Source organism: Nicotiana tabacum, chromosome 4 (assembly GCF_000715075.1).
Source record: "Nicotiana tabacum cultivar K326 chromosome 4, ASM71507v2, whole genome shotgun sequence".
NCBI lineage: Eukaryota > Viridiplantae > Streptophyta > Magnoliopsida > Solanales > Solanaceae > Nicotiana > Nicotiana tabacum.
In genome coordinates this window covers 141,910,988-141,979,558 of record NC_134083.1, presented here as the reverse complement: position 1 = coordinate 141,979,558, position 68,571 = coordinate 141,910,988, and the positions used below count along the sequence as shown (strand labels likewise).

At 37.2% G+C, this 68,571-nt stretch overlaps 1 protein-coding gene and 2 long non-coding RNA genes across 3 annotated transcripts; all 3 read left to right on the top strand.

The window, feature by feature from the left end:
* Positions 1–31,994: 31,994 nt before the first annotated feature.
* Positions 31,995–35,136, top strand: LOC107796729 (uncharacterized). Its single transcript, XR_001650470.2, has 3 exons — positions 31,995–32,197; positions 34,241–34,328; positions 34,883–35,136. It is a non-coding gene; the product is annotated as an uncharacterized LOC107796729 (long non-coding RNA).
* A 6,312-nt stretch (positions 35,137–41,448) lies between these two features.
* LOC107796728 (uncharacterized) lies at positions 41,449–45,961 on the top strand. Its single transcript, XR_012708980.1, has 2 exons — positions 41,449–41,803; positions 45,457–45,961. It is a non-coding gene; the product is annotated as an uncharacterized LOC107796728 (long non-coding RNA).
* A 15,080-nt stretch (positions 45,962–61,041) lies between these two features.
* Positions 61,042–61,368, top strand: LOC142180151 (uncharacterized). Its single transcript, XM_075251086.1, has one exon. It carries the CDS (start codon positions 61,042–61,044, stop codon positions 61,366–61,368), a length of 327 nt encoding a protein of 108 aa, XP_075107187.1.
* Positions 61,369–68,571: the final 7,203 nt, after the last annotated feature.

Genomic DNA, 68,571 nt, shown 5'->3' with positions numbered 1-68,571 from the left:
GTGGTTTGGAGGTGAATTCCAAAGGAAAAGTTGTGATTGAGAATTAAGTGGCCTTCGGAGCGAGGTAAGTGTTGTGTCTAACCCTGACTTGGGGGAATTAGGAACCTTAGATTATTTTCTATGTGAAATTCATGTGAGCGGCATATATGTGAGGTGACGAGTACCTATGCGCCGCCAATTTACCTGTTTTTCCATGTTTCTCTATTTTTCTGATATTGTCTCATTCCTATGCAAAATTGCTACGTGTTATACTAGTGTTGTTCAAATTATCGTTCTTATCATGTTTATAGAATTTTCTTGTGATAATTGAGTTTTTATTTCAAAGTTAAGATTGATATTATGGAACCAAATTTTGAAGTAAGGTTTGTACTTGTTATTCTCTCTCCCTGTTGTTATTTATGCATTACATTATGGTAAGGGAGAGTGTTAATGCACGAAGGATGATGCCGTGCCGTCTTGTGAGTATTAATACACGAAGGGTGATGTCGTGCCATATTGTGAGTGTTAATGCACGAAGGGTGATGCCGTGCCATATTGTGAGTGTTAATGCATGAAGGGTGATGCCGTGCCATATTGTGAGTGTTAATGCACGAAGGGTGATGTCGTGCCATATTATGAGTGTTAATGCACGAAGGGTGATGCCGTGCCATGATATGAGAGTAAAAGTACGAAGGGTGATGTCGTACCGTTTCTATTAATTTTATGGTGAGATTGAGATTAAAAGCACGAAGGGTGATGCCGTGCATTCTTCTTTACTGTATTCACTATTCCTGTTGATTCATGGTATATTGACTGGTCCGGTGATCATTCTGTTGTAGTTCTTTATCTTGTATTCCCCTCGGTATGTCTCCCCTCCCCACATTTCCTGTTTAGTTCTTCATTCCTGTTATTTTGTGTATACACTGTTAAATTGTACAGGTTGATTGTAGGTGCCTTGCCTTAGCCTCGTCACTATTTTGTCGAGGTTAGGCTCGACACTTACCAGTACATGGGGTCGGTTGTACTGATGCTACACTCTGCACTTTCTGTGCAGATTTTGATAACGGCTCAAGTTGATCGAGATTTGCTATTGGTCCGCTGTCCGGAGACTCAAGGTAGATCTGTCGGCGTTCACAGACCTTGAAGTCCCCATCTATCTTTTTATGTCCTACTGTTTTCTTTCATTCAGACAGTTGTATTTCTTTCAGACTATTACTTGTAGTACAGATTTATGATATTCCGCACTTGTTATATTTCATCGTCGTTAATTATTGCTAATTACTGAATGGAAATAAGGAATTGGTAAATGATTCTCTAACTTTGGCTTACCTAGTAAGTAAAATGTTAGGTGCCATCACGGTCCCGTCGGTGGGAAATTTCGGGTCGTGACAAACTCCCACCCATTTTCAAGTTAATTATACAGATTTTAGGAAGATTAAACATGGAAAAATTGTTAAAACTTGTGGGATTTGTGAAGAACTTAGGGTTTTGGTAAATTTGGGATTTGATCACGAATTTAGGATAAAAATGGGAGCAAATAATATATTTGAGTTTGGGAGTTCATGGATAACATTTATCTTCAAAAATTTTCTGAATCCGGGCACGTGTGCTTGGGAGGTCAATTTTAGGAATCTTTCAATTTGGGTTTGGTAATTACTCTAATAGCTCAATTATAAACTTTTCAGCATATATTTACTAGTTTATACGACTTTGGATTAGTTTCGGAGTTCTCGGCGTCATTTGGAGAGTTCTAGTGAGGTTGGAGAGCCGGATTGAGGACTTGGAACCAAGGTAAGTCTCTTGCCTAACCTTGTAAGAGGGAACTTATCTCCTTAGGCATATTATTGTTGTGTGCTACTTGTGTGTGGAGCTACGTACGCACGAGGTGACGAGAGTCCGTACATAGCTATATTTCATGATATGTCCGGGTAGACTTAGATGCACATCATACTTTTAATTGTACTATTTATGCACATCATGTGTATTAATTGTCTTGATTAGAGCTGAGACTAGGGATTTAAATTGGAATTATCGAGTTAGCTTCTTATTTCAGAAAAAATAAAAAACTAGGGAATACTTAATAAATTATGAAAATCCATGTCTTCTCGTCTCGCAAGTACTTCCGCGAGTGAAGTAAATTTCTCTACTCTAACGGGATCTGGCCGTTCGCCTCGGTAGTATGATAACACCACTCGTATGGAATCTGGTTGTTCGTCTCGGCAGTATAATAACACCACTCTTATGAGATCGGGTTGTTCGTCTCGGCGGAATAATGGTAACACTATTCTTATGGGATCGGGCCGTTCGCCTCAACAGTACTGAGTACCACTATTCTTATGGCATCGAGTTGTTTGCCTCGGCAACTTCGTGCTTAATTATCGAAATGGGTTCCGATTTGGGTATAATTGAGTTAGCACCTTCATGACCAGTTATGATATGCTGGTAATGTGATACGGACTCCTGATTTTATTTATTGTAGTTGCTCTTATTTGCTTCATTGATACTTGTTGTATACTCACCATGTCTACTTTATGCACTTATATTATTATTATTTGACCTCTAGTTAGTGTCAAGTCGACCCCTCGTCACTACTTCTTCGAGGTTAGACTAGATACTTACTGGGTACGCGTTATTTACCGTACTCACGCTACACTTCTGCATTGATGTGCAGGTACTGAGACAGGTACTACTAGTGGTCACGCGGGAGCATAGACGATCATTCCGGAGACTTAGTGGTGAGCTGCTTGCCTTGCTACGATCTGCAGCACCAGAGTCTCCTTCTACCTTATTTATTATTCTGTCTATTACTTTCGGACAGTAGTTGTAGTAGTTTTGTATATTCCCTAGATTACTCATGCACTTGTGACACTGGGGTTTTGGGGATCTTTAGCATTTATATACTGCAATATTTATCTTTTCTTTCACCACTATGGATGTTCTTATTATGATGGCATTTCGTTTCAAAGAAATGTTACGGTGGCATGAAGTCTAGTTTAAACTGTTCTTTAAAAAAAAGGTCCATTCTAAAAATGTTAAAAGGGGTAAATAAATAGTAATTTCAATTGTGGGCTTGCCTAACGGCGGCGTTAGGTGCAGTAGCGACCTATTACGAATTTGGGTCGTCACAAGAGAAAAAAGAGAAGACCGATAAAAACTAAAAGAATGAAAAAATCAACAGAAACCAAATTACAAAAAAAAGAAATATTAACAAAAATCAACAAAAATAAGAAAAGGAATTTTTATATGATATTTTACTTTTTTATTTATTAAAAGCAACTCAAATCCAACCGTGAAAACGAGCATGAAGAGAGTTTAAACTTCCACAATTCTACTCTTGGTTTATGATTTGTTAAATTTTGTCTTTTTTGTTTTTGGACTAAGCGTTAATTTTCATTCAGAGTATCTTTTTAATACATTTTAAAATTAGAATGAGGTTATTTTGATCAAGCAATATCTTTTATTGGTGTATGCATTATCTCACTAATATTGTGTTTAGTGTAATACTTGCAAAAAATATGTGCTGAAAAATATAAACTTGATAGTAAGTAAGTACTTGTAAAATAGAGTTATAGAATAAGAGAGTTATGTTCTATTAATTTCTTTTCTTTTGCAATAGGAATTAACAAGGACCATAGAGAGGTGGACCCTACCAGGGTCAGATTATTCTTTTCCTGCCTCTTTTTGGAAGCTAAACTATTATATGCAGTAACAGTGTCAGACCCCAAGGTATTTGCCTAGTAATCGAATTTTCAAAGCGATAACTCAAGTTCGAACTTAAGGATGAAATATTGTTTCATTTGACCTAAGACTTGTTAGGCAAGGTATGATCACGCTAGTGGTACATAGCTATCGGATTAATCGAGGTAAGCACAAGTTGATCTTAAATTACAGTTGAAAGTGCTTCCTTTGGTTTTTAAATTGAAGTTCATGCAAAATTTATAGAAATCTCCCTTATGTTAGCAGAGTGTGAGTGTGTTATTCGATTGTGGAGTTGATTGACCAAGTAGGCATCTTTAGATATCAATGTTATCCGTATTCTGAATTACTCATGGTTGATTTCTAGTTTTCATTGTCTAACTTTCTAAATACACTTAGTGATTAGTGCAAATATTTTTAATAAATTATAAAAACAAAATTCGCGAGATTATAAAAGTCCAAAAACAGTTTGACTAAATGCTAGAGAGATATATTGTCTCGAGCAACAAAATATGGTAAATATGCTGACTTGATAAATAGTAGGTAAGTACTTGTGAAACACAGTTATAGAATAAGAGAGTTCAGTTGTATTTATTCCTTTTCTTTTGTAATAGGAATTAACAAGGACCATAGAGAAGTGGACCATACTAGGGTCAGATTATCCTTTTTCAGTCTCCTTTTGGAAGCAAAATTATTATGTAGAGTAACAGTGTCACACCCCAAGGTATTTGCTTAGTAATCGAATACTCAAAGTGATAACTCAAGCTCGAACTTAAGGATGAAATATTGTTTCATTTGCCCTAAGACTTGTTAGGCAAGGTATGATCATGCTAGGGGTACATACATGTCGGATTAGTTGAGGTATGTGCAAGCTGAGTAAAAAAATGCTCCCATTGATTTTCAAATTGAACTTCATGCAAAACGTATAGAAACCACCCTTATATTAGCAGAGTGTGAGTGTGTTACTTGATTGTTGAGTTAATTGACCAAGTAGCATCTTTAGAAATCCATGTTATCCATATTCTCATTTACTCATGATTGATTTCTAGTTTCCATTGTGTAACTTTTTAAATATATTCAGTTATTAATACAAGTATTTTCAATAAATTGTATAAACAAAAATCAGGAGATCATAAAAGCCCAGAAATAATTTGACGAGATGCCAGAGATATTGGAGGAAACTAGATTGCTGCCCACGGCCATAGATCTCACTGGATCTGGGATTGAACTAACAGATACAAAAAATGTTATTACTATTATAGTGTTAATTATTGTTATACATCTATCCCCCCTTCATGATGTGTTTACTTTGCAGCTTGGGTCTGCAGAGCTTTTCATGCAGGAGTCTAAGTTTTTAATTTATGGGAAGCCTACTACTACTGGCTTCATGTTTGAGAAGGAGCAGATGCATGGACTATATTTTAATCAATCTCCTGCAAAAGAATAAAACTAAAGTAATAGAAGCACTTCCAACATTCAGTGTTGGTGAAACACTCCTTCCGTCCTGAAATGTTTAGCCCAGATTCAGACTTTCAAAGATCAACTCGGCATTCGGCTTTAGGATCAAGTATAAAAAAAATTGAAGGATGAAAAATAGAAGCGATAAACTTGTTAGGAATAAACTCCCTACAGAAATAATATTCACAGTAATAAAAGCGGAATAATAACGTAGCACCGAGATACGGTAATTAACAAGAATAAAAGAGTGACAATGACACCAAGATTTTTACGTGAAAAACCCTTTTGAATAAGAAAAAAACCATGGCCCTAAGAGGAGCGACTGATATCACTATAATAAGGAATTTTACACTTTGTAGGTCCGAGTAAAATTCTCCAAAGACCACAACAACACTCAAAAGAAATAACCCTCTTTTGATATTCCCACCTTACTACAATATCGCTCACTCTCTATTTTTCTCACAGACTATTTTCCTATGAAACAAAACTGTGCTATTTATAGCAAAGAAATTACTCATGTGACGTCATCAATGACCTCACTATAGTATAAACACAAGAAAATTTGTCTTCCATTTTTTCTATATTCAAAGAAGACACAGTTCTCAATTCAACCTTCCACACATGGGGCTGGACCCCACAAATCTCCTTCTCCAGTCCCATTCACGTGAAGGAGGTAACACCGGAGATTCTAGTTTGAGTGCATGATGACAAGTTCTTTGCATAGCTCGAACTTGTCTCTTGGTACTACCTTAGTTAGCATATCCGAAGGATTCTCACTAGTATGGATCTTTTTGACCTGCATAGATCCATCCTCTATCCTTTCTCGAATTCAGTGATATCTTACGTCGATATGCTTCGTCTTTGCATGATACATGGTGTTTTTGCTCAGGTCTATTGCACTTTGACTGTCACAATAGACGACATACTCCTTTTGATGCAATCCAAGCTCTCGAAGGAACCGTTTCAGCCAAACCATCTCCTTTCCAGCTTCAGTAGCAGCAATATACTCTGCTTCAGTTGTAGAGAGTGCGACACACTTTTGCAACTTCGACTGCCATGATATAGCTCCCCCTAAAAAATTGAACAAGCATCCTGTAGTAGATTTATGATTATCAAGATCACCTGCCATATCAGCATCCGTGTAGCCTTTCAAGATTGGATCAGATCATCCAAAATACAAGAAATCTCCTATAGTACCTCTTAGGTACCTGAGTATCCACTTGACTACTTCCCAATGTTCCTTTCCAGGATTTTCAAAGAATCTGCTAACAACACCAACTGCATGAGCAATATCAGGTCTGGTGCATACCATTGCATACATCAAGCTTCCGACTGCTGAAGAATAAGGAACCCTAGCCATGTTAACTTTCTCCTCCACTGTTGTAGGAAACATCTTCTTGCTTAACATTAGATGACTAGCAAGAGGTGTGTTGACTCGCTTAGCATTCTTCATGTTGAAGCGTTCCAGTACACGTTCAATATACTTCTCTTGAGACAGCCACAACTTTCTGCTTGTTCGCTCTTGTACTATCTTCATACCCAGAATTTGTTGTGCTGGGCCCAAGCCCTTCATATCAAATGACTTGGACAAATCTCCCTTTAACTTTGCGATCAGCCCCTTGTCTTTTCCTACAATTAACATGTCATCCACATACAACAACAATATAATAAAGTTATTTTCAGAAAATCTTTTGAAGTATACACATGGATCAAAATATGTCTTTGTGTAAGTTTGACTTTTCATGAATCAGTCAAACTTCTTGTACCACTACCTTGGTGCCTGCTTCAACCCATAAAGACTCTTATTCAATTTGCACACCATGTGTTTCCTTTCAGTTACTTCAAGATCTAGGCTAGCTGCTAAGCTCAAGATTGTTTGAATAGAAGTCATTTTGACAACACTTGATAAAATTTTGTCAAAATCAATACCTTTCTTCTGCTCAAAAACTTTTACCACCAATCGAGCTTTGTATCTGACCAGCTTGCCATTTCCATCTTTCTTGAGTTTAAAGACTCACTTATATTTGAGTGGTATTTTACCCTTTAGAAGTTCAACCAACTTGTACATGCCAATTTTCTGTAAAGATTCCATCTCCTCTTGCATGGCTTTCATCCACTAGTTTTTTTCTGGATGTGACATCACCTCCTTAAGACTTTCTAGTTCCCACTCATCACTGATGAGGACATACTCCGTGGAAGGGTACCTTCATGACTCTACCCTTGGCCTTTCCGATCTCCTCAGAGGTTGAGGTTGTTCTTCTCCCTGAGTGGCATGATCCACTTGCTCGACATCATCATCAAGTTACTTCCCCTGCTCAATAACCTCACCAGGTTGCTCCCCCTACTCAGAAACCTCATCGATCGTACTTTCTATACTTGTGGGATTGTTAGAAGTAGAAGGAATAGTAACAAGGTTAGGAATTATACTATTCTTAGCTTTCTCTTGCATATTATTAGCAGTTCTAACATCACTTTCTCGGAAGACTAAATCTCTGCTTCTGATGACCTTCTTCTTTACAGGATCCCATAATCTGTATCTGAATTATTCATATCCATATCTGATAAATATGCAAGGAACAAATTTATTATCCAAATTTATTCTCTGCTCCTTTGGTACATGTGCAAAATCTCTGCAACCGAATACCTTCACATGTGAGTAGGACACCTCCTTGTTGGTCCAAACTCTCTCCGGGATGTCAAACGCCAACGGAACTGATGGACTCCTATTGATCAGGTAACAGGCTGTCTGAACTGCTTCACCCCAGAATGACTTAGACAGTTTAGCCATTCTGAGCATGCTTTTCACCTTCTCCGCAATGGTGCGGTTCATCCTTTCGGCTATGCCATTGTGTTGTGGGGTTCCAAGAACTGTCTTTTCATGTCTGATCCAATGGTTCGAACAGTACTCTTTAAATTCCCTTGAAGTGTACTCACCTCCATTGTCACTTCGGAGACGCTTTAGCTTTTGGCTTGTCTCCTTTTTCACCATAGCATGAAACTTCTGGAAAACTTGAAACACCTGATCTTTGGTTTTCAAAATATAAACCCATAATGTTCGTGAAGCATCATCAATAAAAGTAACAAAATATTTGTTACCGCCCATCGATTCAATTCCCATTGGACCACAAATAACAGAATATTCCAAATCAAGTATATTCAATTTTCTTTCAGACGATGTCTGAAATGAGACTCTATGCTGCTTACCAAATAAACAGTAGTCACAAGGTTTTACCGTTGTATCTTTGGCATAAGAAATGAGTGATTTCTTGGCAATAATCTTCAATCCCTTCTCGCTCATATGACCCATTCTTTTGTGCCACAAATGTGCAGAAATATCATCTTGTGCCGCGTTCAATTTACCTTGGCATATTTTTACATTTGTCCTGTATAACGTGCCATGAGCAACTCCCTTTGCAATCACCAATGATCCCTTGATGAGTCTCCACTTTTGATTTGCAAAATAATTCTCGTATCCATCTCGGTCTAAAGCAATTTTCGAGATCAAGTTCATCCGCAAATCAGGTACATATCGCACATCCTTCAGAACCAATGTGCATCAGACATTTATCTTGATACAAATGTCACCAATCCGCACAATCTTTGAGTAACTTATGTTACCCATTCTCACAAGGCCGAAATCACCTGCTACATTTCTGCAAAAAAGGTCTTTTACCGGTGTGGCATAGTAAGATGCTGTTGTATCAACCACCCATTCTGACTCTGGACTTGATAAGTGCATGCATTCCTCTTCTTCGTTTATACAGAGGACAACATTATCATTGTTTTGCAACATGATCTCGACCGTAGGCAACACAAATACTGGGCAAAAATAACAGAATATCCCTCCATATGACGACAATAATAGCCCACTCGAATACGCAGGGAGAAACATCATGCACCATATCTGCGGTATCATTACAACTCCTCGATGCCCAATTGATAGAAAGCACTCCACATCGTGTAAGAATTAATAGAAAGGAAACGAAGGCATAAGACTCAATGGAATCAAATCGCATGACGAGGAATCAAGAAGGGAAGTGCTCCTAACAGACCTGTAGCCTCTCGAAGATAAGTACATACGTCCCCGCACCAATCCACAAGACTCTACTAGACTTGCTCATGACTCGTGAGACCTAAGTGAACCTAATGCTCTGATACCAAGTTGTCACGACCCAAAATCCACTATAGGTTGTGAAGGCGCCTAACGCCGCCGTCAGGAAAGCCAATGGTGATTTACCAAATTAATTACTCATATAGATATCTTGAAATCTTATATAGATAGAGAGGTCAATTCTTTAAAATAAATCGTAGTTACGTATAATTTAATTAAAATAATAAGTAAAAGGGTATCAATGTAAACAATCCATAACACAATTCTAGAACACCCCCAAAACCCAGTGTCACAAGTGCATGAGCATCTACAGAAGGTACAATAACAATACAGCATCTGTCTGGAATACAAATTAGACAGGAAAATGTAAATAATTCTGATGGAGTCTCCATATGCTGCGGATCGTAACATGGGATGCAACTCACCATGAAGTCCCACAATAGCTGCGCCCTTGCGCCTAAAAGACCACCAGAAATATTTATACCTGCACAATAAGTGCAGAAGTGTAGCATGAGTATGTAAATCAACGCGTACCCAGTACGTATCTAGCCTAACCCCGGAGAAATAGTGACGAGGGGTCGACATCGACACTTACTAGTGGTCCAATAAATCAAGTACCACAGAAAGTAAAGTACGTGGTACGATCCTCCTCTGAGCAGTAAAACACAAGCTCTCACTTATCGGTTACCTCATCAACCGGAGTATATATAAAAATGGTCCCCACCAGATTAGATTGTCACAACTCAAATTAGGAAAACATGCGGATATGCTGGCTTCTTGTTAAATATTACGCACGATTTTATATAGGCGAACGACCCGATCCCATAAGAGTGTTTCATGAAGTTGTCGAGGCAAACGGCCCGATCCCATAAGAGTATTTTGTAGAAATTCTGATGTGAACGGACTGATCTCATAAGAATATGATACTGCCGAGGCGAACGGCCCGACCCTATAAGAGTGTGTTACAAAATCATGTCGAGGCAAATGGCCCGATCCCATTAGAATAAGAAGCTTTAACGGGTCCTTGACCCCACTCACAAATATACGTGTGAGTTGCAAAATTTACGGAAGCTTTTCGAACGCACAATACGGGAGAAATTCGTAAGGGTAGCACAATTATTCTGCGGCTAATCAAGTAGCTCATCAAATCTCTACAATAGTGAGTCTGTCACTCTACACAAGCCTAGTCTCGGGTCGAACGCGAAATAAAGGAGTTAAACAGGCAAGGATAACTTAATTAGTACAATTAAAGCATGGCATGAACCTAAGTCTACTCGGACATAACCAGGAATTCTAGCGTACGCACGGACACTCGTCACTTCATACGTGTGCAGCTCCCGCAACATGTAGCATATAACAAGAATAATACCTACCGGGTAATTTCTCTCACACAAGGTTAGACAGGAGACTTACCTCGCTCTAAAGTTCCATAACCGGCTCCAACGCCTCTCTAGCACCTCAAACCAATGCTCATCAATTCGAAACTAGTCAAACAATCATGAAAACCGATAAAAATATACTCCAACATCATAATTAATTAATTTATAACACTTCCCAACTCCGCTCGAAAAGCCAACAAAGTCAACCCTCGGACCCACGTGCCCGAATCCCGAATATTTTCATAGATAAACGTCATCCATAAAATTAAGAACTCAAATATGTAATTTATTCTTAGTTCCATTTCCAAAATCGCGGTCAAAATCCAAATATACCAATTTCTAGGTTTCCCGTTAAAATCCCAAAATTTCCACTCAAATTGTTGAATTAACAAGCCTAAATTTGTATATTTAATTCACAACATGCAGCAATCACTTACCTAAGATTGACGATGAAAATGGCGCTCCAAAATCGCTCCAAAGTCGGCTCCCATGGAATAAATGAAGTTAAAATGAGCCCAAACCCCCGCTTTAAAAACCACACTGTCCGAAAATCCCGGTTATGCGGTTCCATGGTCGCTTTTGTGGCTTAAATCTCGCACCTGCGAGAACCCAGCCAAGGACGCCGACCGCATTTGCGGTCCCTGTAGCGCTTCTACACTTACGCTTTTGCGTTGCCTCTTCCGCAGGTGCGGTCTCGCTTCTGCAAAAAAACGACCGTATTTGCGGTCCCATCACTGCCCAACCAAAATCCGCTTCGGCGCTTGCCTGGCTACTTTTGTGGCATCGCATCTGCGGACCTTTTTCTACATGTGCGATTGCATCAGTCCTCAGGACCTTCAACAATACAACAAAGTTCCAAAATGATCTACGACTCATCCGAAACACACCTGAGGCCCCCTGGACCATGTCCAAACTTACCAACAAGTTCCAAAACATGATACGGACCTAGTCGAGGCCTCGAATCACATCAAAAAGCATCAAAATTATGAGTCGACGATCGAAACCTTTCTTTAAACTTTTAAAATTTGTCGAACGAGTTCGAGTTACAGTTAAACACCTCAGAATGACACCAAACTTTACGTGCAAGTAACAATTCACGATACGAAGCTATTCCAAGGCTTGGAACCCCAAACGGACATCGATAACTCCAAAATTCACTTCAAATCAAACTTGAGAAATACTTAAACTTCCAAAATGGCAACCTTCCATAATAAGCGCCAAAATGCTCACTGACCACCCGATACTTAACCCGAACATACGCCCAAGTCCGAAATCATCATATGAACTTACTGGAACCCTCAAATTTTGATTCTGAGGTAGTTTACTCAAAATTCAAACCTTGGTCAACTCTTCCAACATAAAGCTTCTGAATTAGGAATTTTCCATCAGAATCAACTCCGAACTTCCCAAAATTCAATTCCGATCACATGTACAAGTCATGATATATCAAGTGAAGCTATTCAAGGCCTCAAACCGTCGAATGAAGCGCTAGAGCTCAAAACAACAGGTCGGGTCGTTACACAAATAAAAGTCTATAGGCTTAGAAGGGTGTCACGGCCCAAAATTCCCACAGTCGGGACTGTGATGGCGCCTAACATTTCACTTGCTAGGCCAGCTAACGTTAGATATAATTATTAATCATTGTTTTACAATCCAAATCAATTTACCACAATAAAACTAAATATTCTGAAATAAGGTGATAACTAATAAACGACGAAATCCAAAAACAATCCCAGAACTGGTGTCACGAATACATGAGCGTCTAGAGTACTACAAATAATAGTCGGAATAAAAACATAACTATCTGGATCAAAATAAATAGTTGAGATGGTATAGAAGGGGACTTTACGGCTGCGAACAAATAGTTGAGATGGTATAGAAGGGGACTTTACGGCTACGAACGTTGTGCATCTATACCTCAAATTTTTGCCAGTAGCTAGATCCGGGCGACCTCACTGAACACTGTCGGGACCAACTCTGGTATCTGCACAAGAAGTGCAGAGTATAGTATGTGTACAACTGACCTCATGTACTCTGTAAATGCCGAACCTAACCTCGACGAAATAGTGACGAGGATAAAGCGGACCACTTACAATAACCTTTACCCAATAATAATAACAGGGAAGAAAACAAGAAATGAAAGTAAAGCAGTTAATAATGAGAATGAACTCAAACCTCACTATCAGAAAACCCAGAATGACAAACCTTGTGATCTCATACAAAAATACTGAAACTAACACAACAACAACAAGTACAACACACAGAATTCGTTGCGGCGCGCAACCTCATCCCACCGTAACATCCTTTATCAATATCAACTACCACGTATACAATCCGTTGCGGCACGCAACCCCATCCCACCATATCATAATCCCCCCTTATTCCACCTTAGCATCATTTATCAATATCAAGTATCAAGTATACAATTCGTTGCGGCGTGCAACCCGATCCATAAACAATTTCAATAAACATGAACAATCCAATAACTCAATTTACAAGAATTTCTACATTAAAAGGGAAAAAGTACAAGGCAATAAGGGACCACATAATAATCAAAGAATCTTTATGAATTCAAAGTTTCGACTTTACAAGTTTATCAGTGTCTAACAAACTCAACAACTCACACAATGAAACTACATCATAGGTACGAACAATTAGCATGTGAGCTAATAAGCATGGAGTAAAGCACGTGACAATCAAGGCGGGCAAGTAAAATAATTAAAGGCAAGTAGCAAATAAGCATGGAGTCGTGGAACGAACAATTTAATACAAGAATAATTAAATGACAAATAAAAATTACGACATAGAAGTCAAATACAATGTGTAACATATAAGGCATGAATTAAGATAAATCATGAAATAACGAGAAACATGAAAAAAAAAATATCTTAACTGTCACGACCCCAGTTTCCCTCTGTAGGATGTCGTGACGGCACCTAGTATCTACGACTAGGTAAGCCTAACATTTACTGAATTAATAGAAGAATTCAACCATCAACTGATAAATAGGAAATAGAAATCTTTATACACAACTTCAATCCCAAAACCAGTAGTACAAGTCATAAGCTCTATTGAATTTGCTAGAAAATCCCTAAATACAATTGTCCGGAATAGAATTAAACAGTACAAGTAGAATATCAGAGGTGACTCCGAGATTTGCGAACGCGACGGCAGGTTTACCTTGAGTCTCCACAGCAATGCTTGACCAGTCAGCTAATAATCCCAAACAACTGAGGCACGTAGATCTGCACACAAATGTGCAGAAGCATAGTATGAGTACACCACAGTGGTACCCAGTAAGTATCAACACTAACCTCAGTGGAGTAGTGACGAGGGATGGTCAAGACACCTACCGGACTAAACAACCTGAACAAGTATGATGGTGAACTAACAGAGAAACGATATTAATATAAAACTAAGTATGATAAGGAATACAAAATAACACTTGCAATGATACACTAGTAACATCAATGTTTAACAGGAAGCAGAAAGATAATAGTGTTGTCGAGTAAGCTGATCACAGTCTAAGTCCGATGAAACAAAATAAAGGAAAACCAGCAACAACTCAATAAGAACAACCGCTTTCACACGAGATCTGTTCAAGCATTTCTACGAGATACTGAACCTCATAATCACAGCTCACGGGTCCCAATTCATGAACCCTAATCACTTGGAATCTTGTGCCCGCATTACAACTCATAACCACACAGACGGCTCACGTGCCAATAGAACATTCCTCACATAGAAGGCAAGTAGATAAGAGTATGTATAATGGTCAATAACATCAGGATTCATCTTCTAAAATCGATATGGGTGACTTAACTACGTGTATGCTTGTGCAAGTATTCTACCACAATCCAAGTCAACAAATAAGAGTAGAGACAATGAATGGCACATAAGAAACGATCAACACGAAATGTACAGTGTAATAAAGGCACCAATGAAGTTTGAAGCAACGACTACACAATAAGATTAGCTAAATAGAACTAAGCAAATAGTGCAACACAGAGGGAGACAATTAATAGTAAGCTAAGGAGACAACAATCAAAGACAAGTACAAAAGACTGAGGAAATGATAACAAGAGATCTACCGAGGTACCGCCTCGTAGACTCAAATCATAAAATGAATCAAAAACTTTCCTTATATCATCGCTGGAGCCTTTATGTTTAGTTTCTGAAAATTATTTTTCCCGAAATAGCATCCCGCGTTTTACCCCACCTTATCACATCACATGGCTTCTAGTAGTTCCCCTACTAGCCACGCGTTTCAATCCCATCATATCTCACTGCATGCATTTCAACACCCAGACCTTATACCACCGCATGCGTATCAATAATAACAACAGCACAATAGAAACCTCGTGCAACACAATAACAACAGCACAGCAGAAACCTCGTGCAAACACAATAACAACTAGGGGCGTACAAATGAAATCGACAAACCTCACCAAGCCGATAATTCGAGTCAAACCGAGAAAAAAAACCCGACTATGGTTGGTTTGATTTGGTTTGGTGTTGGAAAAGAAAAACCCGACCATATTGGTTTGGTTTGGTTTGGTTTAAACTAAAATAAGTCAAACCGAAACCAAACCAACCCGACTTTATATGTATAGAAGTTTTAAATATATTTAATACATAAAAATATTTATGGTAGTATAATTTATAAATATTTCTTAAGCTTTTTCATAGTTTTATCTTTTAACATTTTATTTCAAGCTTGGGCTTATGATTTTTGGATGCTCCAATAAGTTTTATAGTCCATAAATGTTAGTAACTCAAACAAATCCTAAACCAAAATCAAATCAATACTAATGCTCATAAAAGACATTCAATTCAATTGTACTTTGAATGAAAATAGTGTTGGATATCTATTTTTTTAGTTTTTCCATGGTTTAGATAAAATGTATAACTTATTTTTCTTTTAGTGGTTAGTCATGTAAATAATAGTACTTATTAGTCATAATTTTAAATTATGTTTGTTTTCATTATGACTTATTAATAATATTTATTTTATACTATTTTATTATCTTTATTATTGAATATTTTAGTACAATGCCATGACTCATCTCATATTAATGTTATTTTATTGAAAAACACATATATAGTTCTGTCTTACTAGGATTAAAGAAATATTTGGAGCACAAATTTTGGGCTATGAAGATATGAAAAAAAAATCCAAAAACCTGAAAAACCCGAGAAAAATCGAGATTAAAAAATTTAAATTTTATTGATTTGGTTTGGTATTTAGATATAATAACCCGATACAATTGGTTTGGTTTGGTAATTAGATAATCTGAACCAACTCGACCCATGTACACCCCTAATAACAACGGCACGACAGAAACCTCATGCAAATGCAATAACAACAGCACAACATAAACCTCGTGCAAACAACATAACAATTATCTCAACAATAGCACGTATGCCAAAACATAACAACTCAAATAAATGATTGTCATAATATGTGCCCACATGCCACAACATTTCCTCAAAAACAGTTTCAATATCACAACCACGCATAGCCCTTGGCTCAACAACACTGAATACAACAACAACAACAACAACAACGACAATAATACGAGAACACGGCAAGTAATCAACTTATGTACTTCAAAACACAAAGAGATGGAAGAACGAGCTCAAAAAGATAGGCACAACAGAGAATAATGGTCTCAACAAGAATAGCTCAACAAGGAAGAGATAATGCGTAGAAATGATTCAACAAAAGTACAATTCAACAATAAGAGGGATAACATGAAACAATGATTCAAAATAAGGATAAGTCAACAATGATAAGGGATAACAAAACTTCATTTAGGGTGGAGCAATTACGGAATAGATATAACAAATTCAATTAAGGATAAGCAGATTATGAAAAAGATAATAATAACTTCAACTGATGATAGGCAATTACGGAAAAGATAATAATAACTTCAATTAAGGATAAATAATTACGGAAAGGATAACATGACAATAAAAGAGGTAACAACTTCAGTTAAGGCACACAAGAGTTTAATCGGCAATAAGGGTAAAACATGAAGCAATTAATTTCAAATAAGACACGGAAGGGTGAATTTAGTAAATGGGGAATTTAACATGACAAAATAACTTCATATTTAATGGACATAATGTAACGACCTGGCCGGTCATTTCGAGTATTACAACCCCGTCTCCCCATTTACTGCTCAAATTGTGCTTTTCGATTGTTATTTGACTTATCGGGGGTAATTGGTTCAGGTACGGTGTGGTTTGGAATGATTTGGAAAACTTAGTTCCAAGGTTTAGAACTTAAGTTGAAAACGTTGACCGGATTTTGACTTATGTGTAACGACCCCAGAGAATGTTTGCTAAGAAAATTAAGGTTTTGTGGTGCCGAGGTAGATCAATTAGTACAAAGGTTATAGAAATTTCTCGTGCCTCGGACTTTTTGGGTTGAACAATGCACTGAGGATTAAAGAAAAATTTTCGGCCAAAAAGTACATTTCTGCGGCCCACTATGCGGTCGCAGAATCACTCTGCGGACCGCATAATGGCTGTAGAGTGAAGCATATGTGAGGCAAGATTTGAGGAAATCTGCGGTGCATTATGCGACCGCAAAACAGGTATGCGGGCTGCACAATCACCACAGAATCATCCAGGTGACCCTCGTTTTGGAGCTTCAATTATGCGGTCATTTTGCGGACCGCATACGTGTTATGCGATCGCAAATCTGCATCGGGGCATCAATTCTTTCTAATTTTTGACCTGAACCAACTTTGATTTATAGCCCTTGAAGCTCATTTTGGGGCAAAAATTTGATATTTTTAGAGAGAAGGGAGAGTGTTCTAGAGAGAGGAAGAAGCTCAAGTGCTTTGTTCATCAAGATCTTGTTCAAGCTTTAAAATCCAACAAGGAAATATCACAAGATCTTCACCCAAGAGGTAAGGTTCTAACCCCTAGTCTTCAATTTCGAGTTTGGGTAAAGATGGGTGATTAAGAGTATGATTCTTGAGTGTAAGAGTATTATTTATACGTATCAATAAGGTTTATGGAAAGATTGTTGAGTTCAAATAGGTAAAGATTGGGTTGAAAATGGTAGAAATCTTCAAAGAATTTAATTGAAGATTTGAGGGTCGAGTTGATGTCGGAATTTGGTAAAATTTATATGGTTGGACTCGTGGGTGGATGGGCGTTCATATTTTGTAACTTTTGTCGGGTTTCGAGACATGGTCCCCACGGGTGATTTTTGAGTTAATTTTGGATTTTTATTAGAAAATTAGTAGTTCCTTATGGAATTAATTACAATAATTGGCATTGACTGAATCAAATTAATTGTGGCTAGATATGAGGCTTTCGGAGACCAATTCTCGTGGCAAGGCCATAGCGGAATAAATAATTACACAGGTTGAGGTAAGTAACAGTTCTAAATTTGGTCCTGAGGGTATGAAACCCTGAATTATGTGTTATGTGATTGGTTTTGAGGTGATGCATATGCTAGGTGACGGGCGTGTGGGCGTGCACCGTAGGAACTGTGACTTGGTCAAATTCCATTGAACTATATAATTGAATAATCTGTTGATATCCGTACATTCTCTACGTGTTAGAGAAAATTGAGTTGAGACTCATATTAAAAATCATGCTTAGGCATATGCTATTATTGTTGGTACCCACTGGGGTCATTTCTGTGGTTGAATTATATGCTCAAATTATAATTTCACACTCAGTCATGTTCATTCATTTCATATCATATCTCAGTCTCTGTTGTTATTTATTGATGCATCATATCATTGTTGTTGGGCTGCTTATCATAATTTCTGAGAGCCCGAGAGACTGGAGAGGTTGATGCCATGATTGGCTTGATATAGAGCTTGGGCTGAAGGAGACCATTCGGAGTCTGTACACACCCCCAGTGAGCGCAAGTACCTACTGAGTGTGAGTGTGAGTGCCGAGTGCTGAGTGATTGTGAGGAATGAGTGACTGTAAGGAATGAGTGACTGTGAGGAAAGAGTGATTGTGAGGTTGGAGTGAATGGGAGGACTGAGTGACTGTTGCTCTGAGAGGATGCATTGATTTCATTATTGCTGCATTTCAGCTGTCATATATCACTGTTTTGGAAAAGTTTCTAAAAGACACTCTCTTCTGTTTCAGTCGAAGTTGATATGAAATTACTATGGAGTTTTAAATGTTGAACTTGAAAGCATGCCTACCCTTTTATGTTAGAAAGTACTGTAATTTGACTTAGTTGAGAAGCTCGTCACTACTTTCAGTTCTTATTTATTATTGTTACTTACTAAGTTGGTTGTACTCATACTACACCCTGCACTTCTTGTGCAGGTCCAGGTGATTCCGGATACAGTGGATGTTGATTCTTTCGCACAATTGATTTTTCGGAGATTCAGAGGTAACAGCCATGTTTAGCAGACCTTATCTCTCCTTCCATATCCTCTTGTTTATTGTATTTGGTCTTAGATCATTATAAATCGTGTTTTCCAGACTTATAATGTATATATGCTCGTGTACATAGTGACACCAAGCTTTGGGAGTGTTTGTAAAGGAATTTTGCGAGATTTTTAGTATTGTATTTAAACATTATGTTTTCAAACTTAAAGGAAATCGTGGGTTATTGATGTTATCGGCTTGCCTAGTACTGAGATAGGCGCCATCACGATAGGTTAGGATTTTGGGTCGTGACACATAAGAACCTAAGAGCCCTAAATGGTCAAATTTTCACAAATAAGCCCGAGCACGTACTCGTCACCTTGCGTACACGGCCTTCACATGACACAATTAGCACCAAAGACTCGCAATACTAAGGGGTATTTCCCCCACACAAAGTTAGGCAAGATACTTACCTCAAAGAAGCTAGACTGTTACCCTAAAGTCAATCCTTGGGCCCGCACCTCGGAATCTGATAAAATTTACAAAACCCGAATACATATTCCGATATGAGTTCAACCATACCAAAATTATCAACTTTCGATATCAATTCGTTCTTCAAATCATCTTTTTATATTATGAAAGATTTTTACAAAAGTTTCCATTTTCCTCAACTCAAACCACTAATTTAATGATAAAAACAAAGATGGAATCATGAAATATAATAAATTCCGGGTGAAGAACACTTACCCCAATGATTTTTTTGAAAAACTCACGAAAAATCGTTCAAATCCGAGGTCTACAACTCAAGATATGATAAAATGGCCAAACCCTCGATTTTGGAAAATATATTCTACTGCCCAGGTATTTGCACATCGTGATTGCGGAAGAAATAATGCGATTGCGAAGAAGAAATAACTACTACCCGAAAATATTCTATGCGATCGCGAATGAACTCATGCGATCGCTGAAGAGAAAAACAAATACCAGCTGCCAAGGCTATACTTCGTGATCGCGAGAGAATGGGTGCGATCGCGCTGAAGGAACATCATTGCCCCCAGAAAATAGCATTACGCGAATGCGGAAGGGCCAATGCGAATGCGTAGGCAAGAATTCTTCTAAGCTACGCGATTTCGGGCTCCTGTACACAAACGCGAAGAACAATACTGACTACCTCCAAATCACACTACGCGAACGCGAAGGCATTGACGCGAACGCAAAGAAGAAAACCAAATGACAGAATCAGCAACTCTAAAGCATGCCCGTAGCCCATCCGAAACACACCCGAGGCCTCCGGAAACCTGTCGAAACATGCCAAAAAGTTCCATAACATAACATGGACCCGCTCGAGATCTCAAATCACATCAAACAACGTTGAAACTACAAATCGCACCACGAATCGAACTTATGAATTTCCAAATCTTCTAACTTCCAAAACCCGCGTCAAAACATATCAAATTAACCCAGAATGACGTCAAATTTTGTATGCAAGTTCCTAATGACATAACGGAGCTAATCCAACTCTCAGAATCGCATTCTGACCCCGATATCCCCAAAGTCAACTCTCGGTCAAACCTCTCAACCATCCAAAATTTCAACTTTCCAATTTTCGTTGAAATGCATCAAATTACCCTACGGACCTCCAAATCCAAATCTGGATGCACGCCTAAGTCCGAAATCACCATACAAAGCTATTGGAATCATTAAAATGCCATTTCAGAGTCGTCTACACAAAAGTCAAATTCCGGTCAACTCTTACCGCTTAAGCTTTTAAAACAAGAATTCTTCTTCCAAATTGATCCAGAATAATCTGAAAAATGAACTCGGCCATACACGCAAGTCATAACACGTAATACGAAGCTTTCCGAGATCTTGCGTCGCAGAAAGAGAAATTAATTCTCAAAATGACCGATCGGGTCGTTACATTCTCCCCGTCTTAAACAAACGTTCGTCCTCGAACGTGTCAAGAACCATTCCGAAGTCATCAAATCACTGAGTGGACTTACCATACATACACCCGCGGGTGATCCCCCGTCACCCCAATCCATATAGGCCCAACGACACTATCTCAACTAAAAATTATTCCTTCCACCAATACCAATAAGCCTTAAAACCAAATTTCTCACCATCCAATCATTTACAAGAGACCCGATTCCTACGTCAACACTCGGTATCAGTCTCAACCAACTACAACAGCTTATGCCTACACTCACAAGGTACAACCATACGGCGTGACATATCACACATATTTCCTTAACAACAACTATGGCCACAATAGCTACCCATAATCAAATCCAGTGCCGGAAATTATGCTAGAACCCATTTCCAAACCTTCAAAACACTGACAATGATGCGAGAAACATGAAGACCTCATAACTATTCACCCGAATCAACAAGTCACATCTAACGCCACCTGGGCACACACCTCGTAAGCTAAACCCAAATAAGCACAGCATGAATATGACTGAATATATAAGGAAACACATAATAAACTATCAAACAAGCCCGACAGGCATAACCCCTTATCAGTACCATACTACGAATCAATTTCCACAAGGGAGAATCAAGGCATATGAACTAATCACAAGGATCCCATCCTAATATGACTCCACTGCGGCCCGCAACCCGGTTTGAACATATCAAACCGCATGAAAACACGAGGACCCCATCCTCATCTTTGAATCACAAGTAAAATACATATCATTCCAACCAAAACCTTGCACTAATTCAATTTCCTCTAACAAAGTCACAGCACATACTGAACTCCCACACCAGTAGAGCATCTAAACTACAAATCGTAACCAACCATGTAGAAATCACATCAAAACTACCGAAATGAGTAACATAAAGCCACTTCTAGTCTCATAGCTCTTAATAATGAATAAAAACAAAATGATAGACACGAGCCACCGTTATATAATCTCTCAATAGGGGTAAACACATAAGCAGAGTACAAATCACTAAACTCACTTGTATGTGAAGTAACATAGGAGGACTCACCCCGATAAGCAGAACTGAAACAAAATACGAATGACGCTCCTCTAAAAAAAACTGAAACCATACATATACAACATCATCTGGTGCAGCGGCCTCAGCCCTACCATAGAAAGCACATCAATGGGTTGGGACGCATTCTACTCGCCTGACCTGTACTCCAAGCTGGAGGTGCAGGAATATCAGCAACTGGAGCAGAACTCATAGTCTGAATACCGCGCTGTGACACATATGTCCGGAGTCTAGGACAACCTCTTACCATGTGGCTGGTATCTCCACACTCAAAGTAACCTCTTTGCTGATGTGGCTGTGGAAGTTGTCCGGTACGGGTACCTTGAGACCCATGGGTACCTGGAATAGCATGCGAAGCTTGAGTGCAAACTGAACTGGATGACCCACAAAACCTTTACAATGTCGTACCCTGCCTCCAAAATAGGGACTAGTAGATCTCTTCGGTCTACGAGGCCTCTTAGCTCCCTATCCTCTCTCTCCTAACCCCGGATGACCTCTCCATCCTAGTCCCGCATGCCCTCTAATCGGCGAGCGATCTCTACCACCTGCTGAAACAAACATCGAAATCTAATTCCCGAGCCATGTTGAACCCGATATCATGACTGATCCCATCAATGAACCTGTGGACCCGCTCGGCATACTCTGACACTAACATAGTGCCCTGGAGCAACTGCTCAAACTCCACGCGCCATGCATCTCGAAGGGTTTGGGAAACAAACTCTCTCAAGAATATCCCTTAAAACTGAACATATGAAAGAAAAGTTGCATCGGCCGGACTACCCAACTTATACGCCCGCGACCACTGATATACCGCTCCCTTAAGCTGGAATGTAGTAAAAGCAACCCCACTCGTCTCCACAATACCCATAGTGTAGAGAATACGGTAGCACTCCCCTAGGAAGCCATGTGAATCCTCTAAAGCCTAACCACTGAAGGTGGGCGGGTAATACTTCTTGAACCTCGCAAGTCTAAGTTGTTCCTCCTCAGATGAGGTTGCCCTAACCGCTGGCTGAACTAGAACAACAGGCTGGGTCGTCATGACACCAGGGATTTGACCAACGTGGACTCACTGCTCTGGAGTACGAGCGGCGGGAGTGTGAACTCCTCCTCCGATCTGTGAAGTAGCTGGTGCAACCAGAATCAACCCTGCCTAAGCCAATATACCAAAACTACTAAGGAACTATGCTAATGTCTCCTAAAGTCTTGGGGTAAAAATCGGCGCCTCCGATACTTGTCCCCAACTGGAACTACTAGCGGCTCCTCAACTACTGATCTGATAGGTGCTCTAGCTGCGGCATGTGCTCCTCCTCGGCCCCTGCCTCTGCCCCGGCCCTTAGTAACACCGGCTCTGGGGGCAACATTGTCGATAACTACAGCTTCTGTCCTCACCATTTGTGAGAGAATAGAATGATAAATGTTCAAACTTCAAGATCAATAAACTCGCACTATAGGAATAAAAGAAGTGAAAATGTCCTAATAGTACTGTAGCCTCTCGAAGATAAGTACAGACGTCTTCGTACCGATCCGTTAGACTCTACTAAACTCACTTATGACTCGTATAACCTATGAACCTACAACTCTGATACTAACTTATCACGATCCCAGTTCCCCTCCGTACGATGTCGTGACGGCACCTAGTCTCTACGACTAGGTAAACCTAACACTTACTGAATTAATAGAAGAGTTCAACCATCAACTAATAAATAAGAAATAAAAACCTTTATACACAACTTCAATCCCAAAATCGGTAGTACAAAGTCATAAGCTCTACAGAGTTTGCTAGAAAATCCCTAAATACAATAGTTTATAATAGAATTAAACAGTACAAGTAAAATATCAGAGGTGACTCTGAGGCCTGCGAACGCAATGACAGGTTTACCTTGAGTCTCCACAGCAATGCTTGACCAGTCAGCTAATAATACACAATAACCGAGGCACCTGGATCTGCACAAAAATATGCATAAGCATAGTATGAGTACACCACAGTAGTACCTAGTAAGTATCAAGACTAACCTCGGTGGAGTAGTGACGAGGAACAGTCAAGACACCTAGCAGACTAAACAACCTGAACAAGTGTGAAGGTGAACTAACAGAAAAACAATATTAATATAAAGCTAAGCAAGATAAGGAATACAAAACAATACTTGCAATGATACACTAGTAATATAAATGTTTAACAGGAAGCAGTCGGGTAATAATGGTGTAGAGTAAGCTGATCACAGTCTAAGTGCGGTGAAACCAAATAAAGGAAAACTAGCAACAACTCAATAAGAACAACTGCTTTCACGCCAAATCAGTTCAAGCATTTCCACGAGGTACCAAACCTCATAATCACAGCTCACGGCTCCCAATTCATAAACCCTAATCACTTGGCATCTTGTGCCCACATTACAACTCATAAACGCACGGACGACTCACCTGCCAATAGAACATTCCTCAAACATAAGGCAAGTAGACAAAAGTACGTATAATGGTCAATGACGTCAGGATTCATCTTCTAAAATCGATATGGGTTACTTAACTACGTGTATGCTTGTGCAAGTGTTCTACCACAATCTAAGTCAACAAATAATAGTAGAGACAATGAATGGCACATAAGAAACGATCACGACGAAATGTACAGTGTAATAATGGCAGCAATAAAGTTTGAAACAATGACTAGCACAACAAGGTTAGCTACATAGAACTAAGCAAATAGTACAACACGGAGGGAGACAATTAATAGTATGCTAAGGAGACAACAATCAAAGGCAAGAACAAAAGACAGGGGAAATGACAACAAGAGCCCTATCGATGTACCGCCTAATAGTCTCAAATCATAAAATGAATCACAAACTTTCCTTATATCACCGCGGGAGCCTTTATATTTAGTTTTTGAAAATTATTTTTCCCAAAATACCATCCCGCGTTTTACCCCACCTTATCACACCGCATGGCTTCTAGTAGTTCCCCTACTAGTCACGCGTTTCAAGCCTACCTTATCTCACTGCACACGTTTCAACACCCAGACCTTATACCACCGCATGCGTATCAATAATAATAACAGTACGGCAGAAACCTCGTGCAACACAATAACAATAATACGGTAGAAACCTAGTGCAAACACAATAACAACAGCACGGCAGAAACCTCGTGCAAACGCAATAACAACAGCACGAAAGAAACCTCGTGAAAACAACATAACAATTATCTCAACAATAACATGTATGGCAAAACATAATAACTCAAATAAATGACTGTCACAATATGTTCCCACATGCCACAATATTTCCTCAAAAATACTTGCAATATCACAACCACGCATAGCCCTCGGCGCAACAACACTGAATACAACAGCAACAACGACAATAATACAAGAATACGGCAAGTAAATCAACTCAAGAACTTCAAAATACAAAGAGACGGAAGAACAAGCTCATAAAGAAAGACACAACAGAGAATAATGGTCTCAACAAGAATAGCTCAACAAGGAAGAGATAATGCGTAGCAATGATTCCACAAAAGTACAATTCAACGATAAGAGGGATAACATGAATCACTGATTCCAAATAAGGATAAGTCAATAATGATAAGGAATAACAAAACATCATTTAGGGTGGAGCAATTACGGAAGAGATACAACAAATTCAATTAAGGATAAGTAAATTATGGAAAAGATAATAATAACTCATACTAATGATAGGAAATTACGGAAAAGATAATAATAACTTCAATCAAGGATAAACAATTACGGAAAGGATAACATGGCAATAAAAGAGGCAAAAACTTCAGTTAAGGCACATAAGAGTTTAATCGGCAATAAGGGTAAAATATGAAGCAATTAATTCTAAATAAGACACGTAAGGGTGAATTTAGTAAATGGGGAATTTAACATGACAAAATAACTTCATATTTAATGGACATAAGAACCTAAGAGCCCTAAACAGTTAAATTTTCACAAATAAGCCCGAGAACGTACTCGTCACCTTGCGTATACGGCCTTCACATGACACAATTAGCACTAAAGACTCGAATCCTAAGGGGTAGTTCCCCCATACAAAGTTAGGCAAGATACTTACCTCAAGGAAGCTAGACCGTTACTCTAAAATGACCTTCTCGAGTGAAACAATCTCCGGACGGCTCAAATCTATCCAAAATAACTTCAAATCATAAATAAAACTCATAGAAAACAATTCTGGATAATAAAGCTTCAATCTTTAAGAAGTACTAAAAAGTCAACCCCCGGGTCCGCACCACGGAACCCAATAAAATTCACAAAATCCGAACACCCATTCCGATATGAGCAACCTACCAAAATTATCAATTTTCGATATCAATTCGTCCTTCAAATCATCATTTTATATTATGAAAGATTTTTACAAAATTGTACATTTTTCTCAACTCAAATCACTAATTTAACGACAAAAATAAAGATGGAATCATGAAATATAATAAATTTCGGGTGAAGAACACTTACCCCAATGATTTTCTTGAAAACCCCACGAAATATTGCTCAAATCCGAGGTCTACCACTCAAGATATGATACAAATGGCCAAACCCTCGATTTTGGAAAATATATTATGTTGCCTATGTATTTGCACATCGCGATCGCGAAAGAAATAATGTGATCGCGAAGAAGAAATAACTACTGCCCAAAAATATACTATGCGATCGCGAATGAACTCATGCAATCGCGGAAGAGAAAAAAAATACCAGCTGGCAAGGCTACACTTCGCGATCGCGAGAGAATGGGTGCGATCGCGCTGAAGGAACAACACTGCCCACAGAAAAGAGCATTACGCGAGCGCGGAAGAGCCAATGCGAATGTGTAGGCATAAATTTTTCAAAGCTACGCAATCGCGGGTTCCTTTACGCAAACGCAAAGAACAATACTATCTGCCTCCAAATTATACTACGCGAACGCGAAGGCATTGACATGAACGCAAAGAATAAAACCAAATGACAGAATCAGCAACTCTAAAGCATGACCATCCGAAATACACCCGAGGCCCCCGGGACCCCGTCGAAACATGCCAACAAGTTCCATAACAGACGGACTTGCTCGAGGTCTCAAATCACATCAAACAACGTCGAAACTCTGAATCGCACCATGAATCGAACTTATGAATTTCCAAATCTTCTAACTTCCAAAACGCGCGCTGAAACATATCAAATCAACCCAAAATGACGTCAAATTTTGTATGCAAGTTTCAAATGATATAACAGAGCTAATCCAACTCTCAGAATCGCATTACGACCCCTATATGACAAAAGTCAACTCTCAGTCAAACCTCTCAACCTTCCGAAACTTCAACTTTCCAATTTTCACTGAAATGCTTCAAATTACCCTACGGACCTCCAAATCCAAATCCTGACGCATGCCTAAGTCCAAAATCACCATACGAAGCAATTGGAATCATCAAAAGGCCATTTCAAGGTCGTCTGCACAAAAGTAAAATTGTGGTAAACTCGTACCGCTTAAGCTTCTAAAACAAGAATCTTTCTTCCAAATTGATCCCGAATCATCTGAAAACTGAACTCGGCCATACACACAAGTTATAACACATAATACAAAGCTGATCAATACCTTACGTCGCCGAACAGGACGTTAATTCTCAAAATGACCGATCGGGTCATTATATTAACGGCGTATATGCACTCGTCACTTTGCATATACGCTATTTTCTCACATAATCCACATAACACATAATTCAAAAATTCCTAATTTTCTCAAGTCAAGGTTAGATCCAACACTTACCCCCCGCTACTTCGCGTTCGCGACCAAGTCACCGCGTTTGCATAGAAGACATTTCCTCCCCAGCCCCACTTCCCCTTTGCGATTGCGAGAGTAGCTTCGCGATCGCGAAGCACAAAGTACCAGATACCAGATACAACAAACCAGGAGATCCTCTAATTCCAAAGATGACCCGTAGCCTATCCGAAACTCACCCAAGCCCCTCAGGCTCCAAACGAAACATGCATACAAGTGTAACAATATCATACGAACTTGCTCACATGATCGAAACACCAAAATAACACCTAGAACTACAAATTGGACATCAAAATGTATGAAATTTTTAATGAAACTTAAGAACTTTTAAATTTACAACCGAGCGTCCGAATCATATCAAATCAACTCCGTTTTGAACCAAATTTTACAGACAAATCATAAATAGTAAAATGGACCATTTTCACGTGTATTGTTTGTTTGTATATGTATTTCGCAGGGTTGGTGCAAATAGCAGAATGCGTTGACAAACCATTAAATCTGGAATTTAGCTTAGCACCCCCCCCCCAGGAACGCCGCTAGAAAGGGGGGAAACGTCTCTTCCTAGTCTAAATGAACCTTCCAACATACTATATGAACAACGGATTCTAATTCAAGATTCTAATTTTATCAACGTTGAACTTGAGAAGAACGAAATGGCTTCTCTAATCAATCGACTTCCTAAGGAAGAACTTTATGAAACTATACCAAGTCCCGGAACCTGAAATCGAAACCCGGTAGAAACAAAGTCGACCGACGGTCAAACTTTAAAATTCTTTAAACCATCAAATTACTAGTATTCAATAAATCAGGTTAAATCAAGTTAGTGACTTCTGAATTCAATTGTGGTCATACGCCCAAGTCCCAAATTACGATACGGATCCACCGGGACCGTCAAAATACTGATCTGGATTCGTTTACACGAAATGTTGGCAGTAGTCAACTCAAATCATTTAAAGACAAAAAATCACATTTTCTTCAATTTTTCACATAAATATTTTCCGGAAAAATACAAGGATTATGCACGCAAATCGAGAATTATTAAATGGAGTTAATCAAGGTCTCAAAACATGAAAATAAAGCTAAGACTCAAAATCACATTCTCCACCTTTAGAACAAACGTTCGTCCTCAAAGAGACATATAAAGGTGCCTAGGATGGTGAAAAGATGTGGGTATCTACTCCGCATGTCGGACTCGGACTCCCACGTGGCTGCCTCGATCGGCTGACCTCTCCACCGTGCTCTAACTAAAGGATAAATCTTAGACCTCAACTTTTGGACCTGCCGGGCTAGAATGACCACCAACACCTCCTCATAAGTCAAATCCTTGGCCAATTGGACTGAGCTGAAATCTAACACATGGGACGGATCACCGTGATACTTCCGGAGCATGGACACATAGAACACCGAATGGACTGCTGATAAACTAGGTGGCAATGCAAGCTTGTAGGCCACCTCACCAACCCTCTCAAGAATCTCAAAGGGTCCAATATACCTAGGGCTCAACTTGCCCTTCTTTCCGAACCTCATCACACCCTTCATGGGTGAAACCCGAAGCAAAACCCTCTTTTCAACCATGAATGCAACATCACGAACCCTCCGGTCGGCATAACTCTTCTGCCTAGACTGAACGATGCGAAGTCTATCCTGAATCATCTTGACCTCTTCCCAAGCATCCTGAACCAATCGGTACCCAACAACCGAGCCTCTCCCGGCTCAAACAAACCAACTGACGAATGACACTGCCTCCCATATAATGCCTCATAGAGAGCCATCTAAATACTTGATTGGTAGTTGTTGTTGTGGGAAAACTCCGTAAACGAAAAGAACTTATGCCACGAACCTCCAAAATCCATAACGCAGGCGCGAAGCATATCTTCCAATATCTGTATGGTGCGCTCAGATTGACTGTCCGTCTGGGGGTGAAATACTATACTCAACTCAACCTGTGTGCCTAACTCACATTGTACGGGCCTCTAGAAGTGTGATGTGAACTGCGTGCCCCAATCAGAAATAATAGATACCAACACACCATGAAGGCGAACGATCTCGCGGATATAGATCTCAACCAACCGCTCTAAAGAATAGGTAACTGCTACTAGAATGAAATGTGCCGACTTGGTCAACTTATCCACTATGAACCATACTACGTCGAACTTCTTTGAAGTTCGTGGAAGCCCAATAACGAAATGCATGGTAATATGCTCCCACTTCCACTCGGGAATCTCAAGTCTTTGAAGCAAACCGATGGGCCTCTGATGCTCGTACTTTACCTGTTGGCAATTCAAACACCGAGCCACATATTCAACTATATTCGTCTTCATTATTCTCCACCAATAATGCTTCTGAAATAGATTAACTGAACACCTCGACGAGTCCACGACAGCATATAAATGCTCCAAATCTACCCTGACGGCATACACAATGCCCCAAATATATTACGACAATGAACAAATAATTTCTAACTCCCCACGCCATAGCACGAGGCTACGCCACGCCAAAAATCACTTATTAAATAAGTTCAGTTTTTCACAAAATAATATATATTTGCGGCTGGTCTAAGACCACCGATTCTGCCAAGCACACACTCGTCCTAATACATGGGCCAGATAGACAAAATATATTTTCAAAACGGGTTTGAAAAGCAAGCATCAAAACTTAAAGTCTCACTTAGCTCGAATTCATAATCCAAGCACTCGTTCTAATAACTCAAAATTATACTCTCGGGTCTCCGGATCATCCCAAACTATACAAAAACGGATTTAGAATAGTCAAAAATCATAATATGAATATTGTTATAATATTTAACACAAGGCAAACTCGCGGTCAAAGGTCGACCCCAAAGTCAACTTTGGTCAGCAGGACAAAATTTTCGGAGAATGACCATCAAAGGATTCTCCAGCGAGAGGATTCCAAGACACTAATCAAAATCAAAATTTGATAATATTGGCCTTTGAAATTGATAAATTTTGAAAAACCCTAGGGTTTGACTTTCTCAATTTATGAAAATTTCTCCATGTTTGTACCATACAAATCTCCTCATAATTACGTAATAAACTCAAATAAAAGTTAAGAATCATTACCCGGATGATTTGGGGCAAAGATCCCTATTTTTCTCCTCTCTTTTCCTCTCTTTTTTTTCCTTTTTTTTGGTAATTAAACTTTTTGTATTAACTTATTTTTTTCTTTTCTCCTGCTACGTTTTCTTTTTTTGCTTTTGCGTTCTGCTTCTGTTTCGAACCAAGTTGTTTTTGCTTCTTTTTAAGTGTTTTTTTTTGTCTTCTTCTTTTATATTAATTAATAATTAAGTTTTTTTTGCGCTAAATTACTAAATAACTCCTAAATTAAATTAGAATTATTACAAATCTTCATGCAAAGACCGAAAACTCCACTTCATAGTAGCTTCTATCCCACGGTATCCAAACTCTACCATTTGGAGCACAATGATAGTTATTGTGAAAACCCCAATTAGTAACAATGTTATTAACCACTCTATTGGACTTTGGCTGCTTCACTCCCGTTTCTATCAGCCTAGCTAGCTTGATATCTTTGTTCTTCATATAACTCCTTAATTTTTTCTGCTTGTACCTCTTATCGATCCTTTTAATCACTACAAGAAAAGGCTCAATTTGTGCCGGTTTATCTACGGGGTTTTTAGAAACCCCCACTATTATTTTATTTTGTGACGTTTATTTTAACCCCCACAAAATAATTCCCGTTTGTGACGGTTTTATTTTGGAGGTTTGCAAATCGCTGCAATATCTACAATTTGCGGCGGTTACTAACCCCCACAATTTTGTAATTTCCGTTGTTAACTTTAGAAATTATATTTTTTATAATATTTTCTTTTTTTAATATATATATATATATATATACACACACACACACACTCCATATATTACAAAACAAAACTCTTTTGAGAAAAATTAAACAATAAAAATATTATTTAAAATAGATTACACGATCAAATTATGTAGCAATCCACAAAATTAAAGATTCAAATCCAATTGAGGAACAATTCTACGTTCCTTATTTAAGGAATTGTTTGTTTTGCAAATAAATTCTACCAAAATTATAATGTGGAGATTATAATTGAGGTATAAATAATGACTGAAATTAGTTAATTGTAAAAAAAAAATATCATGAAATTAGCGGGAGGATTATATTAGCGACAATTAGCATGGAATTAATATTTACCTTTTTATGAATTTTTTCTTTTTATTTGGCGTGGGATATATTTCCCGTAATCTCTCACTAAATTTTTGGCGCAAAGTTAAAATTTTCAGAAAATTCAAGCGCCTTTTTTCATTGTTGTGAATTTTAACTTAACAAAAAGAGAAAAAGAAGCACTCTTCTTATGGCTTAGGTTTTCCCCAAATCAAATACTCCCAAAGGTTAGCTATTTCCCCAAATCAAATGCTCCCAGAACCCCCAAATTGCCGGCAATGTCCCCTCAACGTACTCCGGTAAGTTAATATATTCTCATTAGTTTGTTGTTCTATGAATCTATGTCTCTTCGTAGCTATTACGGGAAGGAATTCTGATTTGTGCTTTCGCTCACGCTGCAGAGTAGATATTTTTTTCTTTATGTTATGTAGTAGTATAATTTTTCATATACGTCAGAGAGAGTGAGACGACTAACAGTGGCTGCTCTCATCAGCGCCGTAGAGAATATTTAGCTGAGAATCAGAAGACCGGTATGTATTGGCTCTTATGTCGTTTCTTCCGCAGTTCTCCTCTAACAGCCCTAGTTTTTGCATTTCTCAACTCTATAAATTTCTTCCAATTCAGTTAATGGGTTTAATTTATATGTATCTTTATGGATTTATTACTCGCATTTGTCATTGATTATTGTATTGTACTATTTGTGACGTGAGCAAACTTATCTTTACAATGACAGTTGATTGTGATGAAATATATGAAATCTTAGGATTATGGTGGTGATTCAGTTGAAAAAATCGTAGAAGTTAAGAATATCTGCCCGATTTATGCTCTCCGATAAGCTAGGGCTCTATCTTATCAGAGCTTATTTTATTGTTTGGCGTCTACTACATGCATATAGTTTGGATAGTTTTTCAATAGTCAGCATCCAAGGAGAGTTGAAATCCTAAGGTTGATTATGTTGCTTTAGTTAAGAGAAGCCTCATAACTTCAAGACATTCTCAAAAAGCATTCCAATGATAAAGGTTCATAATAAGTTCATCTATAACTAAAATTCTAGCTCAACCAACTAAAATTGATAAATGCAAGAGAAGGTAGAATATTGGTTCATTGCTAGAGCTCACTTGGCCATGATTCAAAATCTAACTTCAGTAGGTTCTTTATAAACTTTCCTTCTTCATCTTACTGTTTGCTATTCCAATGATTCTCTTATTAATTGATGTTTGCCTCATTTATTTTATATTAGTTTAATTTGGAGCACGAGTTAGGAAAAAAGAAGCAGCAGCAGATTGGGTGCATATTTGCTAGTTTAAGGAAGCCTTGTTTGAAATAATATGACATAAATTTTGCATCCAACTATCACCTAAATCAATTTTTAGGTAGTTAGTATAGGTTCACTTCTTGGGGGTGATATTGGTGCTATTCAATTTATTCTTGCTTACTGATAGATATATAAGCTCTAAAAGGCATATAAGTTTAATTGGAGAGCTCTGTGTCCTAATAAAATGAGGAATAGAGAGACAAAATGAGCTTTTGATTTCAAGGTGTGTGAGTATTGAAATATCTTGAATAAAGTACTTTGTATAAAGTATTATTTTACAAATTCTTTCCTCAACTTATTTGTGTTGAGATAGTGACAAACTGGTCAGATTATAATATACTAACTTTTTAGTTGTTTTAATTTTTTTTTTAAATATAATTTCCCAGTATGGATGGGTGTGTGTGTTGTATTATCTTTAGGAAGGAGGGGAAGATTGCCTTACCTCCAAGATTATAACACTATGGAGTCCACCTTAACCAAAATAAATAAAAAATATAGTGAGGTGTAAAACATCCTCTTGTGCCCAAAATTACAAGACGACAGGACTGGAGGCTTAACTCACAAAGAAATTTTCCTTATTATACTTTGTTCTAATGCTAGGTACTTGAAATTTATCTAAAATGAAAGTTCTCTTGATTTCCCTGGGCAAAAGGTAGAAAGACATGTACATCTTACTCTCCGATGTGTTGGAAACTATTTTTGACAAGTAATCCGCTACTTGGTTAGCTTCTCTATTGCAATGCACAGGAGTGATATTGGCTTGGTTCATACATTGTAAGATATCATCTATCGTGTTCTTCATTTTATAATTGTCATCCATGTTACCATAATGGTTTCAGGGATGGGTTGTAGTCTGACCATATAATCACAGTACTTGATCCAAGGCAATGTCAACTTGCATTTCGGAAAGGATCGCTGTACAACAGCCATAACATTCCAAATTATCTGTTGTTGTATGTTGTAAAAGTTGAACTTCTTTTGATCTCCACATTTACACGAGCATCTATTCTTCTAAATTTCCCAACAGGTAATGATTGGAATTATCTGCAAAGCTTGTTTGTGAACAGCATTTTTAGACCTTTGTTGCCACCAGTGATTGAGCCACCCACGAATAGGTATGTGTACATGCTTAATTCCGAGGGGAGCACCTATCGCTTTTCAGATAAACCTTGCTGCATCACTTTCCATAAACACATGTTAGATAGACTCATTGACATGGTTAGTACAACAAACTCATGTAGAAATAATTTTTCTACCAAAGTTAAGTAGTACTTCATCAAAAGGAAGTTTTGACAGCCATAATCTCCAAGTTAGAAAGGAAATTTTAAAAAGAATGCTAGAATGCCATACCTTACTAAGGAATTGATCCTTAGTTTTAATAGCTCTGAACATGTTCTGAGTTGTTTTGACTTCATACTGTGATATGTGAGGTATGTGAGGTAATTGTGGATCATCAGTTATTAACAATGGTAGCATGCATTACCATCTTCTTTTCTTTTTCTTATTTTTGAAGAAGCAACATGTTGTGTTTCTTTTCCTATATTAATAGTACTTTTCTATAAAGTGTTCCTTTTGATCAATATGTACAATGATATATGTATATCAATAATATATGTATATCAGTGATGTTCATTTTTCTAATTATGTATAAGGGTTTTCATTGTTTCAGCCCAAGGATCGGGAGAGTTAGCTTACTTCACCTTGAATGGAAGATAATGGGGTGGCAGCAACTCGAATCAGCAAGCAAATCTTTTGTACAATTTTTTTTATGTTTATTTGATGTGCAACTATATATTTTTATGAATTTAAGGTGTAATGTTCAAATTACCATACACGAGTTCTCATTCCTTTAGTTTGATATGATTTTGAATTTGTGATGCTTGTTACGACAGATTTGTTTAATGAAATTTGATTTACATTAAATGTGTTATATAGTAAAATTGTTTATTTGCATGATTATTTAGGCTCGATGTAATTTGAATTCTAAATTTTAAAATAGCTATTTGTGGCGGTCATAACACCTCCAAGAATTAAATTTATATAAATATTTATCATACTGTGGCGGTTTTATACCTACACAAATTTAATTTTTTAAAACATTGAGATCATAGTGTTGAGGTTTTAAATTGACACAAATTGACTTTAAAACCGTCACAAATTAAAAAGTCATTTTGTGGCGGTCGTCGTGGAGGTTCTAAAAAACCGTCGCAAATATGCTTGTGGCGAACGTAAGTGTGGCGTTTTTCAAAAACCGCCGCAATTCATATTGTGGGGGTCAAAAAATTCCACAAAGTAACAAAATAAACCCCACAAATTGAGCCTTTTTTTGTAGTGAATGTTCCAAAATAGCCCAGTCATCCTCTGTCTAGAGTTGTATTCTGTTAGGATCGTGAACTCGAGTAGTGCGGAATTTAGTCAAACAATATTATAATGACAATAACAAAGACAATACAAGTTGATAATAATGGCAAATAAAGCATATAAAGAAAACACAAATTTAACGTGGTTCGGTCAAAGTGACCTATTTCACAAGCGGAGAGGAGCAATTTTACTATACCAATAAGAGTATAAAAGAGAGTACAAAATTAGAGTAAATACTCTAATTAATCCCAAATACCCTAAGGAAATAACTTCACAAGATCACTCCAAAGAAAGAGTTCACACAAGTGCTTCCCAACACTTAACTCTCATACAAAACACTCTTAATAAAGGAAGAAATGAAGAAACAAGAAATGAAGAATCAAGTCTTGTTGGTGTGTATGAAATGAACTAATGGCCTTCCCTTTTATAGGCAAAACAGCATTGGCCTCTTAGGCGTAAAAGAAAAGATATAACTTATGCAAATGATGTCCACCACACAATGCAATATTTTTGGGTTCCAAATAATATTTCCAACAAAGCCTATACTTTGCAAAGATGCTTATGCTTATGTGAGATGAACTCCATTAGCCAAAATATTGGCCATATTACAAATCTCCACATTGGCCTAATTTTGGTTGATATAGTAAATTTACTCCACCTTCTCCGCAAAATCTCCAACGGGCATATGTCAAAATTTAAGGCCATCAAAATCAGACAAGTTGTGTGATACCGAAACTGTAGTAGGGCCTATAACAGTGGAGCCCAATAAAGTATACAACGAACCAGATCTGTGTGTTTTTATGATCACAAGAGCACCTTGAAAATTTTTTAGAACTCCACCTTCACCAGTGAATTAGCACCCAAGGGATTCTAAAGTGCCCAAAGAGATGAGATTTTTCTTCAACTCAGGAACATATCTAACATCGGTGAGAGTTCTCACCACACCATCTTGCATTCTGATCCGAATTGTACCTTTGCCAATAACGTTACAAGTAACATTGTTACTAGGTTGGACAACTCCACCTGCAACTGAATCATATGTAGAAAATAAATCATTGCTAGGACACATATGATATAAACAACCAGAATCTAAAATCCACTCATTGTCTAATCTGAAACTAGTTTTAGTTGCTAAAAATATAGTTCCCTCAATCTCATCAGTTGCTACACTAGCTTCGGCGGTGTCAGTATTTTTGTGCTCATTTTTTCTTTCTTTATGCTTTTCTTTATTTTTTAGTTTATAGCATTCAGAGATAATGTGATATTTCTTATGACAATAGCGACACTCTAAATTATTGTATCTGGATATGGAGTCGGATTTGCCCCTAACAAACAAGCCAACTTCCGTTTGAGTTCCACTAGCTTCCCCATTAATATCATTATCTATCTGTTCTTTTGATTTTAAGATAGATTTAATATCCTTATAAGAGATATTATCCTTTGCATAAAGCATAGCATCACTTATATGCTTAAAAGATGGGGGTAGATAATAAAGCAGTAACACGATTTTATAACGACCTGCTCGGTCGTTTTTGAGTATTATAATTCTGTTATCACATTTACTGCTCAATTTATGCTTTATAGTTATTTTATGACTTACCGGGTTAGTTGGTTCGGATCCGAAAGGAATTCAGAGTGAAATGAGACACTTAGTCTCATAATTGAAAATTAAGTTAGAAAAGTTGACCGGATATGGACCTATGTGTAAACGATATCGGAATTGAATTTTGATAATTCCAATAGCTCCGTATAGTGATTTTGGACTTAGGAGCGTGTCCAGAAAATTATTTGGAGGTCCGTAGTAGAATTAGGCTTGAAATGCTGAAAGTTGAATTTTTGGGAAGTTTGACTAGGGGGTTGACTTTTTGATATTGGGGCCGGAATTCGATTCTGAAAATTGGAATACCTCTGTTATGTCATTTATGACTTGTGTACAAAATTTGAGGTCAATCAGACGTAATTTGATAGGTTCTAGAGTCATTTGTAGAAATTAAAAATTTCAAAGTTCATTAGGCTTGAATTGGGCGTAATTCATGGTTTTAGAGTTGTTTAAGGTGATTTGAGGATTCGACTAAGTTCGTATGATATTTTAGGACTTGTTGGTATATTTGGTTGAGGTCCCGAGGGCCTCAGGTGAGTTTCAGATGGTTAACAGATCAAAAATAAAACTACAACAGCTGCTGCAATTCCCTTATGCTGGAAGTTCCTTCTACCAGAAATCGAGCCCGGATTCGAGCCCAGAATCGAGCCCAAAAATCGAGCCCAGAATCAAGCCACGATCGAGCCTAGGGTCGAGGGCCACGATCGAGCCCAGGGTTGAGGGCCACGATCGAAGGCAGGGTCGAAGACCAGGATCGAAGCGATGATCGAAGGCCATGATTGAGGGTCAGGATCGAGGCCCAGGATCGAGGACCGCAATCGAGGGCCAAGATCGAGGCAGAACCGAGGCTGTCTGGGCAGAATTATAAAGTAGGGACTTCGTCCCATTCGCTATTTTTGACAAATTGGAGCTTGAAGAGAGGCGATTTTTGATAGATTTTTAAGAAAAACTTGAGGTAAGTCCCTTGTGATCATTTCTACTACATAATATTGAATTATCATCGAATAATCCGACTAGATTACATGATTTTGAGGTGTAAATCAGAGATTGGAACTTAGAAATTTGGAAATAAGATTTGTAGATTTGAGGATTGAGTTGAGGTCAGATTTTGGTAAAATTGATATGGATAGACTCGTGGTTGAATGGGCTTTCAGATTTTATAACTTTTGACGGGTTCCGAGATGTGGGCCCCACGGGCGATTTTTAAGCTAAATTTCGGGTATTTTATGGAAAATTAGCATTTTCTTATGGAATTAATTCCAATAAATTTTATTGATTGAAATGAATTATTTGTGACTAGATTCGATGCATTCATAGGCCGATTTGCGAGGCAAAGGCATAGCAGAGTAAAAAATTTCACGCTCTGAGGTAAGTAACAGTTTTAAATCTGGTCCTGAGGGTATGAAACCCCGAAATTTTGTGTCATATGATTATTTTGGAGTTGACGCACATGCTAGGTGACGGGCGTGTGGGCGTGCACCGAGGGGATTGTGACTTGGTCCGTCCCGTAAAAATTGTAAAGCTGAATAACTTGTTGATAGTTATGTGCCCTATATGTGTTGTGGAAACTTGACTATAAGTCATGATAGAAACTATGTTTAGGCTATATGTTGGTATTGTTAGGACCCACATCGGTCGTGTACATATGAATTATCTGTTTAAATTGTTGTTTTGTACTTAGTCACAACTTACTTGATTATTTTATCTCAGTCTCTATTGTTCATTATTGATGTATCATATCATTGTTATTTGGGCTGATCTTATGATTGTGGAGAGCCCAGGAGACTGAAGAGCTTTATGACTGAGTGAAGTCGAGGGCCTGATTGTGAGTTATTATACTATAGCACGTGATTTGGCCGTGCAACACGTGAGTTGTCCGTGCGGATCCTTATATTATACTATAGCACGTGAGTTGGCCGTGCGGATCCTTATATTATACTATAGCACGTGAGTTGGTCGTGCAGATCCAGATATTTATATTATGGCACGTGAGTTATCCGTGCAGATTATAACGCTTGGGCTATAAGAGCCCCTCTGGAGTCTGTACTCCCCCAGTAAGCGCGGGTACCCATTGAGTGTGAATGCTGAGGGCTGAGAGTCGAGTGGATAAGTTGTTGTGATGAGTGGAGTGATTGTTGGCCTGAGAGGTTGTACTTGCTTTTCATTTGTTGTTGCACTTAGTTGCTATCTGTCATTGTTGTGAAATTCTCTAAAAGATTTTTATATTCGGATTACATGAACTTGAATAGTAATCATTATTTGACTTAAACTATCGGATTTGAAAGCATGTCTATTCTTTGCTGGAATTACTGGAAATGAATTGTAACTGTGTAGCTCATCATTATTTTTAGTTCCTTATTTATTATTGTTACTTGCTGAGTTGGTTGTACTCATACTACACCCTGCACTTCGTGTGCAGACCCAGGTATTTCTGGATATAACGGGTGTTGATTCTTTCGCACAGTTGATTTTCTGGAGATTCAGAGGTAGTTGCCATGTTTTCGCAGACCTTGTCTCTCCTTCCATATCTCCTCGCTTACTGTATTTGGTCTTACACTATTATAGACCTTTTTCTTTTGACTTGTATCCATATTAGATGCTCATGTACTCAGTGACTCCAGGTTTTAGGGAGTGTTCGTATCAGTATTTGGGGGATTATGTATTATATTTAAATATTATATTTTTCGGACTTAAAAGAATTTGTGGTTCATTGAGATTTTCGGCTTGCCTAATACTGAGATAGGCGTCATCACGACAGGTGAGATTTTGGGTTGTGACAGGCTTCATCCTCATCTTTAATTTCAGCATCTTTATTACTCAAATCCATAAGAATGGAATCAAAGGTGTCAAGATGAGAGAGAATAGAGGTACCTTCACCCATACGAATTGTATAAAGCTTGTACATCAGGTAAAGTCTATTTTTCACCGACCTCTTTATATATAAGGTTTTCAATTTTTTTCACATGCCTTTGGCTGTGGTTTCTACAGAAACTTCACGTAAATCCTCATTTGAGAGATTTAAAATGATACATGCTTTTGCCTTTTTGTCTATGATGGCAAACTCCGCATCCGTTATTTTATCCGACTTTTTCTCCTTTCTTTGCAACGCCAAATCTAAGCCATCCTGAATTAGGATAGTTTCCATCTTTAATTGCCACATTCCAAAGTTTGTACTTCGATCAAATTTTACAACATAAGTCTTTGTTAAAGTCACATTGGCTACTGAAACAAACCCGGTTAGATCCGGCTCTAATATCAATTTGTTAGGATCGGGAACTCGTGTAGTGCAGAATTTAGTCAAACAATGTTATAATGACAATAACAAAGACAATGCAAGTTGATAATAACGGCAATTAAAGCATATAAACAAGACACAAATTTAACGTGGTTTGGTCAAAGTGACCTATGTCCACAAGCGGAGAGGAGCAATTTTACTATACCAATAAGAGTACAAAAGAGAGTACAAAATTAGAGTAAATACTCTAATTAATCTCAAATACCCTAAGGGAATAACCTCACAAGATCACTCCAAAGAAAGAGTTCACACAAGTGCTTCCCAACACTTAACTCTCATACAAAACACTCTTAATAAAGGAAGAAAGAAAGAAACAAGAAATGAAGAATCAAGTCTTGTTGGTGTGTATAAAATGAACTAATGACCTTTCCTTTTATAGGCAAAAAAGCCTTGGCCTCTTAAGTGTAGACTTTGTTGGCAATATTCTTAGAAAAATAAAAATATTGCATTGTGTGGTGGACATCATTTTGCCAACAAAGTCTACACTTGGCCATATTACATATTCCCTTGATCCTCACTGTAGGATGATTTTTCCTGCAGAGAATTTTGAAATGCATATAGAGTTGAGATAAAATTAAATAATTTCTTTAGACCGAAAAAAAAAGACCAAAACTTTTGAGGAGGAAAAATCAAAGAGTATAATATCGACAATGTAAACGTAGCCGGTCAATTAAAGACATTATGCACTTACAAATATTTCTATCTATTTACCAAAGTAGCGAGGGCTTCGATGTTTAAACTAGAATCTTTTTTAGCAAGTTCCATATTTTTGTTTTTCCTTTTTACTTTTATTTTGCAAATTCTTTTTGTGTGTTTTTTAGATTGTAGGATTATAACGAGCCTTTTAGCGTAAATTTGAAGTAATTGGATCTTATGGTTCAAATACCGGTGCTTAAGAAAAAAAACTTCAATAGGAATATATTCTACTTTTGTCTATTCACAATTCCACATAAAAGTGAAAAATAGAGTTTATTCTCCCACTTTCCTTTCTTCAATTCTTTTGAAGCTTCTGTTACAAAGCTAATTCCAGATAGGATTATAATTTAGGCACCAAATTTGGACTAAATCCACCAACAGTTGAAACTTGACAACACAACAAACTTTTCAACAAGCCAATGGTTGCCGACGGAGGAAGCATATACTCGTAATATAAAGACTAGTAGTAATTAATGGCTTATTATTTTCCCCTATTTTAAGCACAGAAACAAAGAAAAACGTAAAGGGTATAGAGAAGTAAACAGTAGAGATGCAGATGGGTAAAACCCTTAACTCGAGACCTCTTCAATCATCCATATTCTTGACTTTGTTCTCACTTTTTCTTCAATTGATTCCAGGTTTGTATCCTTCTTTTGCTAAAATTTTTAGATACCCATTTGGATTTTGTGTTGAAATTTATACTAATCTTTTTTTTCCTGAACAAAAAAGTAAAAGAATATCTATGCTTGGGATTTGTAGAGGGACGACATAGAAAAGTTTGTACCTTTTTCTGCTAAATATTGAGATGCCCAATTGGATTTTGTGTTGAAATTCTCAAATTCATATTAATTTACCCTTTTCTTTCTTAAAAAGAGAATCTGTATTTGAGATTTTTAGGGGGATGATATAGAAACGGTTGTACCTTTTTATGCTAAATCTTGAGAAACCCACTTGGATTTGTTGTTTAAATTCATAAAAAGTCTTTTGTTTTGCTTTGTGAAGTCTATAGAAGGAAAAGATTCAATCTTGTGTTAGGATTGAGTTGAATGGGTTATGAGCCTTTTAGATTTTGTGTTGAAATTGAATTTGGTAAAACTGTGATGTATTACCATAGACAAACCAAACTTTACACCTATCGAGCACTTAGGAGAAGGAGCAGTATGTCTACCCTCCTAAGCCTCAGAACAGAAAAAAAATAACTAGTTACAAAACTGTTGGATCAGATATTTACATTTGCTTGCTTTCCTAGAGTTTTTCCTACATTCTATTCTCTCCACTATTTCTTTCTTTATCTGTTCTGTTGCTATATCTGTAGTAATATATGTCCCTCTGAATTGCTTCCAGTTCCTCGCCTGCCAAGTATGATAAATTCTTGCTCCCAGTAATGCAGCTGCTATTTCCTTCTTGAATTGTTTCCAGTGCCTCCCCTTGATCCATTTTAAGCATTGTATAGTATCTTGCTTTTGTGTTCTGATGCCCGTCCATCTTTCCAGTGATTCTTTTACTTCCAGTGTCCAGCTACATTCATGAAATAGATGCTTATGTGTTTCCCTCTTACTATCAGTGCATAGACAGCATGTCGCATCCTCCACTTGGATATGCAGCCTTTCCATCCTTTCCTTTGTAAGCAATTTGTCTTGACTAGCCAACCACACTATAAACCTATGTCTTGGCACTTGGCAGCATAATTGAGTTCCATATCATATCTGCTTCTTGAAGCCTGTCCATCTCTCCCAGTAGTGCAATGTAGCTCTTGTTAACAGAATAGCACCCATTCGAGGTCAGATTGTAGACGTCGCCTGTGTACCAGCTAGTCATCACATCTTTGAGAGAATTAAGTTTCTTCCAATACCAGCTACTATCCACAGGAGGTATATGAGTCCAAATATCTTGGTTGCCTCTCATATACAGTCCATGGATCCATTTAATCCACAATGTATCTTTTTTGCATGCTATTTGCCATATTAGCTTTCCTACAGAAGCAATGTTCCATAGTTTGCAACTTTTCACATTGAGACCTCCATACTTCTTTGGTCTACAGATTTTGTCCCATGATACCAATGTTACTTTCCTCTTTCCTTCAGTACTTCCCCATAGGTATTCTCTACACTTTCTGTCTACTTCTTTTAGTATACTCTGAGGCAAAACAAAGACTGCACCCCAAAAGTTATAAACTGAAAACAAAACTGCATTAATAATTTGCAATCTCCCTGCATATGACAATGTTTTTGCATAGGCACTTATAATCCTGCTTGTTATCTTGTCTACAAGCTGGTGGCAATCAATCTTATTCCACTTCTTAGAGGAAAGAGGCAATCCCAGATATCTTATTGGCAAAGTGCCTACTGAGAACCCTGTTAGCTGTACCAATTGATTCTTGATGTCATCCTCCATACCTGCCATAAAGATGCTTAACCTTTCCATGTTCGCCACTAAACCTGTTACTTCACTAAAATGAGCAAGGGCCTCCATTAGTCTAGAAACAGATTTCATGTCTCCTTTACAGAAGAGCATTAAGTCATCGGCAAATATTAGATGGGTGAGTTTAGTCTGCTTGCACATTGGGTGATATTTAAAGTGAGGCAGCTCTCCTATCTTCTTCAAAGTTCTTGAAAAATACTCCATAACTAGCACAAAGAGTAAGGGTGACATGGGATCACCTTGTCTCAGACCTCTTCTTCCTTCAAAATATCCATGCCCTTCTCCATTAACCTTAATTGAGAACTTTGTAGATGCAACACATTCCATGACTATTGCTATGAATGCTCTTGGAAAACTGTAGCCTTCTAATGCTTCCGCAATAAATTCCCAACTAACCATATCATATGCCTTCTTTAAATCTATTTTCAGCATACATCGTGGAGTGGTCTTCCTGCTATAGTGTCTCAAGATATCATGACAAACCATCACATTATGCACTAAAGATCTCCCCTTGACAAAAGCAGCTTGGTTCTCTGCCACAATACTTCCCATTGCTTCTCTTAGTCTGACACAAATCATTTTAGAAATGATCTTATATAGAACATTACAACATGAAATTGGTCGAAAGTGACCTGCTTCCATTGGTACTTCTATCTTGGGAATCCGGGAGATCAGTGTAGCATTTAACTGCTTTAAGAGATGCCCAGTACTAAAGAACTCAAGTATAGCTTGAGTTATATCTTCTCCTATAATCTGCCAGGTAGCCTTAAAAAATTCACTGCTGTAACCATCAGGCCCAGGGCTCTTGTTCCTGTCAATATTACCCAGTGCTTTCTTTACATCCATCTCATGATATGGTTGTACTAATCTCAGTTGTTGCTCTAATGTCAACCTTTTCCCATTGTGCAAGATACTCTTAAATGCTTTGACTCTGTGATTTGATTTCCTACCTAGCATATCCTGATAGAAATCCACCAAGATCTGAGCTATAGAGTCAGGCTCAGTTTGCAACTGCCCATCTTTATTCTTCAGCTGTGTAATAGCTTGCTGAAGCTTCCTGTGTTTGATCACAGAAAAGAAGTATCTAGTATTATCATCACCCAGCTTGATCCACTTAGCTTTACTTCTTTGCTGTAAAAAAATCTCAGCTAGGTAAGAGCTCCTTCTGAACTTCTGGTAATTTTCCTTCTCTTGTGCCTGCAGCCGTGCCTCTCCTGGCTTCAATTGCAACTCTTTCTGAATTTTTTCCAAGGCCTCTCTATCTTCATTTGCTTCAGTCAGTATATTCCTGAAGTGTTGTCTATTTAATTCCTGCAAGCTCTTCTTTAACTGTTTCAGCTTATACACAATTTGATACATCTTGTATCCCTCAACTGGTTTGCTCCATATTTGATCAATTCTGGATAAGAACTCTGGGAGCTGAGCCCATGTGTTGCAGAATTTGAATGCTGTTGAAATTGAATTAATATATAAGATTCAAGAGTTTTCAAGTGGTGTGCAAATTTGCAATTTTAAGTTTCAAAAGCTTAATTTTGTTGCTACTATTGTTTTTTGATGTTATTTTCTCATGGATTTGCTTCTTAGGGGACTTTATAAAGTTCCAATCTTGCCCTCCAGTTGCTCCAGAGACTGAATTCTCTATTCTGATTTGATATGTTAATTGCAATTTCAGCAAGATCAATTAAAAATCATATTTAGGGTTATTCTTGCAAGTGCCTTGTTGTCTATGCTCCTATAGGTTTAGCTATAAATTTGTCAATCCCATATCTGCAATATCATAACAATCCATGAGAAATTAAATAAATGAAGTGTAACTTGATCTCTATTTATGAGTAAACATGCTGAGTCATCCTTCATGGTGTTTATAAAGGTTTGGCAGATACCTCAGTAGCATCTACTGAAAATAAAGTGAAAAGTCATTCATCCAGAATTTCCACCGGAGTGAGAGTAGCTATTGTATTACTTGGAATTTTAGCTGCTGTTGGATTTTGTTATGTCCTTTTCAAGATATGGCAGAAGAAGAAAAGGGAAGAACAGCAAGCTCGCCTCCTAAAGCTCTTTGAAGAAGATGATGATCTTGAGGTTGAGCTTGGGATTCAGGATTGAGATTATATTTTTCTCCTTCTATAACACAGTGCGTTTTAGCAGAGGTGCGAGCACTGCCATTTTCCTTAAAATTGTGTTTATTTCTTTTAGTTTGTCTCAGCAAACAAAACTTAGTCTTTGCATGTGTATAGTTGAAGATGATTTAAAGATTTTATTTTTGTCTTAGCTTGTAATGTATTTTCCTAATGGTATATGTGATTTATTAATAAACCCTGTATTCCTGCAACACTAAAGCACCTATTATCTGAAATGGCTACATTCACATGAAACTTCTCAGGAATGTAAATGGTTCTCTATGTTCCAAGGTCAAATATTGATGGGGTATACTATGTTATGATGGAATCAATGAATCCCATGTACATACATTTCTTCTCATGTCCTCAGCGCTTAGTACCAATATGTTGTCAACTTGTTAACCTGGCTTCTCTGTCAATGTGAAAGGACATGGCATAACTTTGTTCAGCCAACATGTGGGTGCTTGGCTCTAATCTTAGTATTATGAACGTTACAGTTTCTATAGCACCAGGGTATCTCTTTATGCTTCAGCCATTAATCAATGAGGTCAAGATCTTCTGTGGGATATTTGGGGTGCGTGTTTGAATGAAGACACTTACCGTATCAAAATTCAGTTTCTGTCCAGGTGCCTTCTTGTTGTCCTTTAATTGACTTGGTATTTGTGGCCCGTAGGATTAGCTATTAAAGTGTCGTAAGGTACATGTCAGTAGCTAGTAGCATGCGATTTTGTTATTTCAATGACATGTGCCTCTCTACCTTTTTTCTGTAGTGACTTTTGAATCTACCTATACATCCCATCTAATGTTAAAAGGGTCAAAAAACAAATTTCAAAGTTATTCTACTAGAGTGTACAATTGTAGTAGCAGGTGATTGACGTCATCAGAGTTGATATGTAGCACCTATTACATAATGTTCAGGTCCCTTCTTTTTAGCTTTTCTTGCATTAAACATGCTCCATTAGCTGCAATCCAACAAAAAACCAACTGCCTTAAGGTCAAGCTCTAATATTTGTTTGTTTGAACTTTGAACAGACCAGAGAGTAAATAGGACTGTGACAAAATAGATATTTGTAAGAAGACAGCTATGCTGGTGGTTTGGGTCCTAGATACATACACATTGAGTTGTGTTAGCATATGGTTGGTCTGAGTAGGATCCACTTATTAAGTAGAATTTAGAACAATTTATTGTCAGTTTAGGGGTCTCAACTGCTGGATGCTGCAGAACAGTTCCTTAATTCTCTATCTTGTTGGTTTTCTCCTGCTAGTATTGGTTGAAATATTTGCATTTTAAGGTTAACCAAGTCTAAAACCTTCAGGGTTGCATGGTAATCGGATGGCAAGTGTCATTTGGTAATTACAGTTTTCATATAACTTAACCGACTCAAGGGGAGCCTTGGAGTAATAGTAAAGTTGTCTCCGTATGACCTATAGGTCACAAGTTCGAGCCGTGGAAGCAGCCACTAATGCTTGCATTAGGATAGACGGTCTACATCACACCCTAAGGGGTGCGGTCCATTACCAAGGCCTGCGTGGATGCGGGATGCTTTGTGCACCGGACTGCCATTTTTGTTTATTTTATAACTTAACCGTCTACTTTGCTTCAATATCTTAAGATTGCTGTCAAGATAAGAATGCTTAGTTTGTCTGATGAGTAATATTCATCTAGATTCAAAACATTCCTTCTTCCATCTCCAACTTTTCTTCCCAATACTTTGTGTTGCGGGTACTGCATTGTTATTGAGTTTTAGTTATATGTATATAATATTTTATGTTTTTGTATAAATTGTCGCTTCACATCAAAAAGGCGAGCGCTTTGCTGCGCGCCTCTCGCCTCAGTGAAGCGGGCCCTGGTCGCTATTTGTCGCCGCACGCTATCCAAAACACTGGTTAGGCATCTGGTTCGGATGTCTGCTGTTTTCTTATTCCTAGCTTTTCTGATGAGCTCAGTATATGGGGCGATAAACTTTCTAGTTGAAGCTCCATTTTGGAATTTATGCACTTCTCATTGTTGGTATTTGTCTTAGTAATGACCCTGCTACATTGTTATGCTCTACAAATCTTATTATGATATATATGATTAGTTGTTATTGTTATCTTTGAGAATTATACTCATGTCCAAACTTAATATATTGCATAGTCGGGGCATTCATATTTGATAAAATGAAACATGTGATCAAGTGAGGTATTGTATATGAAGGTATTCAAGTAAGGTTCTTGTACCTTCATATATACTGTGATTAAGGTTTGCGTTCATACCACCCTCCCTAGACCCAATTTGTGGGATTTCACCGGGTTTGTTATTGTTGTTGTTGTGTCTTGTACCTTCATATGTTTACGATAAGATACCAATGACATCTGCTTATTTTTCTATTCCTTTTCGTGATGCTTTGCCAACTATCTAAAACTAAAAGGCAGTCCGGTGCACTAAGCTCCCGCTATGCGCGGGGTCCGAGGAAAGGACCTGACCATAAGGGTCTATTGTACGTAACCTTACGTTGCATTTTTGCGAGAGGTTGTTTTCACAATTCAAACTCGTGACCTTCTGGTCACATGACAACAACTTTACCAGTTACGCCAATTGTTTGAATATCTACAAAGATCTGTGTGTGATCTGTGTGTGACTGACTGTCTGCGTTTTGAATGCCTGCCAAAGGTGTTTGCTCCAAGTAAATTCTGTGGTCTTTGTCATATATATAGCTAAAACTTGTACTCCAATTGTGAGTTGACTTGTACAAAGTTTAAGCACGAAACATTTGAATGGATTATTATATTGTGTTTAGCAGTGAAGAATATTAAGAAAATAGATTAACATGTGAAAAATAGAAAAATAGAAAAATTAGATGAAAAGATGCCACATCAATTTACTAAACAATATAAAGTAGTACTACTAATTTATGAGGGTTTTATCTTTGATGCTTTATGGAAGAGATCATATTTTTAGTATATACAATATAAAAAGTAAGTTAATTAAAATGGGACTAAGGAAGTAGTTTCATGCCTAGTACAGTTTCTAATAAATATTTTTACAGAGTGGAGAGGAAACTACACTTTTTCTTCCCCTAGAGTTTAATTATATACGTTGTCAATATAAGAGATTTTTATATTAACAAATTACCTTTATGGGAGCGGATCTAAACAATCTTATTTTTTTTAACATGAAGAAATAAAGAAGCCATTGCAATTGTCGGAAAGTCTAGGCGTACTAACAACACAAAAATATATGGAAGGTTCAAATTTGTCATAGAAGGGGTACCTCGATTTACTATCTGTATATGTTATTATGTTATTATATAAATAAAGATATCTTGTAATAATTATAATTAAATTAAGAATTTGAATTCTAATTACTAATTAGAAATTAGAATTCAAATTCTTAATTTAATTATAATTATTACAAGATATTCTTAGTATTGATCTAAGTATCTATATATCTAAATCTAATTGAGTAGGTATAATAAGTGCAAAGAATGTAGAAGTGTAGAACTAAATAAATGGACTTATTCATCTCGTTCATGAGAAAGATATGTATGATAATAAACTTTATTATTTTTCTTCATTTCTTTGTCTTTTGTTCTTGTCTTCTAATTTTCTAAAATTAGATAAAGAGTTTCTTACAGATTATCGAAAGATTCGTTCGAATCCGACCCAAAATGAATTTTTATCTAAAATGGTTTTTCGGGAGATAGAGAAAGATACAAAACTCTATTATCTATATATTTGAATTTTGAATTATATACCTAAAACAAGAATAAATTCATTTTATTTTCCTAATTTCACGAAAGGAAGAACTCACTTTTGTTGATAAAGGCTTCTTGATTAGTAATCAGGAATATAGGTCAAAAAAAGAGTTATCCTCAACTTTAGTTTTGATTCTTTCTACAATTAAATCTTCTATCATCAAAGAAAGCGCCATTATTATCTTATTTACTTTGATTCCGATAAACCAACTACTGTTTTGCTACAAACACAAATAAAATAATAGAACTTAGTGCTCTAATTGATTTTGCTTGACTTTTGATTCAAAGAAAAAAAGGTGTGGAGTTTAAATAACTCACTCAGAATGCTTTTTAAAAGATTACGTGGTACAATTATGTTGAATAAACTCTTCTGGGATAAGTATTCAGCTGCTTGTGAACCTTCGAGTACTGTTTTATTCAATGTTTGTTCAATTACTCTTTTACCTGCAAATGCAATGTAGGCATTGGTTTCGGCAATAATGATATTCCCAACATACCAAAACTAGTTGTCACTCCACCGGTTGTCGGAGATGTAAGGATTGATACAGTCAACACCTTCATTTATCAAAAACAGTGCATAGTTGTAAGGATAATATATATGCTAGTATAAACTATTTTATCTGACTGTACGAAAGAAGACATAAATAGGTGTAGAACAAAAATAAATCAGTCAACACCTTTCATTTATGTCTTCTTTCGTACAGTCAGAGAAAATATTAGTCTATACTAGCATATGTATTATCTACAATCGCACTGGAATTTTTTTTTTAATAATCGATATAGAATTTCTTCAAACTTTGTTAATCACTAAGTAGTAGGCTTGAAGTTGCTTCTTTAAATTTTAATTACTTTTAGATGGAAAATTGTAATTGATGTAAATTATATAGCGATGCCTTGTTTGAATATTGTCTGTTAAGCCGTTAAAATGGGCTTGACCCATGAAGTCAGTTTAACTCAGTCCGCTATTTGGGTAGGATTGGGTTGGGATTTTTTAGCCCATTTCAAACTGAGACTTATAAGCCCGGCCCAAGTCAGTCTACTGGCCCTTGAGGCTTGACCGAGGTTGGGTCTGGGCCGGCTCGTGGGCCAAAAATTAATTAAATTTAAAATTAAATATTTAATATTTAAAAAAAGTAAAAACTAAAAAAATTATTAACTATAATACCCATTCCATAGTCTTAGATTGCCCATTTACCCTTCCACGTCAACTAAAATTTAGATTTTTGATATGTATGTAGTATGACAAGATTGGTTTTTTTTTTGCTTAATTAGCAACGAAGTAGAAAAGTTTTAAGTGGCCAATAATATTTTTTTTCAAAAAAAAATATTATTTTAAGTGGCCAATGATCAGTTTGGTTACTTTAATATATTATTAATAATTAAACTGCTTTTCAGTATAGAAAAATATCAAGTTTTAATACCCAAAGAAAATTGACAACACTAGCAAATTTCATGAGTTTTAAAATTTTTATGTACTATAATGATGAAATCAACAAATGATGTTAAATCTAAATTAAAAAATCTCAACATATAAACTTATCGAAGCAATCCATGAACACGAGGAAAGTAAAAAAAGGATTAAAAAAATATTCATGTAACGTTAAAAAGGAAGAGCTAGAGATATAGAGAATTTGCATTTCAATTACGAGATTCTTTGTCATATATCAAGATTCTTGTACGCTCTAAACAAACATAAGTCAATCATATAATTAAGTGATTATGTCACGAAGAAATATTTAAAGATTTGAAGAAATTATTTTTCTAACAAAATTGGAGGGCCGGCCGGCCCTAGCCCGCGACCCTCTTAGGACTGGGTTGGCCTGTCCATTTTAATGCTCATTTTGATGGCGGGTCCGTTCTAGCTCACCAAATTTAAAAGCCCGTAAGGTTTGGGCTAGGTTGGGTTGGGCTGACCCGTTTTGACAACATTCAACAGGGAGATAGGATAAAATTTATTATCATCGGAAGATGATGAAATAACCTTGTCTTGACGACATCACTTTAGGATATGAATTCTAAAATTAAACAATTGTTTTTGTCTAACAGAAAAATTTCTTCATTGATATCATGGCCTTAGATTGATTTTTTTTTATATATAGGAAATTATAAATTTATTTATCCGATTTTAGCTAGGTTTTTGTGTTTCAGAAAGTACCTATACTTTTTTTTATATATATAATATATACTACTTCAAATTAGATGAGGTACTTTCCTTTTTAGTCTGTTCCAAAATAAATGACACATTTCTAAATTTAGAAATAATTAAACTTTAAACTCTTCATTTTACCTACTTTACTCTTAATGAGAAATATTTATAACCACACAAATGTCATGACCCCACAAATGTCATGACCCCACAAATCTTTTACCCCTTAAGCTTTTAAGACCACAAAGTTTCAAAAGTCTTTCTTTGTTTTCTTAAATTCCGTGCCGAGTCAAACTACCTCGGCGAGAGCATACAATTCTGTCAAATTGCATTAAGTTCTTCGTCCTCCTTCGATCTAGGACAAGAAATCCTACTAAATCTGTTCGAAATCTTCACCAAGTTGCCCGAAAGTTTAGATATAAGCTCTTTACAGTATTTCCAATTGTATGCCACTATACCAGTCAAAATCGAATCTAATTTCGAAAACTCAGATTTTTAAACTCCAAGCTTTTGAAACTCTGTTTAATGGCAGATATCGACCGTACAATTGAAACTTGTTAGTTTTTCTCCTTGCAAAGTTTCAGTCAGTGCAAAGAGTGCGTCCTGACTCCTGAGCATAAGAGAGGCATCAACTTTCGAATCAGATAGTTAGCCTCGTATGCCAACAATAAAAAGAGAAATTTTCATAAAGCTAACTATAGTTTGCCCAATTATCATTCGTAATTAAGGTTTAACTGTTACTAGCTTGCATTATTTGTAACGCGCAACGAATATAACTTGTGTCAACTATATTCGTTCTCGCAATGAATACAATCTATATCGCAACAGATACAACATGTATCAACTGTATTAATTCGCACAACGAATACAATCAAGGTGAAATACAGAAATCGACTGTATTCGTTGTGCCCAAGGCGAAATACAAAAATACAAAAAAATAAAATACTCTTGTTGAGAGTCGAATCCAAAACCTCCGCTTACTAAGCTAGTGCTCTAACCAACGGAGCTACGAGAGTTTGTCGATCTCTTATTTCAGTTCAAAACAATTGATCTTTTGTTTCATAGATTTGCTATAAAATTCAAATATAACCATGAATGGTAAATTTGTTGAAAGTATAGCTATGAATGATGAATATAGTGTGTATGTTTGATGTGTGGCGTAATTTTTCCGAATAAAAATTCGTTTCATCAAGACAAATTGAGGGCTAAATAATTTTATAATTTAGCATAGCTAGGTAAATACGTATTGATCTTAGTATGGGCCTTGAGCCCACCCTCTATTGTCCCGTCTTTAACATTTTGAATGTGGGCTAATGCTGAAGATCGGTCCAAAGAATGCTTTCGGAAATTATTTGCACAATCGGTCCTTTTTTGAGGTCTACTCTTTAAATTTTGACCCTGTTAGCTCAGTGAGTAAATTTCGTCTTGAAAAAAAGTTGGGTAAATTTTCCTTCTTTTTACAAATAAACTTAACCCTTTGAGCTGATCTCCTCACAATCATTCCAACCTGAGAAAGATATATATATGTGATGTTTGGCTATAATTCATGGTTTAGCACATTATTTTCCTTGCATTTTTATACGTTTTAATGATAAAGTACACCTTATTTGCGTGTAGTAGGGTCCATTTTATATGTAGGTGAATTGGAGATGAAAGTAGAAGAAAAAGGAGACCTACAAGTCAAAGGCCAGGCTGAAGCTGGCGTTAGGCTGGCGACGCCAGGCCTGGGGCCAGGTCCAATCCGAGTTTTAAAGACTTAATTCGTTTTCGGATTTGACTAGGACTTGGCCTACACGTTTAGGTCTTTTCCTACACATATAAATAGACCTAAAAATGCCACTTGGAAGGAGTTTTTTGGCGACCGAAGGCAAGAACATCACGTGGACAACTTTTGGAGGAGAAAATCATCGAGTTCTTCATCCCTTTATCTTTTCTTTGTAGTTTGTTTATGCAAAGTACTTGAAAAATTGTTACTACGATCATGAGTGGCTAAAACCCATAGTTCTGGGGTTGTGATTCAGCCATGAATATTGTTGTTTTACGTTGACTTAACCTTGATTACAATTCACTAATATATGTTGTTTCTTCAATTCTGTGATTAATTGCTTAATTGTCTGGCCAGCAGTTAGGTTCTATTTACTATTTATGCTATGCTTGGGAAAGCCGTGTTTAGATGAGAGAAGAATTGAAGAGAGCACGATCTTAATTCTTAGGGGGAGCGGGTTTGTGGTTAGGATAGGAATATACCTAGTCACCGTGCTTAATTAAATATCGTAATCTTAATGCGGTTTTTGATAGATTGATTCCATGGGAATATAGGCATTAATCTATTTTGAATAGGCGAGTAGTACTTCGGGAGAAGGCTAGCTATGAGAGAAATAGTTCGATTAATTAGCAACCATGAGTGAATTGTATGAAAGGGAGAGTTAACTAGAACATAATAGGATTGGTGAATCGATCACAACCCTAGAATATTTGTCTCTACTGAATACACCACAATTATTTTGCTACTTGATAATTTAGTTATTAAGTAGAATAATAGTTTAGTATAATCACATCCTTGAACTCGATTCTGGCTTGACTGAATAACAATCTTGGTAAATTTAGTGGGTAGTTGATACAAATCTCTATGGGTTCGACACTCGACTTATCATTTTATTACTTGTACGATTACGTATACTTGCGTGTGCGTTTGGAAGCACAACAATATGCTAATAAAATTTATTATTTTTCTTCGTTTCTTTGTCTGTTGTTCTTGTCTTCTAATTTTCTGAAAATAAACAAATGGAATTCCTATGAAAAAGATCAATTAATTCATTATAAAAAAGAAAATGATTCTGAACTCTATTCATTATCAAACCAAAAAGTTAATTTTCAAAAATATTATATATACAATCTTTTATATCATATAAATTGATTAATCATAAAAATAAAATGATTTTTTTTTTCTAGATTACCCTTTCACGCAGGGCGAAGCTATGTTGGCCCAAGGGTAGTCAACTGATCACCCTTCGCCGAAAAATTATACTACGTATAAGGTAAAATATTACTTGTTATTGATTATAAATAGACTTTGAACACCCTTGCATAGTTCACCGGTAAAGGGTGTTCAAAATTTGAACACCCTTTAATGAATTTCCTGATTTCGCTGCTTTCACGGCCCTACTAATAATATTCATAAATGAGTTATTTTTGGTAATAGATGGACATTATCGTATGTAAATTCAAGTGCATGATATAGATCGATACTCATACTCTAGTACATTTCTCTGTGTGAATCAAAATAAATATGTTTTTTGAACCTTCTCTTTAAAATTCATGAACGCAAAAAAGCGCAAAAAATTGACGTAACATAAAAATATCAATGCATTCATTACTCATTTGTGGCAATAGATGTTAATGTAAAATTGATCAACTATAGTCCATATATAGTCTGCATGAAAGCACATATGGATACAAAAAAGATTTTAGCGTGAGAATAGAAATTACTTAATTTGGATTCCTTAGAGCTAAGCCAGAAATAAATTCAAGGAAAGAGATGGTCTACCTAAAAGATGAATGTGGTCTGATAGATTTATTAACGGACAGCCACTCTGTTTAGAAAATTTCCCATACTAGGGAATGAAAAGAAATTTTTCTCCCATTCTTGCATTGAAAAATACTAACGTAACCCTTTCTTTTGTCGTTCTCTGTAATTTTCCTTTATTATGAAATTTTGAAATTCGTGAATTTCATTTTTTTTTGGAGCATGTAACAAAAATCACGATACTAATCAGTCACGATAATTGTAATAAAGAAGAACAAGGGGAGCGAGCGTGTAAAACAAATCTTTTGTCTTTTATGACGATAATGTTCGAACCTACTTGCGCTAACTCAACAGTTTTGTTGGATATTTGCATTCTTTCATTAGTTCCAGTATCATAGGGTGTAGTCAATAGTTCTTAACTCAACCTTTCTTGTTAAAATTTACTTCTTGCGTTTCATTTTAGATGAGCTAGTTTGACTCGACACGAAATTTAAGAAAATAAAACAAAGACTTTTAAAATTGGCGATCTTAAAAACTTAAGGGGTAAAAATTTTGTGGGGTCATGACATTTGTGTGGTTATAAAAGCTTCTCATTAAGGGTAAAATGGATAAAATAAAGAGTTTAAAGTTGAATTATTTCCAAATTTAGAAATGTATCATTTATTTTGGAACAGACTAAAAAGAAAAATATCTCATCTAATTTGAAACGGAGGGAGTAATATTTTACTATTATATTATATCGTTTTCGGTAAAGGGCGCAGAATTGGAGATATATTTGAAATTTTTTTCATCAATCATCCGGATTTATGCGGTATATGAACAGTTAACAGAATAGGATTTTCAGAGTCATAGACAAAAACCATCCTTTAATCGGGCTTCTTCTTTCGTAGAGAAAAAATAGTCCCTTTTACTGCCCGAACCCTCTCTAGTTGAGGTTTTTTTTATCAAATATGTTATAAAGTTCTTGTTTGGTGGATTACTGTCTACATCTTCTTATCGGTATTCATTGAGATCGAAATAATTATGCGTCATGCGGAAACTATCAATACAAACCTTGGCGATGATAAATCAGACGACAAAAGAATTATACTTAAAGAGGATATTATAATGGGTTTTCAATTGACCTACGTATAAAAACTAGTATAAAAATATAAAAAGGGAAAATGACACTGTATAGCCGCTGTAAAAATAATAGCCAAAAAAACGTATAAAATTTGTATATTTTTTGTGTATATATACATTATGTATGTTATATATAAAAAATATATAAATTTTATACACTTTTTCGGCTACCAGATGTAAATAGTTTCTGGCGCGGGTTAGGAGTGATAATACCCCATATAAAAGCTATATATTGAGAGAAAAATCTCCCCCTAAAAAAGACTCTTTAATGACTATATTGTAGATGCTATTATTTTTTTTATTGTGAAAAGCAGGAACCCTCAATTTATAGATGTGTAAGACTTTTCCTCCAAGAAAAGGATAGGATATATGAAGAAATTTATTTCTTTCAGGAGTCTTTTTCAAGAAAGAGAGTCCTAATAGATTAGAAGTTCAGGGTAAAACCCGAACAATTTTCCCTTGGGTTGAATTTTCTAACAAAATAATCTTGATCTGTCTTCTTCATATAATCTTCATCATTGCTACTTGCTATGGTTAAAAATAGGTATGGATTAAAAATTGGAGCCGATATCAAAATAATATGGTACATGCGGAAGCTAACAATGCAAAACTTGGTGGACAATATATAAATCAGACAATAAATAAATATATACTAAACTAGGCATAATAATTTATTATGATTTGGCCAATCAACCTACATATGATTCATCACTAATATAAAAAGAGAAAATAAATTTTAAGAGAATAGTCTCGTTGTAACGCCCCGAACCTGAGCCTGGACGTAACACGACACCCGGTGCCTAACTACATGTGATCGAGTGAACCAACTGGTTGGCTGAATCAACATGTGATATTATAACATATTATACGGAAGATAAACTAACATGTGATGATATACTGAAAGTCTGAATGATATAAATCAAAGTGCGAAAACACTAATATAAGTTTGAAACATATATGTAGCCAACATTGCTTAACATGAAAAGCCTGCGACTCTGTCTAACTGTTACTCTAGTCTATGAAGCCTCTAATGGAGTACTGAGAACACTGACTTTCTGCAAATACTGAAAGACTGTAAAGCAATAATAATGCCCCCGAAAGAACTGGGGCTCACCAAATAGCTGGTACGAGAATCCTAACGCTCTGAATTATCAACTTGTAAACCATTAGAATTGTATTGGTATGTAAAGCAATTGAAAGAAAAAAGTATAACTACTGAAACTGAACTGATAACTGATAACTGAACAAAGAAGTAAAGATTTGAATACTCCCTGTTCTAAATGAGAAACCACCTATTTATTTGAGTAAATTATCTGCGGCCTCAGGCCCAATTTATATGTGCACAAACTGCGGTCTCGGGCCCAAGTATACATATACATAACTGCGGCATCAGGCAAAAGATGCATAAAGCATAAACTACGGCTTCAGGCCCAAATACAGGTGTTTAACACTCGGGGATCTAAAATTAGGAACTGAGAATCATACTGCAATACATGATATTAAAATATTGAATCATATTGAATTACATTATACTGGAATGCTGAATAAAACTAGACTGAGATATGTATCCATAATAAACTGATTTGTCATAACTGAATCATAAACATTCCCAAATGTAGAGAGTTGTCCTCACAGTTCAGCGTTGCTTCTGTGGTAGTTCCTGCTTAGTGTGTCTTGTTTATAGTGGATGTAATATACGATGGTAGGGTGCGGTAGTGAACGATGTGAGAGTGAGGTCATGTCCTCGGATGGGGCTGGGGTGGGGTCCAGGGGTGGGAAGGGGGGTAAGAAAGCCTCTAGGCTGAGAGTTAGGTCTTGGAACGTAGAGACCTTGACGAGAAAGTCTATAGAGTTAGCGAGGATTCTCCATAAAAGGAAGATAAACATAGCTTGTCTCTAGGAGACTAGATGGGTAGGAGATAAGGCACTTAATGTAGACGGATTTAAACTATGGTACTCTGGACATAAGGGAGGGGCGGGAGGTAAGAACGGGATAGGTATTTTGGTCGATAGGAATCTCTGGTAGCTAGTAATGGAGGTTAGGAGGGTGAGCGACAAGTTGATGAGTATTAAGCTAGTTGTTGGAGTTTTTACTTTAAACGTGATTAGTGTGTATACACCCCAAGCGGGCTTGGACGAAGATGTCAAAAGGCGCTTTTAGGATTGTTTGGATGACATTGTGCGTGGTATACGGCATACTGAGAAGCATTTTATAGGAGGAGATTTCAATGGCCACATTGGGGCGATGTCTGGGGGTTACGATGACCTGCATGGAGGCTTTAGTTTTGGAGTTAGGACTGGATGAGGAACATCATTGCTGGATCTTGCTAAGGCATTTTGTCATGCCCCGACCTTGGGGGGCGCGACCGGCGAGATACCCTGGTCAAGCAAGCCTTTACAATACCTTCTACCCCACTCGCCCATGAATAAAGAGAAGATACATTTATATCATTAATTAAATATTGGGTGGATTCCATGAATAATGCCAATTTCATTACCATTAGTCACTTAATCTTATAGTCTCAAAATACATACACAATTATAGTTAAAGTGCAATAAGTGATTCAAATACAACAAGGCTAGTTTGACTTTTCCAAAACCCATATACAACCCATACTGTGTCTATGGAGCCTCAACGGATACAAAATATTATGATAACGCCAGCAACAAGGCCCGGGCTATACCTCAAAATATAATACACGTGAGACAAAAGATACACGACCCCGAATGAAGTGAGGCTTACCAAATCTTCCGAGAAGAGGGTGTACTGCTATCAATGATCAATGCCACCTGCTGTGGAACCACCTGCATCCATTAAAGATGCAGCGCCCCTGGCAAAAGGGACGTTAGTACATACGGATCGACATCACCCTTTTCTAGCAATCATCTCATCCCAATAAAGGGAAATATTTTATCATATCAATCTCGCCCCAAATGAGGGAAATAATTCCAATCCATTCCTACACCGGCATGTGTAGTTTTGGGGTTAGGCTATTTCAACCCACCCTTCCTCGGTGACTAACGATACTCCCAAAGTATTAAGGATTCACAACTCATTTCAACGTCTTTTAAACGTTCCTTAGTTTCATTGGCACTGGTGGCCCCAAATGTAATATCATTCTTGGCACGTTGGTCGTATTTCATGTTTCATGCTCTGCTCATCTCTTACACGGATTATTAACAATAAAGAATTTTTATTCAAGACTTGAGTACACATGTGAGCAAGTAAGAGTCTTAAGCACATTGAGATTTCTTACACAATTTGGCATAATAGATTTCGCTTGAATCATGACTTAAAGTTATAGCATTTAGACATGCAACCCATACTTTGAACATATTCAAATAGAATACAACATAACAAGAACATTGGAATACATATTGAAAATATATCTTTCGACACAAGGCTTATTCGGAATAGTCAATTCATAATGAACAACTCGGGACTTAAAAGGATAATGTGGGGTTCAATTCTAAGAGATGAGTTTAGTCAACATATCTCACCTCGAGCCTTTTAAATTATTACAATATTCCAGAATTCTTAGCCTCTTTGATCTATTTAGAAATATAGCAAAATTAAACACAAATTAGGAGAGAGTTTATGGTTCCAGCTCATTTGAGCATTTTATCAAACACTAGGTGGGTATTATGATTTTAAGGTCCTCATATGGTGGATTCCTTCATCCCACTACCCAAAGTCTACCCAATTTAGCTCAACATTCTTCCCCCAACCCTTGATAGTACATGCATGCATAATGGACAACTCTCACACCTAAGAATTGCTTTTCTTATTACCTATTTTCAGTAAAATCATGAAATTGAGGGGTAGGGAGTAGAATCTTACCTCTAGGATGAAGACCTAGTGAATTTTCTTGTGAATTCTTCAAATTTGAGCAAGAGTTAATGATCAATAAGTGTAGGAACTTTCCCTCTCACTCTATGGTAATCCCTCTCTCTAGAAATATCAGATTTTTGCTTCAAAAGTGGCCCTTTACTTCAATATATCGAAATAGGGTTGGGTCAAAAATTAGAAAATAATGAAACCCCGATGCAGATTTGCGGTCGCATATGCGACCGCATAACACTTCTGCGATCTGCAAAATGGACTGCATAATGGCCCTCCGGAACTGGGCACTCTTGCATCACCCTGTGACCGGTCTGTGGTCCGCAGACCTACTCTGCGGTCACATAATGTAACGCAGAACTTCCCTCCGAAAATTTTTGTTTTGGATTTGTGATGGGTTATGCGGCCCGCGAAATGATTATGCGATAGCATAATGGACCGCATAATGGTCCAAAAAAAATTACCCAAGTTTCTGCTTCAGTCTGCGGCAGATTTACGGTCCGCAAATTAGTTCTGTGACCGCAGAATGGACCGCAAAAATATCCTGTACTTTCAAAAAATTTCTTCAACTCCCTAACGCACCTCTACAATCATCAACACATAATTCCACTTCGGTACCACGAAACTCTGGATTTTTAAGTAAAATTTTACGGGGACTTACACATTTGATTTGATGATAGCTAACACAAGTTTTCCGAAGAAGGAGATGCATTTGGTCACTTTTCAGAGTTCGACAGCCAGAACCCAGATTGACTTTCTACTCTTCAGAAAATATGATAAAGGTCTGTGCGTCGGACTGCAGGGTCATCCCGAGTGAGAACATCATGACCCAACATAGGCTCCTGGTCATGGATTTGGAGATTACGAGGAAGCGAAGTAAGAGGGGTGTATGGTCTACCTAGGATCAAGTGGGGTGCGTTGACTAAAGATAGAGCCCATGAGTTGGGGAATAAGTTGCTGGTCATGGGAGCATGGAGGAGCAATGGGGACGCGAGTGGTATGTGGACTGCAACTGTCAATTGTATAAGTGAGGCTGTTAGAGAGGTATTGAGGGTCTCAAATGGCCTCTCTGATGGTCGCAAAGGGGACTGGTGGTGGAGTACTGAGGTCCATGGTAAATTGGAATCCAAGAAAGTGGCATATTTGAAGCTTTTTAAAAGCCTGAACGAAGAGGAGAAGATAACGAACAGAGAGCGGTATAAGGTTTCTAAGAAGGAAGCGAAGTTGGCAGTTACCGCAGCTAAGACTGCCACATTTGAACACTTGTATAAAGAACTTGGAGGCAAATGAAGAGATAATAAATTGTACATGCTAGCCAAGGTGCGAGAAAGGAAGGCTCGTGACCTTGACCAAGTAAAGTGTGTCAAGGATGAGGATGGTAGAGTGTTGTTGGATGATGCACTTATTCGACGGAGATGATAGACTTATTTCCATAAATTCTTAAATAAAGAGAGGGATAGGAACATTGTGCTAGGTGACTTAGAACACTCCTAAAGTCATCAGAATTTTGGGTATTGCAGGCGTATAAGAGTTGAGGAGGTATATGGGGCTTTGCGTAAGATGAGCAGGTGAAGAGCGACCGGGTCAGATGAAATACTGGTTGAGTTTTGGAAGTGTGTGGGTAGGGCGGGCTTGGAGTGGCTCACTAGGTTATTTAATGTCATTTTTAGGATGAAGAGGATTCCCTAGGAATGGAGATGGAGTACGATGATCCCGCTGTATAAGCTACTTAGCCATACTATGAAAGTATGAGAGAGGGTGATGGAGCTGAGGGTAAGGAGAATTTTGTCGGTTTCAGAGAACCAATTCGTATTTATGCCGGGGTGTTCGACTACAGAAGTTATTCACCTTGTTAAGAGGTTGATGGAGCAATATAGGGAGAGGAAGAAGGATTTACGTATGATGTTCATTGACTTAGAGAAGTCTTATGGTAAAGTGCCGCGGGAGGTGCTATAGAGATGTTTGGAGATTAGAGGAGTTTATGTTGCATATATTAGGGCTATTAAGGACATGTATGATGGAGCTAAGACTCGAATAAGGAAGGTGGGAGGGAATTCATAACACTTCCCAGTTGTGATGGGGTTGCACCATGGGTCATCCCTCAGCCCATTTCTATTTTCCATGGCGATCGACGTACTGACACGACACATTAAAGGGGAGGCATCGTGGTGTATGTTATTTGTAGATGATATTGTACTGATTGACGAGACGGGTGGTGGTGTTAATGAGAGGTTAGAATTTTAGAGGCAGACCCTGTAGGATTCTAAAGGTTTCAAATTGAGTAGGACCAAAATAGAATACTTGGAGTGCAAGTTTAGCGGCTCGACTCAGGAAATGGATGAAGACGTGAGGCTTGATTCACAAGTCATCCCCCAGAGAGAAAGTTTTAAGTACCTTGCGTCAATTATACAAGGGAATGGGGAGATCGACGAGGATGTCATAGACCGTATTGGACGGGATGGATGAAATGAAGGCTCACTTTCGGTGTTCTGTGTGATAAGAATGTGCCACCAAAACTTAAAGGAAAGTTTTATATGGTGGTGGTCAGATTGACTGTGCTGTATGGGCTGGAGTGTTGGCCAGTCAAGAATTCCCATGTCCAGAAAATGAAGGTGGCTGAAATGAGGATATTGAGATGCATGTGTGCGCATACTAGGTTAGAGAGAATTAGAAATGAAGTTATCCGGGACAAGGTAGGCATGTCTCCAGTAAAGGATAAGATGCGGGCGGTAAGACTTAGATGGTTCGGCTATGTGAAGAGGAGAGACACAGATGCACCAGTGAGGAGATGTGAGAGGCTGGCATTGGAGGTCCAACGGAGAGGTAGAGGTAGGGCAAAAAAGTACTTGAGATAGGTCATTAGGCTAGCTATGGCGTTGCTCCAGCTTACTGAGCATGGCCATGGATAGGAAGGTGGAGGTTGAGAATAAAGGTAAATGGTTAGGTAACCGAGCATTGTCCGTATTTGTAGCAGTAGCTTTGATACATCACTTAGTATCTTTTGTGTATTTTTGTATCCCTAGACTTCTGTTATTACTTGTTACTGCCTTTGTTTTAGTTTTCTGTTTGCATTTCTTAGTGTTAGTTTTGTATTTTTGCTTCAATTGTCTGATTTGGTTTGCTTGTTATTGCCCCTTCTATTTACCTTTCCTGAGCTGAGGGTCTACCAAAAATAGCTTATCTGCCTTCTTAAAAGTAGGGGTAAGGACTGAGTACACTCTACCCTCCCCAGACCCCACTTGTAAGACTATACTGGGTGTGTTATTATTGTTTTTGTAGAGAGTTAGCCTCACATACCTTGACTCTAGCCTTTTTAAGCGTATCACAATGTTTATCGCCTCTTTCAACGATAATTTATGGCAATATATATCAAGAGGGACCAATATTAGCACTAATGCTCATGTTTCAGTCACTTAGGCATTTTATCAAATACCTTATGGCTGTAAAGCCTCATGACCCTTAATAATGATGTTTTCTTCACTCAATTCTTATTCTACTACTTCTAGGTGATTCTACAATCCCAAATAGATGTAACTAACACCATTTCTCATCACCAATATATGTACAACATTATTAAGTTAACAACACGAGATCGTAACATAATTCATATGAGTCTTTTTATCAAACCCAATTATTATTCTTCCAAGAACTCATCAATTTACAGCTATAAATGATTAGGGAGTAGAAGCATTATCTTTTTAAAGTTCAATCCTCTTGAATTCGAGTACTAGGGTTTCTTTTCTCAACAATGATGTCTCAATTGAATATCTAATGATTTGAAGGGTTTAACCATGTTAATAAGGTATGGGAGAATTACAATTAACTTATAATCATCATTAGAACTTACCTTGGATGATGGAGGGACCTTTGAGGAAGTTGGGTTCTTGAGAGCTTCCCTTTCTAGAACAAATTTACGTGTTTGGGGTGTAGAGAACGAGGTAGGAATTTTAAAATGACTTTCCAGGTGCGCGTTCATGCAGTTGAAGGCCCAACCGCGCACCTGACCGCGCAGCAAGGGCAGTGACACTTCCTCGAGTGCGCTGCCGCGCACATGACAGCAGATCGCGCAGACTGCGCATTGTCCAGTAAAATACGCATAACATTTTGCACATAGATCTGTTTGGTCTCCATAATATATCATTGAAAAGGTATTTCAAAGGGGTACATTTTTCAATTTTTAAGTTTTCTTAAAATCCTAACATATTTTCATGAAATCAGACTGTAAGTCAGACCTTCCATAAACATAGTTGATTCTATCGAATCTTATGCACCTCACTCTCCGTCTTGATTCAAAAATAACTATTTTTACCCATACTCATCCCGATAGGACTTCACATGTCTAAAGTATCATATTAATACTTATTTAACAACATCCACGCCTAATCCGAATTTACGAAGCGTCACACTCGCCTAGACAAAACTCTCTAAAAGACTACATTTTAGGAGTTTTTTTCTCCTACTTCAAGAAAGAGAGTCCTAATAGATTAAAAATTCAGTGCAAAATCCTAGCAGTATTGTAACGATTCGACTTGTCGTTTTAAGAATTTACGCCCCGTTCAGTGACTTAAGGTCTCTAGCACCTTCGTAATATGTATTATGACCCGCGAGTGTGGTCGAGTTTGATTTTCGGAAGATTCAGAATTTAATTAAAAGAACAATTCTAATTTTTGAAGCTTAAATAAAAAAAATAATTTGACCAAAGATTTGACTTATGTGTAAACGACCTCAGATTCGAATTTTGATGATGTCAATAGCCCCGTCTGGTGATTTTGGACTTAGGAGCGTGCCCGAAAAATTATTTGGAGGTCCGTAGTGGAATTAAGCTTGAAATGCCGAAAGTTGAATTTTTGGGAAGTTTGATCGGGGGGTGACCTTTTGATATCGAGGTCAGAATTCGATTCTGGAAATTGGAATAGCTTCGTTATGTTATTTATTACTTGTGTGCAAAATTTGAAGTCATTCCGGATTGATTTGATGTATTTCGGCACAATATATAGAATTTGAAAGTTCAAAGTTTATTAGGCTTGAATTGAGGTGTGATTTGTGGTTTTAGCATTGTTTGATGTGATTCGAGGCTTCGACTAAGTTCGTATGATGTTTTAGGACTTGTTGGTATATTTGGTTGACGTCCCGAGGGGCTCAGGTGAGTTTCGGGGTGGTTTCGGACAATTTCTAGGCCATTTTTAATTGCTGGTTTCTGCCTATAGAGGTGTGCATCGCGATCGCGAACTTTTGATCGCGTTCGCGAAGAGCAAACAACAGTTTGGGGCCTTGTGAATCGCGATCGCGGAAGCTCTTTCGCGATCGCGTAGAACAAATCTCTATTGCACTGACCCGACTTTGGAAGCTTATATCTCACAATCTATAAGGAATTTGGAGTTGATCCAAAAAAAAAAATTGTAGCCCTTGATGTCTAGTTTTCGGAAAAGCAAACCATTTGTCATTTGGAGTTGTGTACAAAAGGTTATGGTGGATATACTATAAGCTATCTGGGAAGAGTTTGGAAATCTATGTTGCACAGGGCTGATATTGGAAGCCTATATCTAGGAATATATAAGGAATTGAGAGATGAGTAACAAATGAAAGTTATAGTCCTTGGTATATAGTTTTCATAAAATTAAACCATTTGCGATTTGGAGTTTGTACAAAAAGTTATGACCATTATACTAGAGTCTGTCTGAAAGAGTTGGGGGAGTTTGTTCTTCACGATTGCGATTGGTTTTCCGTGATCGCGAAGAGCAATTTTGGGGCTTAAAATTTTTGTGCTTCGCAATCGAGAAGTATTTTCCGCGATCGCGAAGAGTAAATACCTGGGCAGTAGATATATTTCGAGGTTTCAGCCATTTTTGACATATTTGAAGCTATGGAGCTCGGATTGAAGCGAGTTTTGAGGCGATTTTCACCATATGGATTAGGGTAAGTATTCTATATCCTAAAGTATTTATATTTCATTAATCTATGATTATATTCATCGTTTAATTCGAATTTTAATGGAAGAAATCAAGATTTTTGTAAAATCTTGCAAAAATAAAAATTTAAGATTTGGAGGTCAAGTTGTTATTGGAATTCAATAAAATTGGTATGGTTGAACTCGTATCAGAATGGGTGTTCGGATTTTATGAAAGTTATGTCGGGTTCCGAGGGGCGGGTCCTCGTTGACTTTTGTTGACTTTTTAGAATAAATTTTTAAGTCGACATATTATTACCCGGAATTATTTCCGACGGATTTTAATGGAGTTATACAATTAATTTGGATAGATTTAAGATGTCCGGAGGTCAATTCAAGCAAGAAGGCTATTTTGGAATATCAGCCTAACTTCAAAAACGTAAGTGTCTTGCTTAACCTCGAGTGGGGGAATTACCCCTTAGGCATTGAGTCTTATGTGCCATTTATGAAATGTGAAAAGCCGTGTATGCGAGGTGACGAGTACGTACTCGGGCTTATACATGCAAAAATTCATTGAATTAAAGTCTAAGTCATTATTGTGTAGTAAATTGGGAAATTGTGAAAAATTATTAAATCATCTGTTTGCCACACCTAAATCCTTATTGTTGAATTTATTTTTATATGATAATTAGATGTGATTGTTACTTGAAATATTTCTGAAATTTCATGAGTATTGTTGGTTTAATATTTCTTGGAAATTAATTCCAATATGAATTTTCTTATGCAAATAATTAATTTAAGCGAGCTTAAGAATAAGTGTTAATATAATTATCTAAATTTGCATTAATGAAGGCTTTGCTTTATGCTAAGTAATTTTTATATTTATTGATTGTTTTTGGGTGTTATATATATTGTGTGGAGCCTTGGGCTATTTGTTATGAAATGAATTGGTTTTGTTATATCTTGAGAATTTGGTTGTGGAAATTGGACAAATTGTGATATAAATTGATTTTATTATATTGCCGTGTTAATTTTCCGTGTAAATTATTGTGTTGTGTGAGTTATTATTTTGGGGAGATAAGGGTGGCATTTCACCATTGATATTATGTGGGTATAAGGGTGGCATTTCACTGTTGTTGTGTTTGTTGGAATATTGTCTGGGCGGAGCGATAAGGGTGGCTATAGGAGCGATAAGGGTGGATAAGGGTGGCTATAGGAGTGAAAAGGGTGGCAATAGGAGCGATAAGGGTGGCTATTGTCAGGGACGATATGTGATGATGTGGGGTTGTGGTGTTGATGATTTTTATGTGATGTTGTAATTTTTCGTGTGTTTATTTTTATGCCTTGTGCAATTGGTTTTGTTGATAGTAAATTGATAACAATCTGTTTTATGTTGAAATTGAGAGCCTGTGGCTGTTGCCAGGCGGATTATAAAATAAAATCCGGACACGAGGTGCCATGAGTAAATAATGAGGATATTTGGCACGTGAATTGTCGGTGCAGTTGTGATGAAATGTGGGCACAAGGCGCTGTGATGAAATAATAATGATAATTAGCACGTGAATTATCCGTGCAGCTGTGATATGAAATGAGGGCACGAAGTGCCGGAAAAATATAATGATTTAATTATGGGCACGAGGTGCCGTGGAAATATGAAAATGGGCTAAGACCCGTGTTTAAGAAAAATATGAAAATAGGGTGAGACCCGTATTTTTATGATTATGAAATGAGGTGTCACATGGTGACTTTTTAATTGAAAGAATTATATTCAAAATATTTATTTAGAAGGATTTTTACTTAGAAGGTATTATATGAAAGAATTGTATTTGAAAGATATTTATTTGAGGAAATTATGTTTGAAAAGATTTATTGAAAGAATTATATTTGAAAAATAATTATTTGAGAAAATTATATTTAAAAGAGAGTTATCTGGAAGAATTATATGTGAAAGACATTTATTTAAAGGACTTGATTTAATTGGGTGTAATTGTGTTTATTAATTGTTGAGTGATATTAATGGTACTTATTGTCTGTTGTGCATATAACTGGTTGTTTTATCCCGCCCTTATTATTATTATTTGTTTCCTATTATTTTGTATATTATATTGCACAGGTTATTAGACTAGTGAGTGTCTTGACTATACCTCGTTTCTACTCCATTGAGGTTAGTCTTGATACTTACTGGGTAACGACCATGGTGTACTTATACTACACTTCTGAACATTTTTGTGTAGAGCCAGATATTAGAGATATCGGACTTGGGCAGAGTTAAAGCGGGATCGTAAGGATTCAAGGTAGAGCTGCTTGGTCGTCGCAGTCCCTTGGAGTCTTTTCATTTTATTGTACTGTTAATTTGTAATCAAACAGTATTGTATATTCGGTCCTCGTGATCATTCTGTGTATTCAATTAGAGTTCGTGACTCAGTACTACCAGTCTTGGAAAGTTGTATATCGTAATTATTTCCGCTGTTAGTTTTGATTACTTAAAAAAAATGGCTTCAAAATGTAATTGAAATCGGCTTACCTAGTCTTAGATACTAGGTGTCATTATGACGCCTGTGGTGGGATTTTGGGTCGTGACAAGTTGGTATCAGAGCTCTAGGTTC

Excerpts from the sequence above, each read along its gene's own strand:
- LOC142180151 (XM_075251086.1), top strand. The coding sequence starts at position 61,042 with ATGGGAGCATGGAGGAGCAATGGGGACGCGAGTGGTATGTGGACTGCA.